The sequence below is a fragment of the Mobula hypostoma genome, chromosome 3, assembly GCF_963921235.1.
Source record: "Mobula hypostoma chromosome 3, sMobHyp1.1, whole genome shotgun sequence".
NCBI classification, from domain to species: domain Eukaryota; kingdom Metazoa; phylum Chordata; class Chondrichthyes; order Myliobatiformes; family Myliobatidae; genus Mobula; species Mobula hypostoma.
The window spans coordinates 70583729-70655817 of NC_086099.1; the positions used below are offsets into that span (position 1 = coordinate 70583729).

The 72089-nt window shown below is 39.9% G+C and overlaps 2 protein-coding genes across 2 annotated transcripts in view; one reads left to right on the top strand and one right to left on the bottom strand.

Moving 5' to 3' along the window:
• Positions 1–19245: 19245 nt before the first annotated feature.
• On the top strand, positions 19246–37723 carry tlr1 (toll-like receptor 1). Its single transcript, XM_063042459.1, has 4 exons — positions 19246–19363; positions 30585–30617; positions 32984–33014; positions 33100–37723. Exons 1-4 carry the CDS (start codon positions 19246–19248, stop codon positions 35426–35428), a joined length of 2511 nt encoding a protein of 836 aa, XP_062898529.1. The 3' UTR covers positions 35429–37723.
• Positions 37724–56826: 19103 nt separating this feature from the next.
• The window catches only part of LOC134344078 (Krueppel-like factor 3), a 142043-nt gene continuing 126780 nt past the window's right edge, over positions 56827–72089 (bottom strand). The window contains exons 6-7 of the mRNA XM_063043299.1: positions 63061–63224; positions 56827–62144 (exon numbers count right to left, since the gene is read on the bottom strand). Of these exons, the coding sequence (XP_062899369.1) occupies positions 61963–62144; positions 63061–63224 (346 nt within the window). The 3' untranslated portion in view covers positions 56827–61962. The remainder of the gene's footprint in view (positions 62145–63060; positions 63225–72089) is intronic.

A 72089-nucleotide genomic window follows, 5' to 3' on the forward strand; every position in this document is an offset into this window, starting at 1 on the left:
TTAAAAAGGGAGATAGAAAATGCATGCATGGGGGACTTCAATATGCAGGTGGATTGGAAAAATCAAGTTGGTGCTAGATTACAGGAGGGGGAGTTCCAAGGTGCCTACGAGATGGCTTTTTAGAGCAGCTGGTGGTTGAGCCCACTTGAGGATCAGCTATTCTGGATTGGGTGTGGTGCAATGAGCCAGAATTGATTAAAGAGCTTAAGGTAAAAGAACCCTTAGGGGAGAGTGATCATAATATGATCAAATTCACACTGAAATTTGAGAAGGAGAAACTAAGGTCCTGTGTACCAGTATTACAGTGGGAAAGGGAATTACAGAGGCATGAGAGAAGAGTTGGCCAGAATTGATTAGAAAAGAACACTGGCAGGGATGACGGCAGGGCAGTAATGGCTAGAATTTATGGAAGCAATTCAGAAGGGACAGGGTATATACATTCCAAAGAGGAAGAAGTATTCTAAAGGAAAGATCACCCAACAGTGGCTAACAAGAGAATTCAAAGCCAACAGAAAAGCCAAGGAGAGTGTATATAATGGAGCAAAAATTAGTGGTCAAATAGAGGATTGAGAAGCTTTTAAAAACCAACAGAAGGCAACTAAAAAGTCATTAAGAAGGGAAACAAATCAAAAACAAGAGAAAATCTGCAGATGCTGGAAATCCAAGCAACACACACAAAATGCTGGAGGAACTCAACAGGCCAGGCAGCACCTATGGAAAAATGTTTAGTTGATATTTTGGACCGACACCCTTCAGCAGGACTGGGGGCAAAAAAGATGAGGAGTGGATTTCAGCGAGTTCCACACCCACCATGATGCTGAGCCTTTCTTCTGCCACTTCTGTCTCTGAGCCTATTTCTTTGGCAAGAACTCTTCACCCCGCACCATAGACCTCTTCTCCCTCTTCAACCTTCCTCCTCTTCCTGGACACCCTGCCCTGGTCTTCTGCCTGCTCTGGACTTTTAATTGCCAACTGCTGACAAGATATCAACCGTCTCGACTTCAACACTCTTCTCTCCAATTCCAACTTTATCCCTGCTGAACACTCTGCTCTCCACTCCCTCTGCACTAATGCTAACCTCACCACCAAACCCGCAGATAAGGGAGATGCTGTCGTAGTCTGGTGGACTTTGCTAAGGCCCAGTGTCAACTCTCAGACACCTCCTTTTACTTACCCTTTGAACAGGATCCCACTAAGGAGCACTAGATTATTGTCTCCCACACCACCACAGACCTTATTAGCTCTGGGGACCTCCCATCCACTGCCACCAACCTCATAGTTCCCACACCCTGCACTTCCCGTTTTTACCTCCTACCCATGATCCACGAACTTGCTTGTCCAGGTAGACCTATTATTTCAGCTTGTTCCTGCCCCACTTTACTCATATCTGCATATCTCAATTCTGTCTTATTCCCCCTAGTTCAGTTCCTTCCTACCTACACCCATGATACTTAACACGCTCTGGATCTTTCCAAGGATTTCAAGTTCCCTGGTCCCCTTCATCTTATTTTCACTATGGATGTCCATTCCCTATACCCCTCCACCCCCCATGAGGAAGGCCTCTAAGCTCTCCATTTCTTCCAGAACACCAGACCCAACCAATTCCCCTCCACTACCACTCTCCTCTGTCTAGTGGAACTTGTCCTCACTCTTAATAATTTCTCCTTTGGCTCCTCCCATTTTCTTCAAACAAACAAAAAGTGTAGCCATGGGCACTTGCATGGGTCCCAGTTATGTAAGCCTTTTTGTCGGCTATGTGGAACAGCCTATGCTCTAAGCCTACACTGGAGTCAGTCCCCCACTTTTCCTCCGCTACATTGATGACTGCATTGGTGCTGCTTCCTGTGCTCATGAGGAGCTCGTCGACTTCGTCACTTAGCTTTAACTTCCACCCTGCCCTCAAATTTACCTGGTCCATTTCCTCCCCTTTCTCGATCTCACTGTCTATATCTCTGGAGATAGCTTATCTACTGATGTCTGTTATAAACACACAGACTCTCACAGCTACCTGGACTATATCTCTTCCAACCCAGTTACTTGTAAAAACGCTATCTCCTTGTCTCAATTCCTACGTTTCGGCCACATCTGTTCTCAAGATGAGGATTTTCTTCCTAGAACAAAGGAGATGTCCTCCTTTTCCAAAGAAAGGGGCTTCCCTTCCTCCACCATCAACGCTGCTCTTAACTGTATCTCTTCCATTTCACGCACATCTGCTCTCACCCCATCCTCCCACCACCTTACCTCTTGTCCTCGCCTACCTCCCCACCAGCCTTTGCGTCCAGCACATAATTCTCTGGAACTTCTGCCATCTCCAACAGGAGCCCACCAACAAGCACATCTTTCCCTCACACCCCCCCCCCAACTACTTTCGGATCCTGCAGGAATCGCTCCTTGTCCATTCGTCCCTCCCCACTGATCTCCCTCCTGGCACTTACCCTTGCAAGCGGAAGAAGTGCTACACCTGACCCTACACCTCCACCCTCACTACCATTCAGGGCCCCAAACAGTCCTTCCAGGTGAGGTGACACTTTACCTGTGAGTCTGTTGGGATCATATTCAGTGTCTGGTGCTCCTGGTGGGTCCTCCTGTATATCGGTGAGACCTGATGTAAATTTAGAAGACTGCTTCGATGAGCACCTATGCTCCATCTGCCAGAAAAAAACAGGATCTCCCAGTGGCTACCTATTTTAGTTCCACTTCCCATTCCCATTCCCATTCTGATACGTCAATCCATGGCCTCCTCTACTGTTGCGATGAGACTACACTCAGGTTGGAGGAACAACACCTTTGTTCTGTCTGGGTAGCCTCCAACCTGATGGCATGAACATTAATTCCTTGAACATCCGGTAATGCTCCACCCCCTCTTCTTCACCATTCCCTATCCCCTTTTCCCTCTCTCACCTTATCTCCTTGTCTCCCTCCGGTGCTCCTCCCCCTTTACTTTCTTCCATGGCCTTCTGTCTGCTTCTATTAGATACCCACTTCTCCAGCCCTGTATCTCTTTCACCAATCGACTTCCCAGCTCTTTATTTCATCCTTTCCCTTCCTGGTTTCACCTATCACCTCGTGTTTCTCTCTACCCACCCTCAGCTTTTAAATCTACCCCTCATCTTTTTTTTCTCCAGTCCTGCCGAAGGGTCACAGCCCGAATCGTCGACTGTAATTTTTTCCATAGATGCTGCCTGGCCTGTTGGGCTCCTCTAGCATTTTGTGGATGTTCCTAAGAAGATAAAGATGAAATACAAAAGTAAGCTAGCCTATAAAATTAAAGAGGATACCAGAAGTTTCTTCAGATACATAAAGTGTAAACGAGAGGCAAGAGTGGATATTGGACCATTGGCAAACAATGGTGGAGAGGTAGTCGTGAGGGACAATGAAATAGCAGACAAACTGAATAAGTATTTTGCATCTGTCTTCACTGTGGAAGACAGTGGCAGTGTGATGGAAGTTCCAGATGTCAGGGGTCATGAAGTGTGTGAAATTACCATTACTAGAGAGAAGGTTCTTGGGAAACTGAAAGGTCTGAAGGTAGATGAATCACCTGGACCAGATGGTGTACACCCCAGAGTCGTGAAAGAGGTGGCTGAAGAGATTGTGGAGGCATTAGTAATAACCTTTCAAGAATCACTAGATTCTGGAATGGTTCCAGCAGACTGGAAAATTGCAAATGTCACTCCACTCTTCAAGAGGGGGAGAGGCAGAAGAAAGGAAACTATAGGCCAGTGGTTGGGAGGATGTTGGGAGCGATTAGGATGAGGTCTCAGTGTACTTGCAGGCACAGGATAAAATAGGCCTTAGGTGGCATAGTTACCTCAAGGGAAAATCTTGCCTGACAAATCTGTTGGAGAAATAACAAGCAGGATACACACAGGAGAATCAGTTGATGTTGTGTACTTGGATTTTCAGAAGACCTTTCACAAGATGCCATACATGAGGCTGCTTAACAAGCTACGAGCCCATGATATTAAAGGAAAGACTCTGGCAAGGAAAAAGCAGTGGCTGATTTGCAGGAGGCAAACAGTGGGAATGAAGGGAACATTTTCTGCCGATGACTAGTGGTGTTCCACAGGCGTCTGTGTTGGAACCGATTCTTTTTACGTTATATGACAATGATTTAGATGATGGAATTGATGGGTTTATTGCAAAGTTTGCAGATGATTTGAAGATAGTTGGGGGGCAGGTAGTTCTGAGGAAGTGGAGAGGCTACAGAAGGACTTAGACAGATTATGAAAATGGGCAAAGGAATGGTAGATGGAACACAGTGTCGGGAAGTGTATGATCATGCACTTTGGTCGAAGAAATGAAAAGGTTGACTATTTTCTAAGTGGAGAGAAAATACAAGAATACTGAGGAGCAAAGGGACTTTGAAGTCCTTGTGTAGGATTCCCTAAAGGGTATTTTGCAGTTTGAGTCTGTGGTGAGGAAGGCAAATGCAATGTTAACATTCATTTCAAGGGGCTAGAGTATAAAAGCGAAGTTATAATGTTGGAACTTTATAAGGCGTGATGAGTCCTCACTTGGGGTATATTGTGAGCAGGTTTGGGTCCCTTATTTTAGAAAGGATGTGCTGAAACTGGAGAGGGTTCAAAGGAGGTTCATATAAATGATTCCAGGATTGAATGGCTTGTCATAAAAAGAGCATTTGATGGCTCTGGGCCTGTACTCACTAGAATTCAGAAGAGTGAGGTGTGACCTCATTGAAGCCTATCAAATGGTGAAAGGCCTTGATAGAGTGGATATGGTAATGATGTTTCTTATGGTGGGAGAGTCTAAGACTAGAGGATACAGTCTCAGAATAGAGGGGCATCCTTTTAGAACAGAGATGAAGAGGAATTTCTTTAGCTAGACTGTGGTGAATTGGTGGAATTCTTTGCCACAGGTAGCTGTGGTGGCCAAGTCTTTATATAGATTTAAGGTAGAGATTGATAGATCCTTGATCGGTCAGGCCATGAAGGGATACGGGGAGAAGGCAGGAGATTGGGGCTGAGAGAAAAAGTGGATTAGCCATGATGAAATTGTGGACTCGATGGGCCGCAATGGCCTAATTTTTCTCCTATATCTTATGGTTTTATGGTCACACTGAGTAACCCCAGCTTCTGAGACTTAAATGAATCCAGTCTAAGAAATCTGATGGATGGGATTTCTTTATAGATATGATATGCCAAATTAGTTATGACTTCAGACTTGTCAGGCATGTAAGTACAACTCTCCTTGCCTATAACGGCACATTTCCCCCTTAACTGCTATGTGAAGATATAACGCCGAATGATTTTGAAGAACCATCTTATGCATGGCAACCAGTTCCGTTGTTATTTTTCCCAAGGCTTCAGCAGTGTCATTACTTACCCTTCCTAAGGTTGCAGCAACATTTTAAATCTCTCTCATACTCCTTGTAACATCATAAAATGGGAATAAAAGTGATGCAAAATGGTCTCCTTCTGAAATGCTTTGTTTACTTTTAGACTCGGGAGGTAAAGGTAAGGTGTGTTTGTGGGTGTGTGCCTTGACAGGGAAATCATACCCTAACTAACAATATCCTAGCCAATTACGTGGAAGAGAGGTGTGGGCTCTATTTCCGCACATAAAGTACGTATTGTACTATGAACTTACACCATTTCTTATTACTTGACAGGAGTTTTGTTCATTATAATATTTTCCGATCATCAATGAACATTCCAGAGTTGTTACTACATTTAGGACAGTGTGAAGTGTAACACGTGGCCAAGTGGTTAAGGCATTGGACTAGCGACCTGAAGGTTGTGAGTTCAAGCCCCAGCTGAGGGAATGTGTTGTGTCCTTGAGCAAGGCACTTAATCACACATTGCTCTGCGACGACACTGGTGCCAAGCTGTATGGGTCCTAATGCCCTTCCCTTGGACAACATTGGTGTCATGGAGAGGGGAGACTTGCAGCATGGGCAACTGCAGGTCTTCCATACAACCTTGCCCAGGCCTGCGCCCTGGAGAGTGAAGACTTTCCAGGCGCAGATCCATGGTCTTGCAAGACTAACGGATGCCTTTAATTTAATTTAAAGCGTAATTGCATGAAATATGCTCTACTGGAATTGTACCTTCTGAACTCAAGCAAAAGGAAGCTTTTATAGAGAACACATGAAAAAATTTAATAGTTTTTTCATAAACATTAGATGTGGTTATATCCCAGGATAAGACATGAATAGTGTCAGATATGATAGTTCCTGAATCACATTGATTATATTTACATACAATAAATAACACAGTTTAGAATAATAGGTGGGGGTATGATCATCATATATTTGTGTTTCTCCTTTCGGAATAATGAACCATAGGCATAATGTCAACTTCGCCATTGTTGAACGGTTTAATAAAGAGGGCGCATGTTTGAAGTGTGCAGTATATGTTGCCATACTCGACAACTTGAGTCATTAACAACATGAACAAATTCATGTGATACTCACAAGTATACATTATGAGTCATCTCAACTGGTACATTATGAGTAGGGAAAATTGGCAAAATATAACAACAACCAATATTAGAATAAATTTCATAATATCCAGTAGTTGTCTACTTCCTTGAAGTCTTCTGGCTGGTTAGTGATTGCTCACTGCAGGCACTGGGTCAAGAGGTTACTAGCACATTAACCACAGCACTTGTTGTCGTCATTGGGTACCACTTTAGCTTACTTACATACTTTTACCTTCTGCTTCCACCACTGAGTCGGTAATTAACAGCACTTGATAAGGACCTTCCCATTGATATCCCAGTGGTTCCATCACCATCTGGAGAATCTGTCATTCATCTTTGGCACTCCAGTGTGTCTTCGGAGAGTATTTGCTGTGACAGATAAGGAAGCAACATAGCTGTAACTACCAGTCTATGACTAATGTCTTATCTCCATACTTCATCACTGTTTGACTTCTGGCCATTCACCATTCAGAACCACTTTTCCTAATCAGAACATTGAGCTTGCATCTCTTGAATACCTTGTATATTCATCTGTAATAGAGTTCAACTTTGATTCCATAATTCCAGTCACAGGTTCACTGTTTTTGATACTACTTTTATTTCTTTTACCCTTCCCGGGCTGCCCTTTTTGCAAATTCATCTGCAAATGAATTTCCATAGCTTTCCATTGTAGCCATTTTGGAGTGGCTTTTGCATTTGAATACAGTAACTTCTGACGGCAGTTATATGACATCCATGAGTTCTTGTGCTAGTTTCCCATTCTTGATTGGTGTTCCTACAGCCATAAGATATCCTCTTTGTCTCCATAATTTTCCAAAATCATGAGCAACTCCAGAAGCATATTGAAAATCAGTGCAGATATTAGCTGATCTTCCTTCTGCCAACTTACAGGCTTCAATCAAAGCTTTTAGTTCTTCCTGTTGCATAGCGGTATCAGGAGCCATGTTTCCCAATGCCAGTGCTTCAGTTCCAGAAATAACCATTCAAACTCCTCTCTCAATTGTTGTGGAGCCATCAGTGTACAGAATCAGATCTTTGGCAGAGTAATAAACAACAGCGTGCTGTAGGTCTCCATGTTTTTGAGTTAAGACTACTATCCTGTGTTTCTCATTAACATACAGGGTAAATGGTTTACCTGTATCAAGTATATGGTTTACTTGATCTTTACTGGAGCAAGCTGTGACACAGCTGTCAGTCTTATTGTTTCATTACAAGGGCTGTGTTGTGTTCTTTGTGTGAGACGTGGGAATTTTGGGAGACCTCCAGCATCCTGGATAACCACATCTGCACCGGGTGCACAAAGCTGCAGCTCTACAGAGAACATATTTAGGAACTGGAGCTGCAGCTCATATGGGAAAATAAGGAGATGATACTGTATATAGGAGCTACAGAGGGGTAGTCAGTTCTAAGTTGCAGGAGGCAAGGAACTGTGTGACTATCAGGAGAGGGAAGGGAAATGGACAGCCAGTACAGAGTACCCTCGTGGCTGTTCTCCTCAATAATATGTATACATTTTTAGGTACTGTTGAGGGGGAATACTTTCCTGGTGGGGGGAGGGGGAGGCACAGTAACCATATCCCTGGCACTGAGTCTGGCGCTGTGGCTCAGAAGGGAAGGGGGAAGAAGAGAACTGAAATGGTGATTGTTAGAGGAGTAGACAGAAGATTCTGTGGATGTGGTAGAGACTCCCGGATGGTATGTTGCCTCCCAGGTGTGAGGGTCAGGGACATTACGGATCAGGTGCATGACATATTTGCACCAATGACATAAGTAGGAAAAGCGAAGAGGTACTGAAAAGAGAATTTAGGGAACTAGGTACAAATCTGAAAAACAGGATTTCCAAGGTAGCAGTCTTTGGATTGCTGCCTGTGCTATGCACCAATGAAGGTAAGAATAGGATGCTGTAGCAGATGAATGTGTGGCTGAGGGACCGTTGCAGGGAGCAGAGGTTCAGATTTCACGATCATTGGCCAGGATGTGGATTACAAATGACATAGAAAAGGGCAATGTTACGATAATCATGGGGATTTCAATATGCAGGGAGATTGAGACTATCACGTTGGTGCTGGATTCCAAGAGAAAGAATTTGTAGACTGCCTATGAGATGGGTTTTTAGAGCAGGTTGTGATTGTGCTCAATAGGGCATCAGCTATTGTGGATTAGATGTTGTGTAATGAAACAAATTTGTTTAGGGAGCTTAAGGTAAAGGAACCCTTAAAATGTAGTGATCATACTAAGTTTAACTGCTGCAAGCAAACCAGCTGAAATGAACGTTGTTGATATTATGAACTAAGTTTAGAAATGAATCCAGAATTGAATCCATTGTTGATTGCAGAAAGCTTTATGTTTCATAAGTGGAATCAAAAGGAAGGACAGTTCATTTCAGTTTATGTGACTGAACTGAAGAAATTGTCCGAGCACAGTGATAGGCTTAATGATGCACTGAAAGACCACTTACTTTGTGGAATCTTCCAAGACAACATTCAAAAATGTCTCCTAACTGAAGCACAACTTACATTTAAAAGAACAGCTTGAACTGCTGTATCAATGAAAACAGCAACCAGAGAAGCAATCGAGTGGCCGCAAGGAATGAGAATGACTGTGAACTAAAATGCAACATCTAAGCAGAAACCCGTCTGGTCGAACAAATTCTGTTACTGCTTTGGCGGGAGCTCACATTAACCAGACCAATGCAAGTTTAAAGGCAAATCTTGCAGAAAATGCATCAAAGTAGGACACATACAAAGAAGATGTTGGGCAGACAAAATAAATGGACTGCACAGAGAAGATAAAAAGTCAAGTTGCAGTTTCATAAAGAGTACTTATTTGCATGCTGTGATGAACAATCTGATAATGATGAGAATGACACAGGACTGAGTAGCCCTATGATTTACAACGTGAAAACTAATAAAAGACAAGCAACATGGCTAGGACCGGAAGTGAATGGCACATTAATTAAAACAAAATTGGACACTGTCACGGCTGTTTCAGCTATTCCACAATATGAGTTTGAACAGCATTTTAATGATGCAGAACGGAAACCTGCAGATATCCAACTAACAACTTATACTGGAGAGAAGATAACGGCTGTGGGAATGACATTGATAACAGTGAAATACAGCAACCAACAAGCAACTTTGAGCTTGTATGTGGTAAAAACAGGAGGGCTAGCATTGTGGGACTGTGATTGGCTGAGACAACTACAATTTGATTGGAGATCTATCCACAATTTGAATACCTCATACCCTGCACAAGAATAAATGGAAAGCAAATTAAGAAAGGTGATGCCATGGCAGTGTTCAAACGCATGAAGGGTAAGCATCCCTGGAAGAGACTTCACAGTGTAGTAGTCCCATCCCAAACAAGAGAAAATCTCCATACGCTGGAAATCCAAGCAACACACACAAAACGCTGGAGGAACTCAGCAGGACAGACAGCATCTATGGAAAAGAGTATTGTTGATATTTCGGGCCAAGAACCTTCATCAGGACAGAAAATAGTGTTAAATGAAAATGCCACACCCAAGTTTTACCAAGCCTGCCTGTTTCCTTATACCATCTGTGATAAAGCTAGAGAGCTAGATTGTATGGAAGCTGAAAGAATTCTTTCTAAGGTTGAGTGGAGCCTATGGGCAATGCCAGTTGTCCCAGTAACCAGAAGGGTTTGTCAGGATCTGTGGTGATTTTAAGGTCACCATCAATCCAGTTCTGATAGTAGATCAATACCCTTTGCCTAGGATAGTGGACCGTGACTGTGTGGGTTTCCTCTGGATGCTTCAGTTTCCTCCCACAGTCCACAGTTGGTAGGTTATTTGGTCATTGTAAATTGTCACGTGATTAGGCTAAGATTAAGTTGGGGGTGTTGCTGGGTGGCATAGCTCGAAGGGCTGGAAGGGCCTATTCTGCGCTGTATCTCAATAAGAACAAAAGAAATAGGAGCAGGAGTAGGCCATCCTACCTGCCGTTTCCCCATGACTCTTAAATACATTTGTAAATAAATATCTTTGCAAACTTCTCTGGAGGAAAACACTGAGCTGAGGGCTACCTACAGATGAAGCGAGAAAAAGCGTCAAAAGTGTTTCTCACTATAAGCACTCACGAAAAACTTTGTCACTTATTTTTGGAGTAGCAATTGCACCTGCACTTTCTGGCGGAAGGCTGTGGACCAGGTGCTGCAAGGCTGCTCGGGTACCCAGTGTTACCTGGTTGACATCAGGTGAGAATGACAAGGAACATCTCCAAAAGAGCACGGTGTGATAAGTGTGAATTCTTTAAAACAAGCATTACTTACTGTGATTGCACCATTGATGCACAAGGATTACACAAATGTGCTGAGAAAATTTGAGGCTAAAGGACGTGTCACAGTTGTGGTCCTTTTTAGGATTTGTCAATTACTATAACAGATTCCACCCCTTGAACTCATTACTGCAGATCGGGAAGAAATGGATATGGACAAAGCAGTATGAGGTGGCTTTCCAAAAGACAGAGGAAATGGTGATGTCAGACACTGTACTTGCACATTATGATCCACATAGTCCAGTGAAGCTTGCCCATGATGTCTTGCCTTATGGTATAGGTGCAGTTATGTCACATGTTATGAGTGATAGAAGTAAATGACCCTAGCATTTGCATCACATTCCCTTACCACTGCAGAGAAAAAGTTACATACAGATTGACAGCGATGCCTCGAGTCTGGTTTGGGATACAAAAGTTTCAACCAATGCTTGTATGGGAGAGCTTACCCTCTTTACTTATCATCAACCAGCGGTGTTCACTTTCAAACTACTGGAGGATGTTCCACTGATTGCAGAAGCATGAATGCAGAGATGGGCTTCAAGCATACAATTAAAAAGATCATATTCAAGAGGACAACTAATCCTGTAAATGCTGATGGATTGTCCCATTTACCCTTGGAGAAGGAAATACTTGAAAAATTTACAAATGAGGACACTCCTTTTGATGTATTCTCCCTAATGCAAATTGAAAGAGCCTCCCTATTCCGGCAGAGATGATCTAAAGGGAAATCAGAAATGGCTCCACACTGTCTCAGGTGTACATGGCAACTCAAAATGGCTGAAATGTGCAGCAGAAATTCCAGTTCCCCCATTTTTACAAGCAGCAGGATGAATTTGCCGTTGATAGGGGTTGCCTTATGTGGGGATTGAAAGTTGTTGGTTGTTGTACCATCCAAGCTGAGAGTTGAAGTGTTGGAGGGGCTACATGCTGGTCATCCAGGCATGGTCAAAATGAAAGCATTGCCTTGAAGCTTTGACTGGTGGCCTGGGATAGATCAGCAGATTGAGCAGCTTGCCATGCACTGTTCAGGATGCCAAACATCCAGAAGATGCCAGAGCAGTGCCTCTCTATCCCTGGGACTGGTGTGCATTGCCCTGGCAGAGGGTTCATGTGGATTTTGTTGGACCACTTATGGGCACAAATTTGTTGGTAATAGTGGATGCAGCTACAAAGTGGCCAGAAGTGTTCCAATAGCCTCCACTACAGCCTCACACACCATTGATGTGTTGAGAAGCCTCTTCTCAATGACTGGTGTTCCAGGAACCTTAGTGACAATGGACCACAGTTTGTTGCAGAACAGTTTCAGTCATTCCTGAAAATAAATATTACAACTGTGCTGTACCACCCAGTCTAAAGAATACACTGTGAGCAAAACACACTACACTGAATCAGAAGCTTGCCAATTTCTTCCTTGCTTATCAGAATGCAGCACACTCCACAACCAATAATTTTCCAGCTATGCTATTTCTCGGTCATCCCTTACACTCAGGTTTGGGTCTCCTCAAACTCAATCTCAGATGGAGTAGGTAGGACAAACAGCTGAGACCAACTGAGGGCTTCTCAAACAAGGAGATTCGATGTTTCACTCCTGGGCAAGCAGTCCTGGTGGGGGATTACAGAGGTGATCAAAAATGGATACCTGGAAAAATTACGGACAGAACTGGACCACTCTCCTACCGAGTGGAGATAGAGTCTGATGTCATCTGGAGATGACACATCAATCATCTGAGGAGAAGAGAGTCAATTGTTGGAGAAGAAAGGTGTCCAGAACTGTCAGAACCACTTCCTGCAGTCCCAGAGTCAACTCCTACAACAATCAGGGTTGTAAAGGGACTTGGGAGTACTAGTGCAGGAATTCTTAAATATTAACTTGCAGTGGCCCTCTTTGTCAGGAAATGTTATCCCACAAGAGTGAAAAATCCTCCACTGCAATTAAATCTTTAGGTAAGAATGGGACTATTTCCAATTTACTATGCAGTAGATGTCTATAGAGTGGTAGTATACTGTGTATAGTATGTAGATATATAAGATGACTAGAAAGCAGTGTGTTGCATATTTGACTCGAGATGCATTCTATATTAAGTTGGAGTTTATAGCTAATCAGGGAGGAGTGTAGTGTATTCAATAATTTAATAACATTTAAGTAATATTGCAATATATTGTTTGATTAAGCATTCTTTGTTTATATAATTAACTATGGGTTATATATAAGAAGAACATGAATAGCATACGTCATTACATCACCACATCATACGTGAATAGGAAAGAAAAACTAAGTAGATAAATATCCCAGCTCCTGTGTTTTTCTTTCGGTTAGTTTCTGGAGTTACAAAATGTAACAGCAACCAATATTTTTACAGCTTTTCTCTTTTTAATGCAGCAGTCCTCAAATCTAATTTCCATGAAGGCAGATCCAGTTTTTCTTCCAGACAAACAGAGGGACAGAGGAAGTTCTTACCCTTTCTGTTGCATGCTAAAAATTCTGCTCTGTCTGCAATTGCTCCAAGTCCTTAACTTCAAAGTCCTGCTGCCTACACCAATTGTTGCTTTCAGGTGCTTTAATACAAGGCTCTTTCAGAAGTCCAGAAAGAAACATAAAACTTGCTGCTTCATGATTGTTTCATTAAGCATTGATGGAACAAACAAAACAGTAAAAGAATAGTGATACAAATCTACTAGTTGAAGAGATAGAGAGAAAAAACTAGGATGGCACTGTCTCGTAGTCAGGTATTTTATACCCTTATAAGGAAAATTCCATACAAATTTGTAGATAAGAGTCAACCATGAGAAAGCCATTATTCAAATAACTCAGTACCAAGAAGCTTTCAGAATCATACCAGAATTATACTACTAGGAGAACGCACTTAACATTATCACCGGGAAGCACACTAGGAAGTTACTCATGTAAGTAATAATATAAAATACAAGCAGAAATGTACTAATTGTTAAACCGCAAAAAATAACAATTAAACAGTATAATCTAAGAATAAGCATTTGGATTCAACAGTGGTATACTGTGTAGGGAAGTAATGGTCATAAACTTTGGCAGAAGGAATAAAGGCATAAACTATTTTCTAAACAGAGAGCAAATTCAGAAATCAGAGTTGTAAAGGGACTTGGAGGTCCTAATGCAGGAATTCTTAAATATTAACTTGCAGGTTGAGTATGTAGTAAGGAAGGTAAATGCAATGTTAACATTCATTTCAAGAGAACTAAAACATAAAAGTAAGGATATAATGCTGAGACTTTATAAGGCATTAGTCAGTCCACATTTAGAATATTGTGAGCAGTTTTAGGCCTCATATCTTAGAAGTATGTGCTGGCATTGCAGTGGATCCAGAGGAAGTGAGTGAAAATAATCCTGGGAATGAAAGTGTTGATGTATGAACAGTGTTGATGACTCTGGGCCTGTACTTTTTGGAGTTTGGAAGAATGATGGGGGTTCTCATTGAAATCTACTGAATGTTGTAAGGACTAGATAAAGTGAAAAGGATATTGCCAATAGTGGGAACATTGTCTAGGACCAGAGGGCACAGTCTCAGAAGTACATTCCTTTAGAACAGAAGTGAGGAGGGATTTCTTTAGCTAGAGGGTAATGAATCTGTAGAATTCATTGTAACACGTGGCCATGGAGGCCACATCATTGGGTATATTTAAAGCGGAGGTTGATAGGTTCTTGATTGGTTGAACATCAAAGAGTACAGGAAGAAGGCAGGAGAATGGGGCCGAGCGGGACAATAAATCAGCCATGGTTGATTGGTGAAGCAGACTCTATGGGCTAAATGGCCTATTTCTGCTCCTATGTTTTGTGATCTTATTTAGAAAGCAAATTTCTGATACTCCACTCCATGTAACTAGACACATTGCTGGCAGCAAAAGAAGAAAGGGGAACTGAATGTAAGGAGGCCAGAAATGGCAGAACACTGCTTCATCGTTATAATAACCCGAAAGTAAGTTATTCAGCCGTTCGGATCCATGCTGGCTCCCAGGAGAACAATGCTTCTTCCTGCTCTCATTATTCCATTGTACCCTCCCCACACTCGCTCATGCCTGTCAATTCTCCTGCAATTTTTGCCCTGAAACTCACAGCTTACAAAGAGACAATCACTGACTGCAAAAGAAAATTAAATAAGCACTTGAATCAAACTTAGGGGACTACATGGATTTTAGAACAGAGGAATTAAACGGATTGGAATGCTCTGCAGAAAATTGTCATGGATGTGGCAGGCCAAATGCCTCCTTGGTACCGCTAGGAATCACTGTGACTTAAAATCACTTCATTCTTTCTGATGGAGGGAGTTGGGGCTTATCTCTGATTTGGATAAATTGATTGACAATTTGCTGGCAGTAATGAAATAGCCGTAAGAAAAACTGGCAGCCCAACAAGCCACCCAATTACACCCATGTGACCTACTAGCTTACTAATTCATATGTCTTTAGAATGTGGGAGGAACTCAGAGCACCCAGAGAAGACTCGTGATCGTGGAAGAATGTGCAAACTTGATAGAGAGAGTGACATAATGGAAGTTGAGTCAGTGGCACTGTAACAGAGTTATGCTGACTGCTAAGCTACCATGCTCCCTTATTTATCACTCCCCAGAAAGGCCTGTACCCTGACACAGCAAATGGTTCAGCTCAGAAAGGACGGAATACTGCACTTACAGAAGTTGCTTCACACTGATGCCAATGTAAAAGTTTTTGCCAACACTTTTATACTTAAAAGCAAGTAAAATAAAAAGGATAAAACTTGAAATGAGACTTTAAGGTTTTCTCTAATAGCTGAGCATCCTCTTAATGCTTCTAACATTGCTTGTACTGAAAAAAAATCCAAGTAAAACTTGTGAAGGGTGGCTTGGACAGATCGGTAAAGAACTTCACTGGGAGTACAGATTAGGAAGAGATGCCATTGTTGGAAACGGACTGGCCACAGTCAGTTGAGGAAAGAGTTGAATCCAGAGAGGGTAGCCCCACTCTACTGCAGCATTAAGAGAGGCAAAAGAAAAGGTTGCTGCAGCTGATTGTACTTGACTCTAGAGGAAAGATGTTTGCAAAAGTGATAGTTGCTTGCAAGAACCGATGGTTTACATGTGATTACTTTGAGAATAGCTGGGTTTGGGTGCTGCTTAGCAGTAGCTTTGAGAGGAAGGAGGCTGTGTCCAAGGAACGAGAACAGTCTTAGAATGTCCACTAGGATGGATCAGGAATGGAAGGTGAAGAGATAGAAATTTAAATAGTATGGGGCAGTGAGAGCAGTAAGTGATTCTGGATGGACAAGATGTTCTCATTAGATGTGTGGAAGGCTGCTGCCTCCGGTACCCTTTCAAGCAGTAAGTTCAAGAGCTCCATTACTCTAGGTGAAAAAATCTTCCTCACCTGCCTTCTAATCCTTTTATCAGTCACATTATATGCCCATTAGGTTATTTCCTTCTCTGCCAAGGGAAGTGTGGCTCTTTTAACTCTCTTAATCATTCCATCCAGGCTTCTTAGAATTTTATACACCTCTGTTGCCAATTGCAGAATATGGTAAAGCGTGTCAGACAATCAATTTGTATAATAACTATACAGGCAACTTCATTGTAACGGCAGAGTTGGGTTCCTAGAAAACTGCCTGTATACTGATCCATAACACAAAACCCTATTTCTAATTGAATCTGATGTAGAAGTGGGGATGCATTCCTATGGAATGTTTTTCTTTTAACAGTAATTATAGTACTACAGCTTCTGGCTTATGGCAGGGGGCCTCTTCAGAGATTACCTTCTCAGTTGCTGAAAACCTCAAGTACAAAACAGCTTGAAAACACGAGTCATTGCAGGTGCTGTAATCTGGAGCAGAATACAAACTGAAGGCTGGAAGATGACAGGTAGCGATAGATAAGGAAAGAGGAAGATGCAAAACGAGGAAATCTGCAGATGCTGGAAATTCAGGCAACACACACAAAATGCTGGTGGAACGCAGCAGGCCAGGCAGCATCTATAGCAGCGGTCCCCAACCACCGGGCTGCGGACCGGTACCGGGCCGCAGAGCATGCGCTACCGGGCCGCGAGGAAGCGATATGATTTGGCGATATGAGTCAGCTGCACCTTTCCTCATTCCCTGTCATGGCCACTGATCAGCCATTACGCATGCGAGGTCATGACCCGCGCGTCATCCGTGTCAGCGCGGGAAGGCGATCAACTGCTTGAACTTGCAAATGACGACGGGCTGAAAGGTATGTTTGACATAACATCTCTGTCAGCATTTTGGATCAAAGTCAAGGCTAAATATCCTGAGATAGCCACGAAAGCACTGAAAACGTTGCTTCCATTTCCAACATTTTTCTGCAATGAATGCAATGAAAGCTAAACTGCGGAATAGACTGGACATCAGGAACCCCCTTCGGGTATTGCTGTCTCCCATTACCCCTTGATAGGACCGTCTTGATGCAGGGAAACAAGCCCAGGGCTCCCACTGATTCAGCGATATTGGTGTGTTGCAATGATTTTATATATTCATACGGGGAAAATATGTGCTGTGTGTTTAATATCCAAACGTTGCTTAAAATGTTATGATGCTATTGACTTACTTATATAACCATATAACAATTACAGCACGGAAACAGGCCATCTCGGCCCTTCTAGTCCGTGCCGAACGCTACTCTCACCTAGTCCCACCGACCTGCACTCAGCCCATAACCCTCCATTCCTTTCCTGTCCATATACCTATCCAATTTTTCTTTAAATAATCATATCGAACCTGCTTCTGCCACTTCTACTGGAAGGTCGTTCAACACTTACTTCAAGCTCCCCTGATAATTGACTTATCATTATATCCGTGCGAGGAAAATATGCGTTCTGTGTTTAAATTCGTTAGATAAACCCTTTTAGAAACAAAATTGAGTGTATTATCCACTTATCACCTATATTCCGGTAGTGATTAACACCCACCCTCATGAACAGAATCGCCAAAAAGGATTTGCTTGGTGGGGGGGGAGGAATAAGCAGGTCACGACGCGCATGCGCATTGGTGCCCGCGCAAGGCTTCATGGTCATTGTAGTCTTTTGGGTAAACAACGTATTTGGCTCTACTCTTGTCCGTTGGCAACCCTACCGTGCTCCCCCCCCCCCACCAGTCGGCCGGTCCGCAAGAATATTGTCAATATTAAACCGGTCCGCAGTGCAAAAAAGGTTGGGGACCCCTGATCTATAGGAAGAGGTACGGTCGACGTTTCGGGCTGAGACCCTTCGTCAGGACTAACTGAAAGAAGAGATAGTAAGAGATTTGAAAGTGGGATGGAGAGGGGGAGATCCGAAATGATAGGAGAAGACAGGAGGGGGAGGGATGGAGCCAAGAGCTTGACAGTTGATTGGCAAAAGAGATACAAGGCTGGAGAAGGGAGAGGATCATGGGATGGGAGGCCCAGGGAGAAAGAAAGGGGAAGGGGAGCCAGAGGAAGATGGAGAGCAGGCAAGGAGTTATAGTGAGAGGGACAGAGGGAGAAAAAAGAGGGAAAGAAAGGGGAAAAATAATAAATAATAAATAAATAAGGGATGAGGTAAGAAGGGGATGAGGGATATTAATGGAATTTAGAGAAGTCAATGTTCACGCCGTCAGGTTGGAGGCTACCCAGACGGAATATAAGCTGTTGTTCCTCCAACCTGAGTGTGGCTTCATCTTGACAGTAGAGGAGGCCGTGGATAGACATATCAGAATGGGAATGGGATGTGGAATTAAAATATGTGGCCACTGGGAGATCCTGCTTTCTCTGGCGGACAGAGCGTAGACGTTCAGCGAAACGGTCTCCCAGTCTGCGTCGGGTCTCACCAATATATAGAAGGCCGCACCGGGAGCACCGGACGCAGTATATCACCCCAGCCGACTCACAGGTGAAGTGTCGCCTCACCTGGAAGGACTGTCCGGGGCCCTGAATGGTGGTGAGGGAGGAAGTGTAAGGGCACGTGTAACACTTGTTCCACTTACAAGGATAAGTGCCAGGAGGGAGATCGGTGGGAAGGGATTGGGGGAACGAATGGACAAGGGAGTCGTGTAGGGAGCGATCCCTGCGGAAAGCAGAAAGAGCGGGGAGGGAAAGATGTGCTTGGTGGTGGGATCTTGTCGGAGGTGGCGGAAGTTACAGAGGATTATATGTTGGACTCGGAGGCTGGTGGGGTGGTAGGTGAGGACAAGGGAAACCTTATCTCTAGTGGGGTGGCGGGAGGATGGGGTGAGAGCAGATGTGCGTAAAATGGGAGAGATGCATTTGAGAGCAGAGTTGATGGTGGAGGAAGGGAAGCCCCTTTCTTTAAAAAAAAGAAGAGGAAGAAAGAACAGATGGAAGTAGGTGGGGTTGGAGGTAGGTGGCAACCTCTTGTGTCTCCACTTATCATCTTCCAGCTTCAGACTGAATGGAGACACATACTTTTAAATGCATTTCAAATATAAGTCAGATAGCTTAATGAGATCAAGAATAACAGTGATTGTTTAGGTTTGAAACCTTCACTTAAAGTTGCTGGTCCTGTTTCCGACATCATGAAGGCAAGTAATATGGATAACTGTTGGAAGAAAAAATCTCCCAGACAGCAAAATGAACTTTTTACACTAAGTAACCTGCCACATTATTTGTGCATGCGTAAAGAAGTGCAAGTTGGTAAAAACAGACAATGTTTGTTGTGTTTTTTTTTTGCTTTTCATGTTTATTTAATTTTTCCTCACATAGATTCCATGAGAGTGAATTTTACTCTGCATATGCAATTTTAGGGTTATGATTTGTGGATTCTATTAGTGTTAGTTCTTGTAACCTAAATGGCTGTAATGAATGTTATCTGTAGTCTTTTATAGTGATTAGTTCAAAGAACTCAAAGATTTATGTCATGTAACTGTAAAGTTTTTCAATTCTTTTAGTTATGTAACTCATTAGTTACTTTCACTACTTCTAAAAGACACACCTTGTAATTAGATATTGCCTCCTCTAGATGGACCTGTTTGACATTAGACTTGTTGACATTGCTTCCTTTGTTACAGCCAATTATTTGGCAAAAAGACAAGTCCTATCTTCCAGGCTTTGCTTAAATCGTTGTAGTCAATATGTGGCTATTTCTCCAGTCCTTATCTCTACGAGTGCATGTTTCTTTAACTCCTTCAAATTCCTAGTGTTGCTGTCCCACAGTTTACTGATCATTGGTGTGAATTTTGTACACCATGGTAGTGTAGCGAATAGCACACTGCTGTTAGAGCACAGTGCTATTGCAGATCATGGCCTTCCACAGTTTGGAGTTCAATTCTGGTGCTGTTCTGTAAGGAGTCTCTGTAACATCCTCCCCATGGAATACATGGGTTTCTCCAGCATCTGGTTTCCTCCCACAGTACAAAGATGTGCCGGCTATGTTAATTGGTCATTGTAAATCGTCCTATGATTAGATTAGGGTTAATCAGGTTTGTCAGGGATTGCTGCAGCAGTGTGCCTCAAAGGACCAATTCTGCGCTGTCTCGCTAAATAAATTAAATTTGACAGAGGCACTACAGGAGGGAAGGTGGAAGTAGCACTGTTGTGGTCATCAATTAATTTTGCATTGCGAGACTGAACTGGATTTCTTTCCTCTTTTTTTTTGCTAATTCTGCTTTCTTTTGGGTGTTACTTTTCTGACACATTTTATTCTGATACTAACTTCTGATCAGAAAGTAGCTTATAAGGCCCTTTTTTAAAAAAGATTTTGCAGCGTGCCTCTTATTTTTATTTAATAAACTACCAAAAATGAAACAAGTGTATTGCAGTAACTGGTTAATCTCATTAGTTTCAGCTCAGAGGTTTCTGAATGTTTTATTATGCAGCACCCAGAGTGCCAGAAACAAGTCATTTCCTGTATAACATACAGGCTTTGCACTGCTTTGGAGATTGGTGTGGAGATTGGTGTGGAGAACTGGTTTGAGCAAACTACTGAGGTAAGAATCCATATCTTCAAAAGAATTTGCAATTTATATTAGTTGGTTCTTCTTAAAGTCATAAAATCAAAAGTAATGTTTAATTAGTTGTAGAGGGAAGTAAGGGTATGGAACAGAAATATATGATTAAAACATCATGAGGTTCAGAATAAAAATATTTTACTCTATGCCAAAAGCTTAGAATTTATCTGCTGTGGATATTTTATACATTCTACTTTCTTTCCATTAACAGATTTGCATTTATCTAATTATGTATAGAGATTTTTATTATCTGCAGATTAACTGCAGACATTCTTAAGAACATTTAAGAGTGTCAACCAAAGGCAGGCTTGTGGGTGATACCCACACCTTGAAAGTGTAAAGGAAAAACAAAATAGATAAAGTGAAAGGACACTTGAACTTTTAGTGTGTAGCTGTTTTTAATATATGACACATTTCAGACATTTCTCCACAAGGGCAAAGGATTCGTGAGAAAAATCTCTCACGCCCCCCCCCACTCTGTTGTGCCCCCCTTGCTCTCCTCCTCTGCTTCTCTCATGAACTTAAAGGATAGATTAGAATAGAATTAGGATATACCTTGTTAGAAACCTCTAGACTTCCACTATGTCTGAACAAAGTCAATCCAGGGAGTGGAAGTGATATAACAAGTAGGAGGGAGGGAAGTTCATGTAGAAAAGGTAAGAGAGAGAAAGACGTTTTCCTCACCAATCCTTTGTCCTTATAGAGAAATGTCTGAAATTTCCTCATATATTAAAAACACACTAAGAATACAGTAGTCCTTTTTCCTCATCTATTTTGCTTTTCTTTTACACTTTCAATGCGTGGGAAGATCATTGATGAAAAGGAACTTCAAAGATTCTCTTACAATATTTGACTGTATTTGTGCTGCTTCCAGCACCCATGTGGAACTCATCAATTTTATCATAAGCCAGAGCCATAGCCATAGAATACTCCAGCACTACAACACAGAAGTTGGCCCTTTGGCCCATCTAGTCTGTGCCGAGCTATTAATCTGCCTAGTCCCATCGACCTGCGCCCTGACCATGCCACTCCCACCTATGGACAACATCTTATGCAACTTCGACATTACATCCCAACTCCTGTACTCAGTACTTAGATTTAAGAAGGCCAGTACGCCAAAAACTTTCTTTACAACTCAGTGATGACACTTCCATGGAATTATGAATCTGTATTCCCAGATCCCTCTGTTCTACCACACTCTTCAGTGCCCTGCCACATACCATGTAAGTCCTATCCTGGTTAGTGGTCGCAAAGAGCAATACCTCACACCTTTCAGCATTAATTTCCATCTGCCATTTTTCCACCCACTTTTCCAGCCAGCCCAGATCCCGCTGCAAGCTTTGATGTTTCCTTGCTGCCCACTACACCCCCAATTTTGGTGTCATCTACAAATTTGCTGATCTAGCTTACCATATTGTCATCCAGCTCATTTATATAGTTGACAAATGACAATGGACCCAGCAGGCATCTCTGTAGTACACCACTAGTCATAGGCCTCCAGTCTAAAGGGATGTCCTTCTTTTCTGAGGATGTACCCTCTGGTCATAGACTCCCCTGCTATTGGAAACGTCCTTTCCATGTCCACTCTATCTAGGCCTTTCAATATTTGGAAGGTTTCAAAGATAGCCAACAAACACTGCACATATATTAACTTTTTTCTTCCTGGGGTCATTTGTGTAAATCTCTTCTGGTCTATCTCCAATGACAGCACATCCTTTCTTAGATATGGGGCCCAAAACTGCTTACAGTATTCCAAATGTGGCCTGATCAATGCCTTATAAAGCTTCAGAATTCCCTCCTTGCTTTTGTGTCCTAATCCTCTCAAAATAATGCTAATCTTGCATTTGCCTTCCTATTCCTGAATCATCTTTGACACTAACTTTCACCCTACTGTCAGGTTTACATGACATGGACCATTTCTGATACTTTCCCTTTTCTATATGTCTCTGACCCTGTGTCAGGAGAAAAACCGTCCACTAACATTTATTGTAGATTGACTATTTCCACACATGCCTGGTCTACACTTTTCCCACACAGTTTCTTGTAAGGATGTAATTCTTTTCACCCAGTTTCTCCTTCTTTGCCCTATCTGCTCCCAAGAGGAGTCTTTCCATTCCAGCAGTGTTCTCAGAATATGAGGTGTTGTTTCTTTAGTTTGTGTGGGGCCTTACCCCGGGCAGTGGAGAAGACCATGGTTGGACAGGTCATTGTGGGAATGGGAAGGAGAATTGAAATGGCATGCAACTTGGAGCCCTGAGATGGACATTGCAGATATTTCTCAATATGTTCTCCTTTTCAGGAAGTGTGGCTTTCATTCTACTATTATGGAGGAAGCCCGCTCTTGCATCTCTGTTTCTTGGGCTTCTGCTTTCCTTGCGCCTCCCTCCATGCATCATCCTTCAACATTGCTGCCAGATGCAATCAGATGCCACCATCTCTCTCCTGCACCACTCAGTCTTCTGCAGGGATCACTCCCTCTGTGACTTTCTGATCGATTTATTCCCTTCCCACTCCGTCACTTTCCTCTGCAACTGCATGGGGTGCAATACTTGTTCTTACACCTTTTCACTCATCACCTAAACGGCCCATCCAGCTGAGGCAAAGATTCATGTGCACTGCTTTGCCCTCACCTACTACATTTGGTGATCCCAGTGTGGTCTCTTCTGCATCAGTGAGACTAAGAAACAGTTTGGACGACCATTTTGCTGAGCGTCTATGCTCTGTTTGCATTGACCATCTTGCACTCCCAGTTGCATGCCATTTCAATTCCCCTTCCAATTTCCACAGTGACATGTTCATCCTCGGCCTTCTCTGTTGCCAGGGTGAGGCCTGTGGTAAACTAAATGAAGAGCACCTCACTTCATATACCTCCCTCCGGCATATTTTCCTCCTACACACCCACATACCTTCTGATCATCCTCCATTTCCATTTCTGTCCCTTCTTCATTCCTTCTCTCTCCTATATGATAGTTTCCCTTTCATTTCCCGCCCCCTCCTCCAATTTCCAGATGCCTCTCCTTTAACGGTTCCCATTATCTCCTTCTTTACTTATCAGATTACAGTGCTTGTCGTCTTTGTGTTCCCGATAATCTTCCTTCACCATTCCATTGGCTCAAAATTGGAACATCTGGACAATGAAGATGCATACATCAGGATGCTTTTCATTGACTACAGCTCAGCATTCAATACTATCATCCCCTCAAAACTAACCAATAAGCTTCAATACCTTGGCTTCAATAACTCCTTGTGCAACTGCATCCTTGATTTCCTCACTTGTAGACTTCAATCAGTTCTGGATTGGCAAAAACATCTCCACACTCTCCATCTGTGCTTAGCCCTGCTCTAATCTCTTTTTCTTTCTGTAACCCTCTCACCAGGCTCGTATGCAAACTTGGCTCGATAGCTAACTCGGCTAACAGTAACGTGACTTAGTGGTGAGAAGGCCACCTTTCAAAAACAATATACATCTAGGGTTGATATGTCTTGGGTTTCAACCAAACAGGAACATCATGATGTTCCAATTACAGAAACCTCGTTTTGAGTGAATGCTGTGTAAATACTGCCCATACACAATTATAGGTCGGCAAGAAATAACAGATCGTACAGTGCATAAGATTACATAGAAAGTATATTTACCAATTTCAGTTTTATCAAACGGTGAATAGGAAAAAGGAGAGAATAGAAAATATTCTCATTGGACTGGTTCAACGGGCCCATTACCGTTGAACCAGTCCAATGCGCACATAAAGGTGGAGCTTGTACTAGAGTACTCGGGGGGTGTATCGCTAACTCAGCACTGGACCCATGGTCTGCTGAAAACACCCACCACATTTTTAAGCTCTCCTCAAAGACCTTCTTAAGCAAACTGGTTCTCTCTCTCAGGAGTATTGGCCCCTTCTCCTTGGAGCCATTCATCTGCACAAAACACTTCTTGAAATGGTGACTCCTTCCAACAGCACTCTGCAGCATCTTCCCTTCTGTCCCATTTTGCAACACCTGCCAAAAGACCCCAAACGAGACTACTGTCCTTTAGGAAACTCTTCCCCACAACTCTCTAGAACCTTCTCTCACATCCCACAATCCTGATTGGCTGACTCTCATTCCTAAGCTGGACAACATGGGTCCTTAAACACAAAATAATCTGCAGATGCTGGGGTCAAAGCAACACTCACAACATGCTGGAGGAACTCAGCAGGTCGGGCAGCATCCGTGGAAAAGATCAGTCGATGTTTCGGGCCGGAACCAGATGCTGCCCAACCTGCTGAGTTCCTCCAGCGTGTTGTGAGTGCAACATGGGTCCTTATCTCAGCCAAAGCCAAAACACACTTACTCGCACGTCACACTGCTTTTACAGAAAACTGCTAATGTAAACTACCTCACATCATAACAGTGGATATCTTAAGCGTGGCGTTGCACTTATAACTGTGAGGCTAAGCACAGCTCCAATGCCATATTTACGTTTGCTGATAACGCCCTTGACATTGGCCAAATTAAAGCTGGTGATGAACCATTATACAGGAGAGAGATTGAAAATCTGGCTGAATGGTGCCGTAATAACAATCTCTCACTCAGTGTCAGTAAGACCAAGGAGTTGATTATTGACTTCAGGAGGAGGAAACTAGAGGTCCAAGAGCCAGTCCTCATCAGCGGCTCAGAGGTGGGGAAGGTCAGCATCTTTAAATTCCTCAGTGTTATCATTTCAGAGGGTCTCTCCTGAGTCTAGCACATAAGTGCCATTATGAAGAACACATGGTGGTGCCTCTACTTTCTTAGAAGTTTGCGGGGATTTGGCATGTTATCTAAAACTTTGGCAATCCTGTATAGATGTGTGGTGGGGAGTATATTGACTGTGTGCATCATGGCCTGGTATGGATACACCAATGCCCTTGAACAAAAAAGCCTGCAAAAAGTCAAGGATATGGCCCTGCCTATCATGGGTAAAGCTCTCCCCACCATTGAGCTTACCTACACAGACCGTTGTTGCAGGAAAACAGCATCCATCATCAGGGACCCCCATAATCCAGGCATGCTCCCTTCTCCCTGCTGCCATCACAAAAAAGGTATAGGACCCCCAGTCCTCACACCATCAGGTTCAGGAAAAATTATTGCCATTCAGTTATCAAGCTCTTCAATCAGAGGGGATAACTTCACTAAACTTCACTTGCTACATCACTGAAATGTTCTCACAACCTATGGGCTGGCTTTCAAGGAATCTTCGTCTCATGTTCTTGATATTTATTGCTTATTATTTATTATTATTATTGTTATTTTAATATTTTCTTCAGCTCAGGCTGGTATAACCTGAGGTACAGGCATAGCCAAGCACACTCATTCTCAATAGTTAGGAACTTTTGGACTAATCTTGTAGTTAGTATTGTGGCTTTCAGGAGATTCACATAAATATTGCTGTGCAGGCCTAATTGTTTAATGCTATTGTGTAGTGACTTTGGAATGATACCAGTTGTAGATACTATTATCAGGACTATGTATACCCTGTTCATGTTCCATAGTCTATCAATGCCCACTTTTAACCTAGCATATTTCTGGTGTTTTTCACTTATTGATTTCTGTATGTTATGTGTGTTTGGAATGGATATATCTATTAAGTAAACTGTTCTTGCTTGTTTATCCTGCATTATTATATCTGGATGGTTATTATGGATTGTCCTATCTGTAATAACTGATTGGTCATAATATAACTAATGGACTCTGACTATAAAACTGGATCAGGCTTGTATTTATAGTAAGGTATGGTTTATTTCATGAGTTTGCATTTTAAAGCAAGATTTTGGTGAATGATGTTTTCCACTTGATTGTGCCTGTGGAAGTAATCAGATTGAGTTAAACTGTTGCAGGATCCTGTAATATGTTTGATTGTTTTTGGTTTCTCTAGGAATTTTCTGTATTTATTATCTTGAATTTGTTAGTCTTTTATTATGTACTTTTGATTTTTTTTTGTGTTAACCACCTGGTCCTGTATTGCCACAAGGAAGCCTTCTGTTTCTAGGAAGAAATCTCCAATTCTGAGCCAGGCATTTGAAACTACCTTGTCAACATCTAGTCTGCTCAGATCATGGGGATGTCTTCCATGGAGGGTAATGCTCTTCTATTGGTTAATGCTTTCTTCTATAGTGATAATTTCTTCATTTTTCTGGATTGTTCTTTTAATTTAAGTCGTTGGTACTTCACAGATGGAGTTCTGAACCCTGTTTTCATTGATGAAAGTATCTCCTTAGAAGTTTTATCTGACTGTTGTGTAAATTTTTAATGATTGTTATTCCTCTTCCTCCTTCTGTCCTAGGTAGTGTTAATCTAAGGGTGTTTACATAATGTTATCTGAAATTTGTCATTTCTGCTCTTATTTTTCTTAGGAAATTTTCCAGATCAGTTTTGGACCAAGGTATTATGCCAAAAAAATATGTTAATGCAGAGTGAAAGTGTTTATTGCCTTTGTTATATTTTTACTACTGAACTCTGTTTGGCAGATTTTTTAAGCCTTGAAGTAAATCCTGTTGAAAGCTTTCCCTTTATCACACGGTGATCTGTTTTCTTTGCATGTCGATATCCCAGATACTTACATGTTTCATTCTCATCCATCTGTTGTGTTGTATCCTGCTGCTTTGTTTTAGATTCTATTAGCTCTACTGCACCTTTCTTTATGTTTAATGTTCTGCATTTATCCAGTCCAAAGTTCACGTTTATATCTTTTGAAAATAGTTCTACTATTTGAATTAATAAGTTTAGCTTTTACTGATGAAGGAGTGTATCATTTCAAATTGTCCACGTATGGAAAGTGTGTCAAGTTATAATTTGTTTCGTTGTTTCTGATTTGATTCCCAATTTTTCTCTCATTCAGTAAATTAGAGAGCGTGATTAAAGCTAGACAAAACCATAGTGGGCTTAGAGAGTCGCTCTTGAAAATGCCTTGGTTTATTTTGATAATGATGGTTGTTCTCTTTTGGTTGTTAATAGATAGGGTGATTATAGTACACCAATGATTCATCAGATGTTGAAGGAATTTCACAAGTATTGGGTGTAGTTTATATGTTACCATAACTTCTACTAACCGTGACTGTGGGACAGAATCAAATGTATTTTGGTAGTCAATATAACACCATGAAGGACTTCTGCTTTTCTGCTAGCCTGCTTAGAGTTACAGAATCTATAATCAATTGACCTTTACATGCTTTCATATCTTTCCTGCTCTTCTATAAGTGGTTATCTAAAGTGAGTGGTGATTAGTAGCGAGATGTATGGTGTTACAATTTTATATATACGCAATATTTTGACGTATCATTTGTGATTTCTCCATTAGGTAAGAGATATATAATCACCTTCTGCAAAAAATTCAGGCACTTATTCAGGATTTTTAAGAAAATTGTTGATATGTATTAATATGGATAAAGGCAGGTACGTTTTTATACCAATAATTATGAATATTATCACTGCCAGTACTTTTCTATTTGTGGGTATTTTTTATAACTATTTTTAGCATATCCATTGTAACTTCAGGTATCTGCATTTCTTAAATTGTTTGAGCGCATTCATTTTCCTCCCTAATCCATCTTGCTTCTTAATTGTGCGTAATCCTGTATGACCAAAGATTCATTATCTCTGTGTTTGTTGGTAATTCTGTACTAGGGTTATTATTAGTAGTAGTATTTATGTATTTGCACAAATGCTTTGTTGTCCTTTGCACGTTGGTTGTTTGTTTGTCCTGTTGGGTGCAGTCTTTCATTGATTCTATTGTGTTTCTTGTCGGTACTGTGAATGCCTGCAAGAAATGAATTTCACGGTTGTATGTGGTGACATATATGTACTTTGATAATAAATTTACTTTAAACTTTGAACCAACTTTCTCCAATTTCACTCTAACTTCAGCATGCCTTTACGGATCATTTCTAATATTTTTTCATTGACTAACTTCTGCTGTTTCATGTCTGTAGGTCAGTCTTAATTTTGTGTCCTTGAGTCAGATTTCCAGCATTTGAAAACTTAAATACAATTACTGTGTAAAGTTAGTTTAATGGGAAAGAGGAAGTGATTTATATTTTTTGCAGATTTTTGCCATTTATTTTTAGTTCTTCCCCTTTTGAACATCTGCAGTGTGGTTGTAGAAATAAAAATGTTTCTAATTTTCAAATAAAAATAATCCTTTTGAAAAGTAGTTTTTTTTCTAAATTGTTTAATTGTTATAGATATCAAAGAAAAATCCTTTATAAAAAGATTTTTCTACATTTAGGGTCTCATGTAATTGTGTGGTTTATAGCAGCAAGATGCATACAATGTTTAGGCATGGACCCGTGCAATGACAGTGTTCAACAAATGGGAGTCTGACTGCTGAATCATGACAGGGGCCGGATGAAGTTGCCAGCCAGCTGTGGAAAGATCAGCAATCCTAAACTCCAGGGCCGCATTTTACATGGCATTGCATGTTATCCCTGTGACTATATGGGTTTTAGGTTCTTTGAATACAGTGATTTTGTTCCTATGCAGTTCACCCTTAGATTGCATCTAGGTTGTGTTATATCGTGGTCACTACCTTCCTCAAGGATTTTTACCCACAAGATATATCCTATTAATAAGACCATTGGAGCAGAATTAGGCTATTCAGCTTAATTAGACCATGAATTTGCTCCATTATTTCATCATGGCAGATTTATTATCCCTCTCAACCCCATTCTCCTGTCTTCTCCCCGTAACCTTTGACACCCTTACTAATCAAGAACCAGTCAACTTCCACTTTCAATATACCCAATGACTTGGCCTCCACAGCCATTTATGGCCACATATTTACCATCCACTGGCTAAAGAAATTCCTCATTTCGGTTCTAAAGGGAAATCTTTGTATTTTGAGGTTGCGTCCTCTGATCCTAGAATCCCCCACTATAGGAAACATCCTCTCTACGATCACTCTATCTAGGCCTTTCAGTATTTGATAGGTTTCAATGAGACACCCCTCTCCCCAATTCTTCTGAACTCCAGGATGTACAGGCCATCAAATGGTCCTCATACGTTAACCCTTTCATTCCTGAGATCATTTTCATGAAGATTCTCTGCACTCTCTCCAATGCCAGCACATCCTTTATTAGATAAGGGGCCCAAAATTGCTAACAATACTCCAAGTTTGTTTTCCTTCCTTTTCTTTTCCTTTCACATCCCAAAGACATGCAGGTGTAGATTAATTGGCTACTGCAAACTGCTCTTGGTGTGCAGGTAAGTGGTAGAATCTGGGGTAAATTGATGGAAATGTAGAGTGAATAGATTGAAGAAAAATCAGTGGGAATGGAATTGCTCTGTGATCTGGCATGGACTTGATGGGCCAGATGGCTTTATTTATCATAAGGAAATATGGAAATCAATTGTCTTTTCATGACACAGTAGTAGTTCATTCCTGGCATACCTCCTTTGTTCCCTTTCCAAGCCCTTGATATTCTTCTTAATGTTTAGTTTACTGGCATTCGACATTACTCCAAATAACATCCATCCATTAATTTTGTAAAAGTTTTGCATTACAGCCTGTTTTTTATGGTTAATTCATTGATATTCAAAGATAAACATTCTGCATCCTTCCTCGTCTACCTGAATAACCTGCTCTTCCCTTTTCAGCATTCTGAAAATGTGGATCCTTTTCCCTCGCCTTTCACAACACACACAGAATGCTGGAGGAACAGGTACAGCTCTACTCGCTTCACACATACGACTGTTTGGCTAAGCACAGCTCCAATGCCATACTCATGTTTGCTGATGACACCACGGTCGTTGGCTGAATCAAAGGCGGTGACAAATCAGCATATAGGAAGGAGATTGAAAATCTGATTGAGTGGTGCCACAATAACAACCTCTCACTTAACATCAGCAGGATCAGGAAGCTGATTATTGAGTTCAAGAGGAGGAAACCTGTTGAGCCAGTCTTCATCTGGGGATCGGAAATGGAGAAAGTAAGTAGCTTTAAATTCTTTGGTGTTATCATCTCAGAGGTTCTGCCCTGGGTCCAGCACATCAGTGCCACTACAATTATTTTGTACCATTATAAATAAAGCATGGCAGTGCCTCTACTTTTTTAGAATTTTGTGAAAATTTGACATGCTATCTAAAACTTTCATAAACTTCTATTGATATGCGGTGGAGAGTATTTTGACTGGTTGAATCACGGCCTGGTATGGATACATCGTCCTTGAACAGAAAAGCCTACAAAAGGTAGTGGATACAGCTCAGTACGTCATGGGTAAAGCCATCCCCACCATTGAGCACATCTATTTGGAGCACTGTTGCAGGACAGCAGCATCCATCATCAGAGATGCCCACCATACAGACCATGCTGTCTTCTCGCTGCTGGCATCAGGAGCGGGGAAAGGAGCCTTAGAACCCACACCTCTAGGTTCAGGAACAGATATTACCCTTTAACCATCAGGCTCTTGAACTAGAGGGGATAACTTCACTCAGCTTCAGTACCCCAACACTGAACTGTTCCCACAACCTATGCACTCACTTCTAAGGACTCTTCATCTCACATTCTTAATTAATTACTTTGCTTGTTTTTTTGTTTTTTCTTTGTATTTAACGTGAATGCTTGCAATAAAAAGAAACTCATGGTTGTATTTGATGACACACTGTATATGTACTTTGATAATAAATTACTTTGAAATTTGAACTTTTGAGATGGCCAGTGACTGGAGCTTGCACGGTATGAAGGTTACTTTGCACTTAACATTGAACTTTCAAGTTTGAACATTGCCTTCAGGAACTGCATCTTTAGAAACTCCACACTTATTTGCAAATTCTGAAAAATGGCAGACCTGAAGCAAATTCATGAAATGAAATAAGCTCCCTGCAAAGGCAGAATGTAGGAAACTGCAAATGTTGGAATTCAGAGCAGCATGCAGAATGCTGGAGCTTCCCAGTCTATCAGGCGGCCTCTATGAAGGGAAATGCACATGGTCTAGATGAAGGATCTTGACCCAAATCATTGACTCCTTTTCCATCCTTAGATGTTGCCTAACCCATTGAGTTCTGCTGGCAACAGGAATTCTGCAGATGCTGGAAATTCAAGCAACACACATAAAAGTTGCTGGTGAACGCAGCAGGCCAAGCAGCATCTCTAGGAAGAGGTGCAGTCGACGTTTCAGGCCGAGACCCTTCGTCAGGACTAACAGTTCTGCTGGCATTTTGTTTGTTGCTCTCTATAACTGCTGTTTCATTCTAAACTGTTTTTTTCCTTTAAAGGTAATCAGGAAACAAAAATGTAGTAGAACTTTGATAATCTGCTGTCTGACTATCCAGAAATCATAATGGTTTAGCATTTAGCTCATTGGGTGCTAGATTCTGCAATGTATTTCACATAAAATGGTTCAGGTTCTTGGGCACCCTTACAAACACTAGATCCAAGATTTCCTGCTCTACTTCACAAACCAGAGCTCTAGTTCCCTTACTCCCTTTATCTCACATGGTCTTGGTTTCCAGGCTCCCTTTAAACTCACTGGGACCTTGGTTTCTGTATTCCCTTGAACTCACTTGGTTCGGTTTACTGTGCTCCTGAGAAACTTAACGGAGCCCTGCATCCTGTGTTCTATTTAAACTTACAGGAGTCACTGGAGAATTTATTATTCAATTGTGTGACATCTAAAAAAGAAGTGAATTAAAAAATTGCATTTAAGTATAAAAAGAAATAACACTGAGAAGTTTTGAAAATCTACTCCACCAAAGTACAAAGTTTGCAAGATTAATGGACTTTTTCTGTTAGGGTAGTTAATCCTGGGAATGCTTAATATGTTAGTTACTACCCAAGAAATAAAAGATTCAAGCAACACACACAAAAACTGCTGGTGATCGCAGCAGGCCAGGCAGCATCTATAGGAAGAGAAATAAAAGATTCAATTTTTTTTTAAATTGAACTGTCCTGCTGAAGGGTTTTGGCCGGCATCATCGACTATACTCTTTTCCATAGATGCTGCCTGGCCTGCTAAGTTCCTCCAGCATTTTGTGTGCGTTGCTTGTAAACATGCTCATATGTTCTTTCGAAATTTTCTCAATGAGACCAAATGTTGCACTATTATATTTGCCATCACAAATTTTCACCGCTTTTTCCACAACAAAATTCTCTCATCTTTTTGAAATGTGTTGGTGGTTAGTTCAAAAGTGCATTATTGATGTGTTTTGTTTGGCTACTGTATAACCATTGTGGATTGCATGTTTCAATTAACATGTAAGTGTCACTTTGAATGTGGCACTTAATGCATCTTCTGTTTTCAGTTCAGCTTTCTCAATATATACCATTAATATTACTCATATTTTGCTTTTCTTTCAGATGTTCTAAGTGGATTTCACTTAAGAGATTTGTAAGTGTTTCATTGTGGGAAAATCACACATTATGGCCAACTCTTCCTTCCTTAGCTGGATTTTTATCTTTAAAACTGTCTGTAGTTTGTGTTTTCCTGCAGAGAATGGCAAAGTCACAGACATTTCGTCCTCTGCACTGACAACTGTCCCAAGCAACTTACTAAACCAGACAGAAGTATTGGATTTATCACAAAACAACATCACTGAAATTTATATCCAGGACTTTGCTTCTCTTCGCTGGTTGAGAAATCTGAACTTGTCCAGCAATAGAATCAACAATGTAGCAAGTGCTTCCTTCAGGTCTAATCAAAATCTAGAATGTTTAGACCTTTCCAAGAATGAACTTTCAAGTATTGAATGTCAATTTTTATATAATGTTATATCTCTCAAATACTTGGATATTTCTTATAATCGTTTTCATCAGCTGACCCTTGGGAAAGCATTTAGGTTGTTGAAAAATCTGGAATATTTAGGACTAGGCAGTAGGGAAACAATAAACTTACAGAAAAATGATCTGAAAGAAATATCAGGAAAACAGTTTCAAGAAGTTTCAATCGGATTAAAATATTTGTCTGAATATGATCCAGGTACTTTAACGGTTTTGAGAACTACTAAACTCCGCATTACTTTGCCATCTGCTGGCACAGAAGATTTACTTAAAAAGGTCTTGCGTGATGCCTTCATCTCTTCTGATACTTTGAAATTATCAAACATTGATTGCTCTCAAGTATGTATCAATTATATTGGTGGCTTTCAAACAGTAGGAAAATTGTCAAGGGTTAGTAGTTTGTCGTTAGAAGATTTAACAATCTCTTGGCAAGATTTAATGAGCATAGCAGAGCCTATTTGGGAGACACATATTAAACGTATAAGTATTTTGAATGTAACATTAAATGCCGTTAAAGATAGTGCATTTCAGTATTCAGGCAAAGAATTGGAAACATTAATTTTAAGAAGATTAAGAGTCACTGTATTCTACTTCAATCAACCAATCATTTATAATTTCTTTGCTAAAATAAAAGTTAAAAATCTAATTATTTCTAATTCAGATTTGATCTTCCTGACCTGTCCAGAGCAAGGAAACCATTATAAGTTCATGGACTTTACAGATAATTCAATTACCAGTGATTTTTTCTTCCAAGAGTGTGATACCCTAATTCTTTTGGAAACCCTTATCTTACAGCAGAACAAATTATTTCATTTTTACAAATTGAGTACAATGACCCAAGGTATGAAATCCCTTAAATATATGGATGTGAGTCAAAATCAACTTACTCTTAATGAGAAAGGAAAATGTCTTTGGACCAACAGTTTAAAGAAACTGAACCTGTCATCAAACAGTCTGACAGATTTGGTTTTTACGTGTTTACCCAGTAACCTGGAAGTCCTCGACATGGAGAAAAATGATATTTATATTGTGCCCAAAGAAATAAATAATCTGGAGATGTTGATGGAATTATACCTTGGCTTTAATAAGTTGGTTAGACTGCCTGAATGTGGCAACTTTAGAAATCTTGAGATTTTGTATGTTCAGGAAAACTTATATCAGGAACCTTCTACCAATTTCCTTCAAACTTGTCAAAGGCTGACCAGACTGAATGCTGCCTCTAATCCATATGCATGCACCTGTCATCTGAGAGACTTCATCAGGATGAAGAAAAATACCCAAATAGAACTGGTGGGATGGCCGGAGTCATATCAGTGTACTTATCCATTGAATCTTAGAGGAACTCTGCTGAGGGATTTCCAAATATCAGAAATGATGTGCAACACAGCTCTTTTATTGGTGATTATACTGGGCAGTATGATTGTTTTAGCAGTTGTAATGACACTGACATGTCATTTTTTGGACTTGCCTTGGTATTTGAGAATGATTTGTCAATGGACCCAGGTGAAGCGCAGAACGATGAAGACAGACAGCCGCCAATTAAGTGAACATTTGATCTATCATGCTTTTGTGTCTTATAGCCATAATGATTCTGGGTGGGTGAAGGAACAGTTGTTGCCAAACTTGGAAGAACGAGAAAACCCATTCAGGATATGTCTTCATGAAAGACATTTTATTCCTGGCAAAGGAATTATTGAAAATATAATCAATTGTATAGAGAAGAGTTACAAATCAATATTTGTGTTGTCACCCAATTTTGTTCAGAGTGAGTGGTGTCATTATGAACTTTATTTTGCGCAGCACCAGGTATTAAGTGAACAGTCTGATAATTTGATACTGATTGTTTTGGAGCCAATTCCTCAATACATGATCCCATCCAAATATTATAAACTAAAATCACTTATGGCAAAGAAGACTTACTTAGAATGGCCTATAGACAAAAGCAAACAGAGACTATTCTGGGCCAATTTGCAAGCAGCAATAGGAATAAAACTAGCTGTTTCAACAGAGGAGACATTGCTGTAAATCGTGATCTATTGAATTCTGAGCTGTGTCTTATTAACTTTCATTGTACTCTATTTTTAATTCTCTTCATTCAATAATAATGTTTTGTAGAATTATATTGATAGAAGATAATCCAGAGATTACTGATGCAATTACCCAAGAAAATCTCTTTTGGTGGGGTTTTGGCTGCAATCATATGTTGTCTTCAGCCTGAAAGATCAAATTGAAGGAAAATAGTAACATGCAAATCAAGCAAGGAAAGCAGGAACATTGGATAAAAGTTGGAATGGTGGGAGGGGAAAAGTGGGACGGGGTGGACAGACGGGTAGGTGATGAAGAGAGAGATAGCCAGTAGGCACATTGAGGTTCTAAAATGATAGTTGGAAATGGACATCACAGACTCCATACAGCAAAATACAGCTAGTAAGGGACTTGGTGCATGAGGTACTACAGGCTCTATATAGCAAAGCAAGAGCTTGAAATAGACATAGTGCATTCGGCACTACAGGCTCCATACACCAAAACAAAGGAGTTAGAAATGCCTTTTAAGAAAAAAAAGACATGAAATATGCTGGCTAAGCCATGTACAATCATCCATGAGATATCAAAAGATGTTAGTCTTCAAGGCAGGAGGTAAGCTCCAGAAAACTTGTAGAGGTTATTAACTTATATTGACATGACTGAGGCTAGAAGTGAGAGAACCTGTATCCAGAACCAGGACGTCCTGACATACATCAACCTTCTAGAAGTGGCAAGATGCTTAAGAATAATTACAGCAAAATAATAGATAAACATTTTCTATGCGTACAGGTGTGAATGTCGTTTGATTGTCTCAAAATTCTTCCATAGCTACAACTGATTTTACCTTTGATTTCTCTCTTTTTTTTTTGTTTTGGGACTACTGTGACCATTGTCCCTTTTATAAGGGGTGCTCTTTTATTTTTGCTAGTTGTTTTCCCATCTATGATCATACAAGTATTATTTATGAGATACTTTGATTTCAGTATTAGATTCATTTAAATTATTCAAATATTTCTTTGCTGATGATCCTAGAGTATCATTTGAAATTTGATAATGTGAGTTCATAATCTATTACAATCCATGATACTGTGATCGAATGTCTTTCTTTCCCATCCTAACAAGGGCCTCAACCAAAAATGTTGACTATCAGTTTCCCTCCATAAATGCTAGCTGACCTGCTGAGTTCCTCCAGCATTTTATGTGTGACTGTAATTCATAGAGCTATTGAGCAATGCAGCATTAATACAGGTTCTTCAGCCCAATTAATCCATGCTGACCATGGTGCCCACCCAGCTGGTCCCAATTTTCTGCATTTGGCCCATATCCATTAAAGCTCACTCGTCTATGTACCTGTTCAAGTGCTTTTTAAATGGTACTATTGTAAACGCCTTAACGAGTTCTTTGGCAGCTGGTTGTGTATATGCACCACCCTCTGCATGGAAACAGTTGCCCCTTATGTCCTTTTAAATCTTTCCCCTCTCTCCCTAAACCTATGCCCTCTAGTTATTGACTCCACCACCCTGGGGAAAAGTGTGATACCATCCACCTTATCTAAACACCTCATAATTTAAAACTTTTCTGTACAAGTTGCTCCTCATTCTTCGACATTCCAAAGAATAAAAACCTTACCTGACTACCTCTCCCTATATCTCAGGCCCTCAAGTCCAGACACACCTTTGTAAATCCTTCCTGTAATCTTTTCAGTATAATCACATCTTTCCTATAACACTGTCATCAAAACTGTACACAGGACACCAAGTACAGGCTGACCAACGATCATAGCTGACTCAAAGCTCTGGGCCTGAAGATATTCACTTAAATTTATGATTGTGTACAAAACTTTCCAGAAAAGAACTTCATGATATGTATTTTAAATTGGTGCTTTTTTTGTGGATTTATTTCAAATAAAGTTTACTGAAGCAACAGTGAAAAGAAAGAGTGCTTAATCAAAAATTTTTTAAAAAAGCTCCTTCATTCTTGAAGAACTACAAGTTACAGTTTGTGGTGGGAAATGAACTAAAACATCTCGTTTTATGCATTTACAACCTAAGTGTAATTTAACCATTTAAAAAAAAGGCACGCATGCTTCCTTTAAATCAATTTAGTCCATATATGTGTCTCCACTTACTAAACCATTTTGGTGTTCATGTTCTAGATGGTAAGCATAGATATGATGAACTGAACATGCCTGTCTTTGTATTACATGATTCTACAGCTTTATGACAGTTCTTTTAATTTGATGATTGAGACATGCTACTGAATGTTTTTAAACTACCAGCTCAAACTATGTTCAGATTAAATGTGATTGAGTTATGACTGGCACCTCTCAAAAATGTTACATGCTTTAAAAACCAATTGAACTTTTATATAGAGAAGAGATGTTCTCTCTCATTAGGACTGTTAAGGGTTCATATTACAGTTTACTAATGGCAGAATTGCGCTCGATTCTTGCATCCTGACCATGCTGTCCCACTCCTTACCCATCTACATTTGTCACTGTGCCCCATTTCTCTGCCATACCTGCAGACTTCCTGCAACTCTGTGGACCCAGATGTCTTGGAAGTCAGGCTATGATGTCAAGGTGAAGCAGACCACAAGTAACTACTAGACCTGAGGAAGCTGTTTGATCCTATCTCACAATCCCAGGTATGGTGGGCCTTTGTGCTGCTTGTGGTATGGGGGCCTGTCAGGTCAGGTCATCATGTCCAGACCTACTGCAGAGACATCAATTAACTCTGGAAACTTATTAAATGCGTCTGATGATCAGAAAAATTGAAATTTGTTTCAACATATTTAGATAACCAAATAAAAAGTGTTAAGGTATACTTAAAAGCACTTTCAGTGATTCAAGTGATTTAGAAATTGAAGTGTAAATAAAATCAAGAAGAAAAAATCTTTTAAATTGAAGCTGGCTTCCTTGTTACATGAGACTTTGTTACATTTGGCAGATACCACAGGCATAAAGTCACTTGCTCAGGATATGTGTGCTACTTCCATGGATTCAATACAGAATCCATCAGTGGCATAGGAGGTCACATTCACTGACATCTAACCTCTAGCTTACATCTGACATCGGAGTTGCAATGCCCCATCGTGGAAGTCCGAAACAAACTAACTTCTGGTGGTCAGCTGGCCATTTATTACAGAACCACTCACTGGCTGAAGATTTGTACCTGCTGGCCTAACATTTGTGCTGTTTTAATGGATTTCAATTCCTGAAGATAAAATAAAGGGTTGGAAGGATTTCCAAGTTTTAATGATATAAAACTTTAGGAAAAAAGTGGAAGGATGTTTTTTCTTGCTCACAGCAGAAGTATTATTTAAAGTTTAAATGTAGTGACAGAACTAGTTCTGGTGATAATTTAACAGAGTTATCAGCTCTTTTCACTGAAGTCCTTTTTAGTTCATCAGGCAAAAACTTTAGTTCTGATGAATGTGAAAGTGTTCAGATTTACACATATACAAAATAAGGCACTATTACACATTGAAATTATTAAAATGAGAGGATATGTTCCCAATTAAAAGAATGAAATGAAAATTTGACCCATTAGGCTGTCAAGACAACTTGCAAAGTCTATTAACTATTCATAATCTCTGTTAATGACTTAAATGAAGTCACTGTGTGTATCAGGGCCGAACTTCGACCAGATGACATAGGAGCAGAATCAGGCCATTCAGCCAACCAAGTCTGCTCCACCATTTCATCATGGCTGATCCCAGATCCCATTCATCACCATACACCTGCCCTCTCAGCATATCCCTGACCAATCAGGAATCTATCAGCTTCCATTTTAAGTATACCTACCAACTTGGCCTCCACTGCAGTCTGTGGCAGAGCATTCATCAAATTCACAAAGAAAAGTTGCACAGTTTCTACCCTCATTTTTCACCAGTTTGTAATAGATGTAAATCTGTGAACAGTAACTTGTCACATTCATTCTGGTCATGTTGTAAGCTTTATGCATACTGGAAAAGTATTTTTCACTGTTTCTCAGAGGCTTTTGGGAAGCGGTGGGAACCGGACCCGCTCATAGCCATCCTTGAAGCAACAAGCTCCCTATCTTCAGCCAATATGTATGAAAAAATGGCTATATTGATTGCTAAGAAGTTAATCCTGCAAGTGTGGAAAATGGACTCCGCGCTTATGTACGATCTGTGGCTGAGAGAACTGGCAAATACTTTACATTTGGAGAGACTGAGACTGTCTCTGAGGACAGAGGGGACATCTTTGAAAGGATATGGGGCCCTGTACTGGACTTGCTTACGGGGTGAGGACCGAGGTGTTTTGGTGCAGTGCACCTTTGCTGTGTATGTTTACTTTTGCCTTTATATTTTTCTCCCTTTTGCTGCTCAATATTTAATTTGATTTTGTTATGGTTGTGGTTTTTGTGAATGTGCTGTATTTTTTGTTTTTTGTTTGTAATAAATTTAAAAAAATACAAAACATTCACAACTCTTTGGCTAAAAAATTCCTCCTTACCTCTGTTCTAAAAGGTCGCTCCTCAATTTTGAGACTGTGCTCTCTAGTTCTGGATACACCCACCAGAGGAAACATCCTCTCTACATCCACCTTATCTAATCCTTTCAACATTTAGTAGGTTTCAATGAGATCCCCACACATTCTTGTAAATTCTAGTGAGTAAAGGCCCAAAGCTGCCTGATGCTCCTCATATGTCAACACCTTCATTCCTATTTGCATTTACCTTCTTTACCACAGACTCAACCTGTGAATTAACCTTCTGGGAGTCTTGCATGAGGTTCCTAAGTCCCTTTGCCCCTCTGAAGTTTGAACTTTCTCCACATTTAGATAATAGTCTGTACTATTGTTCCTTTTACCAAAATGCATTATCATACATTTCCCAACACTGTATTCCATCTGCTACTTTTTTGCCCATTCTTCCAATTTGTCTAAGTCCTACTACAATCACATTGCTTCCTCAGCACTACCTACCCCTACATCTATCTTTGCATCATCCGCAAACTTTGCCACAAAGCCATCAATTCCACTATCTGAATCATTGACAAGCAATGTGAAAAGTAATGGTTCCCAATACTGACCCCTGAGGAACACCGCTAGTCATGGGCAGCTAACCAGAAAAGACTGCTTTATTCCCACTCGCTGCCTCCTGCCTGTCAGCTATTCCTCTATCCATGCCAGTATCTTTCCTGTAACACCATCGGATTTTATCTTGCTAAGCAGCCTCATGTGAGGCACCTTATCAAATGTCTTCTGAAAATCTAAGTAACTAACATCCGCTACCTCTCCTTTGTCCACCTTGCTTGTTACGTCCTCGAAGAGTTCTAACAGATTTGTCAGGCAAGATTTCTCTTTGCAGAATCCATGCTGACTTTGATTTATTCTATCATTAGTCTCCAAGTATCCCGAAACCTCATCCTTAATAATAGACTCCAATGCTTTCCCAAACACTGAGGTTAGGCTAACTGGACTATAATTTTTTCTCTTTTGTCTTCCTTCCTTCTTAAAGAGTGGAGTGACATTTGCAATTTTCCAGTCCTCTGGACCATGCCAGAATCAAGTGTTTCTTGAAAGATCATGACCAATGCATCTGTTCTCTCTTCAGCAACCTCTCTGAGGACTCTGGGACATAGTCTATCTGGTCCAGGTGATTTATACACCTTAAAACCTTTCAGTTTGTCTAGCACTTCTTCCTTTGTAATAGTAATGACACTCACGGACCTGTGGCATACAGCTAGTATCTTCCACAGTAAAGACGGAAGCAAAGTACTTATTAAGTTCATCTGCCATTTCTTTGTCCCCATTACTACTTCACCAGCATCATTTTCAAGTGTCCAATATTAACTCCCACCTCCCTTTTATTTCTTATATAATTGATAAAGCTTTTAATTTCCTGCTTTATATTATTGGCCAGTTTGCCCTCATGTTTCATCTTTTCCCTTCTTATAGCTTTTTATAGCTGGCTTCCTTGTTCAGATGGATGAAATTTTGTTACATTTGGCAGATATCACAGGCATGAAGTCATTTTCTTAGGATATTTGTGCTACTTCCATGGATTCAATACGGAATCCATCAGTGGCATAGGAGGTCACATTCACTGACATCTAACCTTTAGCTTACATCTGACATCGGAGTTGCAATTCCCCGTCGTGGAAGTCCGAAACAAACTAACCTCTGGTGGTCAGCTGGCCAATTATTACAGAACCACTCACTGGCTGAAGATTTGTACCTACTGGCTTAATATTTCAGCTGCTTTAATGAATTTCAATTCCTGAAATAAAATAAAGGATTGGAAGGATTTTCTACAAGTTTTAATGATATAAAACTTCAGGAAAAAGTAAAAGGACAATTTTTCTTGTCCACAACAGAAGTATTATTTAAAGTTTAAGTGTAGTGCCAAAACTGCTCTGGTGACAATTTAACAGAGTTATCAACTCTTTTCACTGAAGTCCTTTTCAATTCATCAAGCAAAAACTTTAGTACTGCTGAATGTGAAAGTGTTCAGATTTACACATATACGAAATAAGGCACTATTACACGTTGAAATTCTTAAAATGAGTGGATATGTTCCCAATTGAGAGAATGAAATGAAAATTTGACAAATTGGGCTGTCAAGACAAATTGCAAAATCTATAAACTATTCATACTCTCCGTTAATGACTTAGATGAAGTCACTGTGTGTATCAGGGCCGAACTTAGACCATAAGACATAGGAGCAGAATGAGGGTGTTCAGCCAATCAAGTCTGCTCTGCCACTTCATCATGGCTGATCCCAAATCCCATTCAGGCCCATACACCTGCCCTCTCACCATACCCCTTGATACCTCAACCAATAAGGTATCTATTAACTTCAGCTTTAAGTTTACCTACGGATTTGGCCTCCACTGCAGTCTGTGGCAGAGTATTTGACAGATTCACCACGCTTTATCTAAAAAATTCCTCCTTTCTTCTGCTCTAAAAGGTCGCCCCTCAATATTGAGGCTGTGCTCTCTAGTTCTGGATACCCCCACCAGAGGAATCATCCTCTGCACATCCACCTTATTTAGACCTTTCAATGTTCAGTAGGTTTCAATGAGATCCCAATGCATTTTTCTAAATTCCAGTGAGTACAGGCCCAAAGCTGCCTGATGCTGCCCTTCATATGTTAACCCCTTCATTCCTGGAATCATCCTTGTGAACCTCCTTTGGACTCTCTTCAATGACAAGACATCCTTTCTGAGATAAGGGGCCCAAAACGTTCGGCCTGACTCTTCAGCATTATCTCCTTGCTGTTATATTTCATTCCCCTTGAAATAAATGCCAACATTGCATTTGCCTTCTTTACCATAGACTCAACCTGTGAATTAACCTTCTGGGAGTCTTGCATGAGGACTCCTAAGTCCCTTTGCACCTTTGAAGTTTGAATTTTCGCCTCATTTAGATCATAGTCTGCACTCTTGTTCCTTTTAACAAAGTGTATTATCATACCTTTCTCAACATTGTATTCCATCTACCACTTTTTAGGCTATTCCAATTTATCGTAAGTCCTACTACAATCACGTTTCTTCCTCAGCACTACCTACCCCTACACCTATTTTTGCATCATCTGCAAACTTTGCTACAAAGCCATCAATTCCACTATCTAAATCGTTGACAAACAATGAGAAAAGTAGTGGTTCCCAATACTGACCCCTGAGGAACACCACTAGTCACTGGCAGCCAACCAGAAAAGGCCCCCTTTATTCCCACTCATAGCCTCCTGCATGTCAGCCGTTCCTCTATCCATGCCAGTATCTTTCCTGCAACACCATAGGATTTTATCTTGTTAAGCAGCCTCATGTGAGGCACCTTATCAAATGCCTTCTGAAAATCTAAGTGTAACATGCTGTAAGGTTTCACTGAAAATGTAATGGTTTCTCTGTAGCAGCAATGTATGGGTTATGACTAGAGATGACGGGGTTTGGATTAGGAATAAGAATGGGCCCTTTTCTTTTTTCTCGTCATCGTCTTTACTAACCATATAGTCAAAGTAAGAAGTATAAAGTTTAATCATTTAATCACATATTGTGTACTGTTTGTTATTTCGGGGTACTGATTTATAACAAGGGACACATCGCGCAGCATCCACCCAGACAAAATTTTTTAAGTTTGACCGGGCCGGGGTCTATCACCCCCTATATTAAGCCGCTAGCTGAAGCGAGATTTACATAAGTAAATAACATCCACTGCCTCTCCTTTGTCCATCCTGCTTGTTCCATACTCAAAAGAAGAGTTCTAACAGATTTGTCAGGCAAGATTTCCCTTCACAGAAACCATGCTGATTTACTCCTGTATAAATCCTGTTTGTGACAGATGTCACTCTGAGGTAGCTTCTTTGACTCATATGTTCTGGTCTTGCCCTCTTTTGGAAAAATTTTGGAAAGATATTTTTGATACTATTTCAACAGTTTTGTGCATTGATTTACAACCTCACCCTATTACGGCAATTTTTGGTTTACCAGTGATGGAACATAGCCCTTTATCCACTTCAGCTCGTCGGATGATTGCATTTGTTACTTTAATGTCTAGAAGATCCATTTTATTGAATTGGAAAGAGACCAATCCCCCTACTACATTTCAATGGTTTTCCCAAACTATATCATGTTTAAATTTAGAAAAAATTAGAAGTGTCATTTTTGATCCTTCGGTTAAATTTGAAGAGACTTGGAAACCATTTATTCACCACTTTCATATGATGTAGCTTGACCTTTTCCAAATCCTTTTTATTAACCTAGAATATATGGATAGAGGAGCGGAGTTGACGACATTAATGACTGTATTCAATGTAATATATTAGCCCAGCCTTGTTTTTTGTTTAGATCACTTTTTGGTTTAGTTTAGTTTAGATTTTTTCCCTTTTTTTTGTTACTTTGGGGTTTTTTTTCTTGTGTTTTTTTTTTCATTTTTCCTGTTATCATGATTAACTATATTGAGAGTTTGGGAGGTCTATTATATTTGTATTATCTGTAGTTTTACTTGCATATGTCTATTACCAATGATGTAATTCCAATCTCTTTGTATTACTACTGTTACTATGTTTATGAACCTGAAAATTAATAAAAAGATTAAAAAAGAAAGAAACCATGCTGATTGTAATTTATTTTATCATTAGTTTCCAAGACCCCGAAACCTCGTCCTTAATAATAGACTCCAATACTTTCCCAGACACTGAGGTTAGGCTAACTGGCCTATAATTTCCTCTCTTTTGTCTTCCTCCCTTCATAAAGAGTGGAGTGACATTTGTATTTTTCCAGTTCTCCGGGACCGTGGCAGAATCAAGTGATTCTTGAAAGATCATGACCAATGCATCCATTATCTCTTCAGTAACCTCTCTCAGGACTCTGGGATGTAGTCCATCAGGCCCAGGTGACTTATCCACCTTAAAACCTTTCAGCTTGCCTAGCACTTTTTCCTTTCTAATAGCAATGGCACTCACTCCTGCTTCTTGACACTCACGGACCTCTGGCATACAGCTAGTGTCTTGCACAGCAAAGGCTGAAGCAAAGTACTTATTAATTTCATCCACCATTTCTTTGTCCCACCCATTACTACCTCACCAGCATCGTTTTCCAGTGTCCAATATTAACTCTCACCTCCCTTTTATTCTTAAACAACAGGAATTCTGCAGATGCTGGAAATTCAAGCAACATACATCAAAGTTGCTGGTGAACGCAGCAGGCCAAGCAGCATCTGTAGGAAGAGGTGCAGTCGACGTTTCAGGCCGAGCCCCTTCGTCAGGACTAACTTCTGCCTTCAGTTAGTCCTGACGAAGGGTCTCGGCCTGAAACGTCGACTGCACCTCTTCCTACAGATGCTGCTTGGCCTGCTGCGTTCACCAGCAACTTTGATGTATGTCCCTTTTATTCTTTGTTGTTCTTCTTCTTCATCATGTGCCTTGCACATTACATGCTTGGGCGATCATGGCTCTCCATATCGAACGATCCCATGCAGTGTCAATGATACCTTGCACACTTAGATCTGTTAGTTCTTTCACAGTATCCATATATTTTCTTCTTTGCCTTCCTCTTCGGCGTTTCCCAGGCATACGGCCTTGTAATGTAAGGCATTCTATTTCTCCCTTTCTGGTGACATGGCCCAGGAATTTAAATTTCCTCTCATTTAATGTTCTCATTAAAGATCTTTTTGTATGGGCACGTTGGAGTACTGTCTCATTAGTTACCCTGTTTCTAAATGATATTTTCAGCGTTCTTCTAAGAAACCACATTTCTGTTGCTTCTAAGTTTCTTTGGCGTTCTGGTGTTATAGTCCATGTTTCAGAAGCATACAGCAAGATTGACCAAATGTAACATTTTAGTAGCTTAAGTCTTGTTGTCATAGAAATGTGTCTGTTGGTAAAAATGGGTTTCATTTTTTGGAAGTTGGTTTTGGCAATGGCAATTCTTCTTTTTATTTCTACTTTACTTCTAGCATCTTGTGATATAAAGCTACCAAGGTAATTAAAGCTGGTCTTTTGTTCTTTATGTAATTGAAAAAACTTTTAGATTTCTGCTTTATATTATTGGCTAGTTTGCTCTCATATTTCATCTTTTCCCTTCTTATAGCTTTTTTAGTTGCCTTTTGCTGGATTTTAAAAGTTTCCCAATTATCTAACCTCCCACTCGCATTTGCTACTTTATATGCCCTTTCCTTGGCTTTTATGCAGTCCTTAACTTTCTTTGTCAGCCACGGTCACCTAACCCTGCCATTTGAGAACTTCCTTCGAAGGGACAGATCTATCTTGCACCTTGTGAACTATTCACAGAAACTTCAGCCACTTCTGTTCTGCCATCATCCCCACCAGAATCCCCCTCCAGTCCACCTGGGCAAGCTCCTCTCAGTCCTCTGTAATTCCCTTTAATCCATTGTGATAGTGATACATGTGACCTATGCTTCTCCCTCTCAAATTGCTCATATGAGAACTTGCTGATGATACATATATAGTTGACAAAGGACATTATGAGGAGGGCATAGCTAGAGATTAGAGTCAATATTTAAAATCTATTAATCACACATAAAATATTTTAGCATTTGTGCCCCTTTCTGGTTGAAGTCCTGCCATTCGGGAAACTAGAAGCAACACATACAAAGTGCTGGAGGAACTCAGCAGGCCAGACAGCATCTATATAAAAGAGTAAACATTTGAAGGGTCTCAGCCCAAAATGTTGATTGTTTACCCTTATCCCATTTACTCTCATCAACCACATCCATAAATGTACAGAAAAATATGCACAGGCAAAGATATGTCTGAAAATTATCCCATCCTGGTGATGTTCGTATCTGCAAAAAATCACACGACCAACACCAACAAATGTCCAACGTGCAAAAGAGGCCAAATCGTGCAAATAGTAGAAAAATGTAAACAAATAATAGATGGAACTCTAGAGAGTCGAGTTCACTGAGTCCTTCAGGAGATTGTAAAATCCTAGTTCACTTAGATGGTTCAAAAGTACATTTCTTAAGGGGAAGTTGCAGGTTGCAGATTGCAGTGATCATAGTTCAGAAGAAGTATATCAAGTAGAGTATCTAGGAGTTTAGTGCCCGCAAAACACCACTGTATATTGCCAGTACCATGTACATACAATATGCATGTATGTGTATGTGTGCATGCATGTTTGCAGTATGTGTTTGTGCACACATCTACATGAGTGTTTGTATATGTGTGTACACCGGTGAGTGTGTGTGTGTGTGTTTTTGTGTGTATGGCTGATGAGAATAGATTTTAGTTGTGATTTTCCCTACATCTGAATAACTAACTAAGGATGACATGAGAAGTGTCACATGGAACAGCTTCAGGAAGACCACCAGTGACCTGAAGGCATAATCCAGCACTTTCTAAGGAACGGCAGGGATTCAGATATTTAACTGAGTCCAGTATTGCACATTTCCATCCCACAAAGTAAGTCACCAACTGTTGCCATAAAGCCCACTGGCCTTTCAAGTTTTATCTTGTTCTTAATCAGTCCCTTGAAATTGAGGATGACTTGCTTCCAAAGCAGGCAAGTGCATTGTTCATGAGAAGCTTCTTTCCATCTCCCGCATTCAGGACTTCTATGTGTCCCCAATTTAAAAAAATTAAATGTATAGATGATTCAAAACCCATTAAAACAATTGAAATAATTATAAACATCAAAATATTTTTTAAAAGGCTTGCCTTACCCTCTGTACCTTGTGAGTCCATCTGTTTTTAGTAAGTCTCATAGGTTTATCAGGCCTAGAGTTCATTTTTGGAACTAGTGAGGACAAGAATAGGGAGGGGTTTGGCCCGAAATGTCGACTGTACTCTTTTGCATAGATGCTGCCTGGTTTGTTGAGTTCCTCCAGCATTTTGTGTGTGTTGCTCAGATTGCCAGCATCTGCAGATTTTTTCTTGTTCCCAATGTATGGATTTTGACTTTGACATCCTGAATGCTTACTCTTTTATACTTTGAATAGTCATAAATCAGAGAATCAAGGGTCATGATCTACTTCTTCAAGGGAACTCTGAGCACATCACTAAATTTTGTAGGGCTTTTGGCAAGGTCTGATACAGAAAACTGGTGGCTTGGTAACAGGAAGCAGAACATAATGGTGAGGGGTTGTTTATATGCCTGGAAAAATGTGGTGTACCTGACTTCTCATTGTATACTTTAATGCCAGATGGAATGTATGACGTAAGATTAATAGGAATGAGATGACATGAAAATTGGTAGGATTATTTACAGTGAAGAGGATTGTAAGGCTTCATGACAATATCGATCAGCAGATAGCAGATGAAACTTAATCCTGCTTGGTGTGACATGATGCACTTTTGGTGGACTAATGGGGTAGGATACACATAGTAACTGGAATTTTGAGGAAAAGAACAATCTTGTTTTAAATGTCCACGATTCCCTGAAGTTTGCAGTACAGGTAGTTAGGACTGTGAAGAAGGCAAGCAGAATATTTGCCTTCATTAGCCAAACCATAAGAACAGGGAGGTTATGGGGCAACTGTCCAAAATATTGATTGGTCCACAGCTGGAGTGCTGAGTACAGCTCTAATTACCACATTATTAGGATGAACGTAATTATACTTAATTGAACGGAATTGGTGAGGGTGCTGAGGAGATTCATTAGGATGTTGCCCAGGACGGAGTCTTTAAGTTACAAAGAGAGGCTGGATTTGTTTTCCCCTGAATGGAGGACGCTGAGGGTACACATGATTTTAAGGGGCAGAGATAGGATATATAACAGAAAACCTTTCCCCATAACTAACATATGTAGAACTTGAAGGCATAAGTTTAGTGTAGGGGGTAGCAGGTTCAGAAAGAAAGTGACAAGATTTTTCTTTCACCCATAGAGTGTTTGGAATCTAGAATGCACTGCCTGAGTGAGTATTGGAGGCAAGCACACTTTCAACATCTAGGCACGTAGACGAGTGCTTGAACTAGGTGCTGGTAAGTAAGATTGGTATAGACGGGTCCTTGATGGTTGGCATAGACATGATGGGCCAAAGAGCCTGTTTCTGTGCTGTATGTCTCTGTAATTCTCTGACTCGACTTTTCTCTGCACCCTAACAATATCTTGCTATGACAGAGCTTGGAAATAGAATGCTTTGTTGAAATCTGGTGATGGGCATGTGAGTAATGTGGCCTGTTCAATGTAACTGACTAGGGCCTCAAAATTGGGAAGATACTGACATGAGGTTCACTCATCCTTACAGGAATTTGGAGGATTTTACAGAAACAGTGCTGTTGGTGGTACTTTTCCAGCTCCTTGTGGCACCTACTGAATGTGATCCAGTTTGGAGAAGCATAGATGTAGAACAGCAAGATCACTGATGCTTGACATCAGGACCTACCTCAGATGACCAAAGCTTGTGCTAGTGGAGTGAAGGCTGAAGTAAATTTCATCATCATTGAGATGGGGTTGAGGGCTTAACGTATAGCAAGCAGTTCACGTTTTCCACGTTCTTGCTGTGAGCTTTTATGTTGTTGTGTTATGGAGGCCAATGAGAGGGGCAGTGGGGTTATGTTGGCATTCTGAGCATCAGGAACCACTAGGGGGCAATCCAACTGCATCAGAGCAAAGTGGAATTCTTCCCTCTTTAAAATTTTGGTTGCATTTTCATTTTGCTATAATGAAACACTGTGTAAGTAATAGGTGATCAGTATCAATAGGGAAACAATAAAGCAGGAAAGAGCATTCAGGTGAGCAACTGCTGTTATTGATGTCATCAGACAAAAACCATACCTGTTTACTGGCATTGTTTTATCAAAGGTATTGAGAGACATGGAACAACTGGTAAAATTGATACAGATAATTAAAAAAAATAAATGTATAGACAATTCAAAACTCATTAAAACAATTGAAATAAATATAAACATCAAAATATTTTTAAAAATGCTTACCTTACCCTTTGAACTTCGTGGGTCCATCTGTTATTCAGTAAGTCTCATGGGTATATCAGGCCTTTGTTAGCCTGGGGTTCAGTTTTGGAACTAGTGAGGGCAAGAATAGGATTACTTGGCAGATGAATGCGTGGCAGGAGAACTGATACAGGGGCAGGGTTTCAGATTTATGGATAATTGGGCTCTTTTTTGGGGAAGGTATGACCTGTACAAAAGGGACGGGCTACACCTGAACCCAAGGGGAACCAATATCCTTGTGGGCAGGTTTGCTAGAGCTGTTGGGAAGGATTTAACCTAATTCGTCAGGGGGATGGAAACCGGAGTGATTGGGCTGAGGATAGGGATGTTGGTTTACAAGCTGAAGTAGTGTATATTGAAACTGTCAGGAAGGACAAGCAGATGATAGGGCAAAATTGCAGTCAGTGGGATGGCTTGCAATGTAAAAGGAGGAATACTGAAAAGGATGACAAATACAGGACTAAAGGTGTTATATTTGAATGCAAGCAGTATGTGGTGGTAAATCTGCGGAATTCATTGCCACAGATAGTTGTGGAGGCATATTTAAGGCAGAGGTTGATGGGTAATTGTGAAAGGTTAGTGGGAGAAGGGGTTAAAAGGGCAGACTCAAAGGGCTGAAAGGCCTAATTCTGTTCCTATGTCTTATGGAACCATTAGCCACAGCCAAGGGGATTTGGTCCATTAACTTAGCTACAGAGAGTGATAGGCCCTCCAGCCCAATGAGCTGTGCCGCCCACCAACCCACCTGTTTAACCCTCGCAGGACAATTTACAAAGATCAATTAACTTCCTAACCGGTACATCTTTGGACTGTGGGAGGGAACTGGAGCACCCAGAGGAAACCCATGCATCCAAAGGGAGAACGTACAAACTCTTTACAGATGGTACCGGAATTGAACTCTGAGCCCTAATGTCCTGAGTTGTAACAGCATCACAGAAACCGCTCTGTTACTATGGCGCTCATGTTGGGTGTATTTGGGCATGTCATAACTTTTATTTACGTCTGGACTTCAGACTATTAAAATGTGGTTAATGAAAGTGAAGTAAGCTTAAGCTAGTTAATACATTTTCTTTTACTGTTTCATTTTCTATATATTAGGAAGAGTTGTCTTTAATTCAAGTAAATCCTTGGATTGATTGTAACTTGCTTTTACTGGGCAGATACAGTGTGTTTAAAATACACACTGTTTATGTTGGTCTTGATATTTCCAAATGTATCCTGTGTTGCTAATTCATGTTCAAAATAATCCTGGAGGTTTGGTCTCACAACCTCCTTCCTGCGGCCCCACCCGATTGACTAAACTACTTCCCATCTATAATGCAGCTGAGAGAAAACACAGCATTAAAGAAGTCCCACCCTTCCCTATTCATTCATACCATTGAATTAACACCAACTCACAGCGCAATCCCATTTCCACTCATTTCCCTTCTTAGTTTCTCCCTACATTCCTATCACGGACACTCCCCTGCCCCAACCCCCCCCCCACCATTTTCTACATTGAGGGACAAGTTACCGTGCCTAATTATCTTATCAGTCCAGGTGTCCTCAGGAAACCAGTGTGCCCAGAGGAAATGCATGCAGTCACATCGAGAACATGTAAATCCTGCCTCCCCCGGACCACTCCGGAGATCAGGATTGAACATGATTCACAGGGGCTACGAGGCTGCAGCTGCACTAGCTCCACCACTGTGCCACCCAGAAATTTCTCACATGCCTTGGTGGGATTTGAACTCAAGTTTTTAGTCATTCCTTGAACCTCTAGTCCAGCAACTTACACGATCATGATAATAGCTCAGGCTGCCATTTAAGGTCAGTTCCAGCCTCCTGTCATACTTGCTCATCTAATTCCATCTGTGCATCCTTCTCCCTCAGAAGTTTATCCAACTTTCAGACATCTACATTGTTTTCCTCAGCCACTGAGTTTGTGAGTTTCGCATTCTCACAGGTTCTCGGTAAAGACTTGCCACCTGCATTCCTTTTTAAATTTAGAGATACAGCAAGGTAACAGGCTTCCCGGCTAACGAGCCCACTCTTTTCAATTCCATGCACATGCCAATTGGCCTACTAACCCGAATGTCTTCGGAATGTGGGAGGAAACTGGAGCACCTGGAGGAAACCCTTGTGCTCCTATGAAGACATAAAAGCTCCCTACAGACAACAGTGGAATTGAACCTGGGATGCTAGCATTGTATTAGTGTTACACTATCTGTTATACTACTTTGATTTCTTGCTGATGTTCTCTAGCTCTATAATTGGAAGCAAACATTCATAGGGAAAAAAAACATGCACACCAAGGATTTTTACCGCATCCAAAAAAGCTAAGTGTATTGCAGCAGCAGAGCACTTCAGATGCCACTGATGTCGGAATTCAGGGGGTCTGTAGCTACACAATCTTGCGTGGCAAGAGGAAGAGGGCATCGCATGCTGTCTTTATAGTAGAAAGGGAGAAGGACTGAAACGTGTTTGTGATACTGGGAGATGGAGTTACTGGGTAGGCTGGGAATCAGGAATGGTAGAATTAGATTGATGAGTCAGAGGAACGGGACTCAAGTTTTAGGGAAAGGGGATGAATTAGAGGTGAAAGTGGGAATCGTGAGCTTGAGTGAGGCCTGAGGATGGAAGTAGGTAATCGCTACCTGAACTGTTTTTCTATTTGCATAGTGAAGAGAGACTGTGTTTTTCATTGCTTTTCTGTTTTGTTTGTTATGCCACTGCATAGGAAGTGGGTAATGGTGGCAAAGGCTTATTTATTGACCGGTTCTAGTCGTTCATGAAAAGATGGCAATAGATTGTCTTCAGTGCAGACTCCATGGTAAACAGTCCTCCCATATTATGGTTAAGGAGCAAATTCCAAAGTTTTGACTCAGAGATGATGAAGGCCTAACAATATATTTACAAATCAGAATATGGTATGAACAGGATAAGAAGAGATGTGATTGTGCTGGAGAGGATACCAAAGAAATTTTGCTTAAACTGTAGGATTTCAGTTATAAGGAATAACTGGATAGGCTATATTCGTTTTCCCTGGAGCAGATGAGACTAAGGGATAATCAGACAGAGGGAAATAGATAATATATTCCACTATTTCTCTTTTTCTGATGGCGGAGGAGCCAAGGATAGAAGGTATTGGTTTAAGGTGAGAGATGAGAGGTTGACATTTTTTTTCTCACAGACGGTATCTGAAGTCTGGAACTCTCTGAAGAGGTGATGGTGCCAGATACTTCCATGACATTAAAGAAGCAGCTAGACAGGTACTTGAATTGCCAAGGCATAGAAGACAATGGACTGGGTACCAACAGCTAGCATGGACATAGTGGGCCGAAGGTCTTTGTTTTGTGCTGTAGGATCCTATGGTTCTCTGTGGAGGTGATGGTGTTTCCAGCCAACTGCTGCCCTTCTCCTAGGAGTCTGGAAATTTATTACTTGAGTCATTAATCATATGTAAAATATTTATACTGTTTGCATTACGTTTGCTCAGTATTCTTTCTAGAAAAATATCACAGTTATATATCTTCCATTCCTTACAGCCCGAGCACAAGGTCTTCTCCAGTAAAAAGACAGGGAGGTGACTTGGAATACTTTATACCTACAAATTGCACAATATGAGCAATTTACCTACTGATCCTCTGCTCTGTTGAAAGACTTGACTGAGGTCACAACGTTAGAACAACATTACAACACTACTGTCAAAATGTGGGTTTCAGTGTAGCAGGAAGTAGCTCTGTTTTTGTTTGTCCTTCTTCCATACAAGGCATGAATCGCAATGTAATTAATAACGTGACCGATCTCTTATGGTATTACTCATGGCATCTTGGAAGAGAGGACATTCTGTTATAGTTAGTTTTATTGAATAGTGCTTCAGATAAAATCAGTCTTTCGTCAATGTTCATGCAATTCTCTATCTCTTATTGAATGGTTGAGAAGGTTCAAAAGATATGTTTCTATTTCTTATCTTCAAAATATTAAGTCAATTTTGGCACCTTGTAGAATAATCAGTTCAATTTCATTCCCTTACTCAATTCCTCTGGCCTTTGAATTAATATCCCTTAAATACCTATCCAATTTACTTTTGAAAGCAATGATTGACCCTCTTATCCTCTCCTTGCAGGTGGTATGTACCAGACCCAAATAATAACTGATCTCTGCATTAAAAGTGTTTTATTTCATTATATCCTTTACCCATCAGCTTTAATACGTCCTCCAGTCCTGAAACCATCTGGTAATGGAAACCAACAAGTATTTTTCTCACATGTGTTTTTCCCCTTGTGGTGTGTCTGACAATTTTTTATCTTGCTGAACGATTAATTTGGAGCAGTTTCAAAGACAATGCTTTGCCAGGAGCTCACATGTGTATTTTAACCGTTAAGAGAATTTCTTCACAGGATCTGTGCCAGAGATCCAAATTACAGAGCTCATCCACCCACATTGGATGTTGTCATGTGCAGTTCATTTCATTACAGAACGAGTGAGATGCGAGACACAAATGACAAATTTGGAACATTTTCCTCACATTTATTTGTCAGTAATCAGTTCCTTGTTCCCTACCAAGGATTGATGGTTATTTGTATTTTTTAAGATTTTATGAGGAAACTTCCTTTGCGAATCTCTAATTATTCTAATACTTCAATTTCTAATATGTAATTTTACACTCAATTCAAGGTGACGTCAGCTGCCTCTGCACGTCAGATTCTGCGTAATTTTTTTCTGTTGTGTGGCAGCAAATGTACAAATTCATGAAAGTGAATCACAATGTGCCTGGCTCAATAAAAAGCCATGTCTGGATGTGGCCTAAACACAGAATTAGAACAATTATGGTTAGCTTTGCTCAGACTCTTAATGGCAAGAAATGGCTTATGTTCCCTTAGTCACAATTTCACGGGACATTCTATCTCAGTGCACACATAGATTTTCTGATGGCATTCTGAATGAACTTCTTCACAGATACGCCCATAATGGAGCACTTTCAGACCAGACACAGTAGGGTAACAGAGCTCCAGCATGTCATCTAAAACTTTGACGAACTTCTATAGATGTGCAGTGGAGAGCCTGTTAAATAGTTGTATCATGACTTGATATGGAAATACTAATGCTCCTGAATGGAAGAGCCTACAAAAGTAGTGGATACAACCCAGGGTGCAGGAGTGTCAGGACCCATACTACCAGGTACAGGAGTAGTTATTATTTCTCATCAATCAGTCTCCTGAACCAGAGGGGATAACTTCACCCCTGCCCCCCCCCACCATCACAGAATTGTTTCCATAACCTAACGAGTCACTCTTAAAGTCTCTTCATCTCATTTATTGTTTATTTATTTATCTTTTTTTTTTGTATTTGTTCAGTTTATTGTCTCTTGCGCATTGGTTGTTTGTCTGTCCTCATCGGTTCTATTGTGTTTCTTGTATTTACTGTGAATGACTGTAAGAAAATGAATCTCAGGGTGGTATATGGTGACATGTATGTGCTTTGACAATAAATTTACTTAGAACTTTGAGGTGTCTGGTTGGATTCCAGGAGGGCAGCATGATCTTTCGTACACTTCCCAGCTGGCAGACTTGGAAATCTGCCCACTGAATGTGAGCCAGATTGATTTGGGACAAGTACGGGCGTTGATTGTTTGGGATACAAGCATTTTACTTTAAAAGTAAGGTTGGTGTTGGAGAGTTGGAGGCCAGAGTTTTGGGCAGATGTCATTCTTGTCTCTCCAGCTGGTGGTGTCAGAAAGGGCACTTCCCACCAGTGGAAGGCTGCACCCTAATCTATGCTGGGTGCAAGTGTTGACTAGGATACAGACTGGTAAACTTCCAGTGCCAATAAATCTACCCCCATACCTCAGCAAGTGTATTCTGGAGTGGCTGACAGTGGAGTCAGCTCACAGTGGTGCTGTGAGTATTTATTGATGTGGAACATTTATTTCCTCTTTGCACAGAAATTGATTATTTTGTATAACTCCAATGATTTAGACCATAAGACCAATAGACATTGGAGCAGAATTAGGCCATTCAGCCCATTGAGTTTTCTCTGCCATTCCATCATGGCTTTTCCCAGATCCCACTCAACTCCATACACCTGCCATATCCTTTGATGCCCTGACCGATCAGGAAACTATCAACTTCCACCTTAAATATACTCACGGACTTGGCCACCACCAGTCTGTGGCAGAGCATTCCACAAATTCACTACTCTCTGGCTAAAAAAGATTCCTCCTTACCTCCATTCTAAAAGGTCACCCCTCAATTCTGAGGCCGTGCCCTCTGGGTCTGGATACACCCACCACAGGAAACATCCTCTTCACATCCACCCTGTCTAGTCCTTTCAACATTCGGTAGGTTTCAATGAGATCCTCCCACATTCTTCCAAATTCCAGTGAGTACAGGCCTAAAGCTGTGAAATGCCCCTGGTATGTTAACCCCTTCATTCCCAGAATCATTTTCTTGAATCTCCTCTGGACTCTCTCCAATGACAATACATCCTTTCTGAGATATGGGGCCCAAAACTGTTGACAATACTCCAAGTGCAGCCTGACTGGCATCTTATAAAGGCTCAGCATTATCTCCTTGCGTTTATCTTCTGTTCCCCTTGAAAGAAATGCCAACATTGCATTTGCCTTCTTTACCACAGACTCAACCTGTAAATTAACCTTCCGGGAGTCTTGCATGAGGACTCTCAGGGTCCCTCTGCACCTCTGATGTTTGAACCTTCTCCCCATTTAGATAATAGTCTGCACTATTGTTCCTTTTACCAAAATACATTAATCTTCCCCAACACTGTATTCCACCTGCTACTTTTTGCCCATCCTTCCAATTTGTCTAAGCCCTGCTGCAATTGCATTGCTTCCTCAGCACTACCTACCCCTGCACCTCTCTTCATATCATCCGCAAACTTTGCCACAAAGCCATCAATTCCATTTATGCTTAACATAGACTCATGTGATAAGACTTACAAGATTCTCTAACTGATTAGGCATAACATTACAAAACATGTACATAGTATTGAAGAGAAGTATAGGTTTTTTGTGTATATAGAGTTTTATTGACAGATGTATGATACATACACACACATATATATGTATGTATATATTGAATACAGAATAAGAAGACTGTACAGTACAAATTTGTGTTCACAGTTTGATATGACAAAATGTCATTACTAAACTCCCATGGGACAATCAGAAATGTTGAAGAAATAGTAAAAATATCTTAAAAATTTCACATCTTTAATTATACTGACTGCATACACTATTAAATGATTTAAATAAAGTTAACAAGACTTAATATAAACCCAGAATTACTCATTTAGTCTTAACTCTTGAAATATAATCCTATGTTGTTCTATATTTTCCAGCACAATTTACTGCTTAAGCTATTAGCAATAATCTGCTGGAGTATTCAAAAGCAGGCTTGCAGAGACGCTGACCAGATGAAATAATCTTAGCCATGTAACAGTGGAACGCTTAAATCTAAAGTGAAAGTACATAATGGTGAAAAGGGAGAATTATTTTTACAAATATGAGTAATAACATAATGATTTGCAGTGAAATTTCTCTGTTCCCTACAAGGATTTGAATTTTTTAAAAAAACTACAGATCCTAAAAATCTGATATAAAAGCAGAAAATACAAGAAACATTCAGTAGGTCAGGTGGCATCCGTGGAAAGAGAAACAAGAGTTAATATTTCCAGTTGAAATCCCTTTACTGGATGCTATTTGGCCTAATGAGTGTTTAGCATTTTCAGTAAGAATTTATAATATTCTTTTGAAAATTAGAAGTCTTTTTCTAACAGAGTTAGCTTTTTCCCTCACCAACTTTACCTACTGTTGCAGTCATCTGCACCAGTTGGAAATCTGGAGCAGGTGGAGAAATTTGTGCACCTGTGGGGAAGAGGGCAGTATGAACAGGGTTCTATCACGGCTGCAATGATGTTGAAGCGTTTTCCCCACCATTAATGTTGATAAAATCCATCCAATTTGATTGGTAGGGAGGGACATAATTTAGTTAATTCTGTTTAATTCTGTTTTGAATTCTTCACCCATGAATTATTTTGCTAATTATTAATTTTTTCTTGAATTCCTTTGAAACAAAAGCAGCAACTATTTTTTTTTTAAATCAATGTTTTCACGCCGAAATGAATTAATTTTCAGCATTTCCTGCATCCAGAAAAATAATGTTAAATTCATGGATCAGTGGAAATATTATTGAAAAATTAATTTGATTTCTAGTTAACCAAATACTGCTGTACAACAGAAATAGTGTCTGAGTGCCACTATTAAAAGCTTTACATATTAAAATTAAACTTCTAAGGAATATTTTTCTGAAAAATGTAGAATTGATAGCTACATACACTGCTTAATATCATCGCTGTACACAGTAGGAACATGATTAACTGTTCACCTTACTCATGCTTAGATTGGTTCAACCTCTTTTTATAATTGCCCCTCTATATGATTATGAAAATAAAAAGAAAACAATATTTGTTACCACCTTGACTTTTTATTTCATCTGTTCAGGATCACTTTTATACCGTCACAATAAGCTTCTCTAACTATTATCCCAAAACCAAATTCTAAACCAAAATGTATGTTCCCCTCAAAAAATTATAAAAATTCACATTTTAGATGTCTAAGATGAGAAGAATAGATTCAAACTGTGTATGCATCTAAATCCTCCTTCCCATCTCAGTATATGACACAGCACATAATGTGTGCTTTGTTGTCTTTTAAAACTCTTTCTGCTTTATTACTTATTTTTTTAATTTTAAAGCAGAGAGGTGATTTATTTTCACATCTCTTCTCCAAAAAATACTCCCAGATTATTATTCATGTTGTGAACATTACCTGATTACACCCATTTTCAAGTGCATTTTATTTTAAATTCTTCAACATATCACCCACACGGCTTCCTTACAGGAAATAAGTCACTCTTTAATATGAAACATAGAATATGTATGACTACTGTCCATAAGGCAGGCCAGCTGCCACAAGGTGTTGTGTTCACATATTTCAATTTTTAGCAATATTTTACCACGTTGTATGTGAACTACTGGTTTCTACTATTCTTGTCCTATTGCACAGAATGTAACATCTTGTGCCCCCGAAGCAGAGCATTACCTGTAATTCTATTCCAGACAGACATTCCTATCAGCAATGACCTACTCTCAATCTACTGCTTTGATGCAGATCATCTAAACGTTTACTTCTTCTCCACATTCACATGTTGGTTGAAATTATAAACACAAGAGAGGGTAAAAATTCACCTCTGGTCACGTGCACTAACACAGACTTTAATCCAAAGGCACTATTATATTAGTGAAAACAACTAAAGATGAATATTGATCCCCTTGGATCTAATTTGCTATGTGGTGAAATTCTGATCTTCCATGTAGAAAGCTTAACCTTACCAAGATTAATTAAAAACCCAATTTTCAACCAAAATGAAGTGAGAAAAAAAAACTAATCTAGCTCCAGTTCTGTCCCTGAACTGATTGGTTTGCTGTTGGGTTGCAGTCCACGGATCTAGATACCTCTATACTCTCCCTGAGTTATTTACTGATCAGTTAATTTTCACCTGCGACCATAGGATAGTGCAGGTCCACTTAATCATTGACAACTTCACAGCCATGTCCTTCCCTGAGAGCCACATGTACATCTGCTTTATTGCAACAAGTTATTGCTTTTGATTGCCAAAAGAAAGTCCTGCAACTTTTAATTTTTTTTCCAGAGACAGATTGTAGAATCTCCAGTGTTATCAGGAGCGTCTGGGTTGGGATTAACTAACTGTACAAATTCGAGACTGACTTATTTACCTTCTTTTCTGGATTCAGTCTCAAACTGGTCAGTGCTTTAAACAACATTGAAGGCCTGTAAAAATAAATGCATTTCAAATTGCAAGAATATAATCTATGGAATATGGTAGATTGAACTGCATTAAATTGATTTATATACATATCCCAATCTGCTGCAGGAGTCACAATACACATCTTACAGGAAATGATTTCTCAAATCATGAAGGTAAACTGAAAACTGGCATGCTGATGATTACTTATTTTCAGTCTCTAAGTAGAGGGAAATAATTCAAGATGTGTATTTTAAAAGCTGTGATTTATGGCTGAGGATGTTAGCAATCTGTGGCTTACAAACATATTTTCACAGGTAATTGAAACTTATCTTAATATAAGTTATAATGGTTTATCACTGTGTGTCCTGCTCATTTAAAAGTTTAAATGAAAAATATTACAGTCAATGTATTGGAAATGTTAGTAGTGATTAATTTTGATAAGCCATTCCAATTCAGCTAAAATTCTCTTCTCAAAATATGGAAGTAACAAGAAAAAATTGGATTTCAATACACTCCATTTTGAAATGTTTTAGTGACTGTAACAGTAATGTTACGCAGACCTGTCCTAGCGGTATGTAGAAAAATTAGTTTTGCCACTTATATACTCAAAGTATTCAATTTGTTGACTGGCTACAATGAGAGCTTATAAAACTTCAATAACTGCAAGCAATGGTCCAATAATAAGGATACTTAACAAAGAGTTAACTAATTGATGTTGTTTGAGAAGCTTAATATTATTGCCCCAATACCTTAAAATAATTAAGCAAGATATTACACATGTTGCAGTAAATGCCTTATTGGCAGATTGTATTTTCTTGTACTGATTTTCACAATTTTTCTTTTCAACAAATATACCTAATTTTTTCAGGGTGTTCTGGGTTAAGGTTGACTAGGACAGACCAAATGCTGCATTTGGTTATTGCATTCTATTCTACTAACTATAGGAGTATGTTAGGAATAGCTGCACAATTACAAATGTGTTATGCTGCTAGAATAACTAATGATGAGAACTGAAATCTTTGAGACATATATTGAAACAACCTCCTTTCTCACTCAGATGACTAAATAAGAGTCATGCTTGCTGATGTAAATTGATGTTTTGCCATTGTTCACAATTAGGTCAATATTGTTAAATTCAGAATGTGATTGCAAGACTTTTTTGAACTATCTGGATTATAAGGAAGAAAATTTTGGCAAAACAGTGTATAATTTACTGAAAATTTTACAAGTGACTGGTAAAAATTGAAGGTTTAGAGTTTTTTTGTTAATTTTAGACAATTTGTTCTGTGAACTTTTTTTTTTCCATTTGTGTTTACCCACTTATTTAAGTCAGTGAAAAAAAAATCTGAAAAGTAAAAATATTTGATCCAATCAACAATGAAAAGGTAGACTATATAGAGAAGCATAACTATGTTCCTGAATCACTTGCTTATAACCTCAGGTGCAAAAGATTGTCTTTTCTTCTTCTTCTTCCTTTATTAAATTTCAGAATCATTGTTGAAAGTCTTGAGAAAATGGTAATTGTGCCTTCTAATGGGTGAAATTTCTGGTAGCTTCACATGTGGAACAATATGAAGAGAAGTCATTGTTGATGTATCTTTGGTGCTTAACTTCATGAACTGGCTTGAGTTGATATTGAGATACAAATTTAACCACTGAAGGGAGTTCACCTTCAATAAATATACTGAAGAAATGTCACTGGATATTTGGCTACATGGCAATAAAGTTCCTAGGGAGCAGGTTTCCTCCAACGGAGACAGAAAAGATTTCTGCAGATGCTGGAAATTTTGAGCAACACACATAAAATACTGGAGGAACTCCAATTGTATCTTGAGGTCTTTTCTTCTTTCACAGTTGCTAGAGCTTGAATTTCATGAAGTCCTCCACCCTCACAGTAAAAATATTATAATTCAAAGCACAAACCAATCTCTGCACAATAAAGAGATAGCACTGTTTTTGACAAAAATAATCCATTTTAGATAGGACGTAGTTTTGGTGAAGGATATAGCAAAAAGCAGCATTCTATGGTGATGAAGGAATCTCTCTGGCAAGAACATTAAGGCCTATTAATCAGAAGAAATTCTGACAATTTCAATGAACCAATGAGACGATAAAGTGGGGAATGTTACGGACTAATATAAAGTCATCCTTATTGTTAACCATGACTCCTGCACATAGCAAAATGAGCTTTGTTTGTGTTTCAGGTGCTGAGAACATGGAAGTGTTCATCTGTTGAAGGATTCAGCCCAGCTGAATCTTGGTTAAGAAAACCTATGTGAATAGTTTGCATCTGATCTGGATTACATTGTGAACAGCGAGAAACTCAGACCAGCATGTGACGCTTTCTGTGCAGGGCAAGGTGGTCTGAACGAGAGAAGCTGCGGTCACAGTCAGGGCACTGGAAAGGTTTGATGCCAGTGTGCTTCCGGTAATGCCTGGTCAACTCATCCGAGCGGGCAAACTTCCACGTGCATCCTTCCCAAGTACACTTGTAGGGTTTCTCACCTTCAGGAACAAGGAAAAATGTCAGTTCAGTCATAACACAGAATCTGAAGTCTAATTAAACTGTGGACATAATGGAAGTAATGCCAGATCTACAGAACAAAGTAAATTTGAATTACAATAGTCTTTGACCCTGCATTAATTTTGTTTAAGGATTATTAACTATTTCAACTGCTGATTCATTAAAGCCCTGCAAACTCAGTAATACTTTAAACCATTGAAAGTATTTCTTGAAACCTGATACATTTGCAAAACAATGAATTGGACCCACTTATAGCTGAGTGAATTAACTGGTGTTACCATCAATCTGTTAGAATATATCCTTTCACTTGGATCTATGAATGTAGAGTTTGACTTTAAAGTTCATTAAAATTAATTTGTTCTCCACTGGTGTTAGTATGTTCCAGGCAAACCAAGAAACCTTTCTAATAAATAATAAAATGGCATGCTATTAGACAATGGTGATGGATACAGAATAAACATTGTAATAAATTCAAAGAATGTTGGGCCTGCTGGTGGCGCAATGACATCAGCGCCGGACTCCGGAACGAAGGTTCCTGGGTTCGAATCCAGTCGGGGCCGCTCCTGAGTACGCTTTCCATCCGTGCCGGGTTGAGTATTGAGATCGCAGCTCGACCTCGTTAAGATAAAGGGAAAAATACTGCGAAATGTCTGTGTGAGGAGTTGTGGGCCATACAGCCTCTCTCTCGTTCTGCGCCTTGTAAAGGCATGAAAAAGACATCATCCCGCCAACATCGCACACACACGCAGACGCACACACCAAAAAAAGTAAAGATAAATAAATTCAAAGAATGCAGGAAGTGGAAAAAAATAGAAAGCTCAATTTAATTCTCTTTTAAAATATCCTGATATAATGCATACTAAAGTCTTATCATAAGATAGCCCTTCTTATTATTACCTGTGTGTGTCCGCCTATGTGCCTTGAGGTGTGAACTCTTTGTATACACTTTATTACATCCCTCAAAGTCACATCTGTGTATACGACGCTTCCTTTGAGTATCTGGTGACTCAATAGGATGTGGTCTTCCAGCAGTATGTACGATAACTGAAGGAGTATGACTCCTGAAAAGAGAGAGAAATTTTGTATCACTTTTCAACTAATCACCTAACAGTAGATTATACACACAATGACAATACTAATCATTTATTTTCCCCTGCATCTTTTAGAAGTTCATAACATGAAAACTCTAGAATGAACACTGATTTACACTTTTCTCATTACACATCATGGATAGGTATGCCTTCTGTGAAAGTTCTTTTCTTTGTACTTCACCTTAAGTTTATATTTATGGTCAGCTTCAAATTTGCATAGTTGTTGCCAATCATGTTTTTTTTAAGCATATTTTTAGTCAATTTATCTTGCACAATACAAGGCACATTTCTCTCTTGTTATAGCTCAGCATTTAGTTGATATTTGCAGAAGATTTATTGGTGAGGTATGATGAATAATGAAGATGCTTTTGATAACAAAATACATAAAAGTAATAATTCTTGCAAAGCACAGTAATTCTGAAAAGCTTGAAGAACTATAATATTATGATTACTCTTTTATGAGATCTCCTGAGACCAAAGACTTCTGGTTAATCATTTCCCAGCAAGAATATGAGCAAAATCATGTCCATTTAGAGCAGTATGCACCTATAAAAAGCAACATTGGTTGGAATGAGCTGACCATTCCTGATTAGTTAGGAGCATCTGGATTGGCATCATTCTTCTAGCAAAATGTACAGGAAGCCCTGAGAAATACGTTTCCCCATAGGAGCTTCTGAAGAAAACTGACACTACTGTTAAGAAGTGGGAGGTGGTCATATGCCTGATTTTGTGCGTTCCCTACAGAGCAATCCATCAGTCCCCTCAATCCCATTTCCCTTAATCTACTCCTGTCAACCCCTCCCTCCCTCCCCCCTCCACTAGAACACTACCTTCATCTTCCCTGCGGCCCTATAACAGTGTATGGGGAATGCTATCACTTTTTAAAGGACTTCTTGCGATGTCAAAACATAACATAAGAAATAGGAGCAGGAGTAGGCCATCTGGCCCGTCGAGCCTGCTCCACTATTCAATAAGATCATGGCTGATCTGGCCACTGACTCATCTCCACCTACCTTCATATAACCCTTAATTCCCCTACTATGCAAAAATCTATCCAACCTTGTCTTAAATATGTTTACTGAGGTAGCCTCCACTGCTTCATTGGGCAAAGAACTCCACAGATTCACCACACTCTGGGAAAAGCAGTTCCTGCTCATCTCCATCCTAAATTTACTTCCCCTAGTTCTGGTCTCACCTACCAGTGGAAATGACTTTCCTGTCTCTATCTTATCTATCTCTTTCATAATTTTATATGTTTCTATAAGACCGCCTCTCATTCTTCTACAGCCACAGAGTTGAGGGAAAGCATGGGGTAGGGAAGAAAAAGTAATCCATTCTACCGGATGTGTAAACACATCCATCAAGCAATCCACTGCTCAGACAGTGTACTGAGCCAGGAGAGGCACTATGTCAATGCAAAAATAAGGGATGATCAGTATGGCAGGCCAGGCAACATTAGGTTTGAAGGCAAGCAAATTTAAACAAGTTGGGGTATTTTGAATGTTGCTTTGAAGAAGAAAACTATTGGCATCATTTATTTATTCCCTTCAAGATCATAAGGGTTCCTGACAGGATAATTATGAAGAATGTTTCATCTTGTGGGAGAAATTCAGAAATAAGGGTCATGGTTTAAAATAAAAGGTTGGGTATATAAGACAGTGGTGAGTTGGATTTTTTTTTCCGCAATGGGCATGCATCTTTGGAACTCCGTTCCTCAAAGGACAGTGAAAGCAGATTCGTAAGATAGAAGTGAATGAATTCTTTATAATCAAGAAGGAGAAATATTATTGTGGGAAGACAAGAATGTGTTTGCATTTAGATCAACCACATCCTTATTGAAGTGCAGAACAGGCTTGAAGGGCTGTGTGGTTTGCTTCTGCTCCTAATGCTCATGTTTGTGTTTTGGTTTGAATGTAAATCCAGGTGAGGCAGATACAAGGAGTTTGTTGTTGATTCCCTTTACTCATTCAGCAGAGTGGGCTTGGTACCAGGAAGCTGCAGATGTCTTTCCTCTGCATGCCAAGACAGTGACAAGAGAAGCAGAGGAAAAATGTAAGCTGTAGGTTTGGGTCACAGATCAAAGAGCAAGGTTCTTGTTTGGGACAAGGGAGCTCAGTGTGAAGAGCAGGGTTGGGGCATCAGTAATTAGTGGAGGTGAAAAGCTAAATACTGAGAATCACTACAAAGCATCAGAAGGGATAGGTGCTACTGGGGCCTTCGGACGTGACGTGCTCAATTTCATGAAGGGATGATGGGTGTTGTTTCATTATTGTCACGAATACCAAGATAGAGTGAAAACACTTCTGTTTTCAGTGCCATCCTGGTGGATCATGCGTAAGTACTGAGAGTTAGTAAAAAGAAAATAACAAACAAGAGTGTAGGAACTATAGAGAAAGTGCAATACAGGTAAACAAATAAAGTGCAAGTCGGATTGATGTGATAGATATTCACTGTTTGTGGACATTGATATTTGCCAAGCTCAGCTTTCTATACATAGCAGATGTGAGCTTCAGAAGATCAAAGCGTTGTTTTTAAGTAAGTTGAACCTCCATCCAAATTTAATTGTTTAGCTTCTGATCATAAGCAGGAGCCAGTCTTCAGTTCTTGATGTAAATGGCAAGCAGTAATCAGTTTGAAGCTGAAAACACAGCTTAGCAAACAAACACACTGTCTACAGAGCAGATGCTGGTTCACAGCACCTGCTCTACTGCTGAAGAGGTACAGTATAAAACTAGCTTATTTAATTTGGCATTTTCAAAACAGACAATGCTGGGTAAGTTATTTAGTTCAAGGAAGCTTGCAGACCAAATGGATAATATCACCTAATATATCAATAGCTGACCTATTAATAAGTTAGAAAGTTCATAGAGCCAGCTTCACAGCAGTGATTTTGGGAACCTGGGAACTCTATCTCCAGAAGCTTTTAAATCACTTGTGGTAAAGGATTTCTGAAAGGAATATTACATGTATGAAGCCACTCAAGTGGCAAAGAAATAGTATAAATCAAGATAGCATTTCAGGCTTAATAGGAATAATTAAGAAACTTTAAGAAGCATAACAGAAACATGGGGTGAACAAGAATCCATTCCCCGGCCTTCGATTTCTGCACTGGATGACTGGTTTGTCCGTGACTCTTTGGTATGTATTTTTAGCTTATAGGAATTATAACTGTGATTTGGAAATTCCCTGTATTTTAGAAATGGTTTGTGATTTGGAATCCTTTTACAAGATAGAAATCCTCTGTGGGTTTTAAATGTGTTTTAAGAATGTTGTTTGGATTTGAATGTGTCTCGCTGAAAAAAATGAACTGTATTTAAACTACTTTTGTTAGCTGGAAGCATATCCTCCTTGGCAGTGAGGGGGGACCCATGACTCAAAGAATGGGTATCAGCAGCTAAACTCACTGTGGAAGGTAAACAGGAAAGTGAACTAGTTACAGAAAAGGTAGTTACCATATAACCTCCCTTTAGTGAGAGTACGTGTGGCTATTTATATCCAATAGCGGTTAAGTCTTTGCTTGAGTTTAGAACTACACGGTCAGCAACCTATTACCAATATATGGGGAGATCAATAATTCATCTTTAGGATATCAGAGGTCTGTTCAAGAGTCTGATAACAGTGGGACAGAAGGTATCCTTGAGTCTGATGGTATGTGGTTTTAAATTTTTGTATTTTCTGCCCCAGGAGAAGGGAATGGCTACATGTGATAAATTTTCAATTTAAAGAGCACTGGACATCACAGGCTGTTCAGGAACTCCACACCTGTTTGGGAACCACTCCCTTACATTCCCTAAAGCAGGCCTTCACACTCTGCAAAGAGTGGTCTGTGAGTGCTGATGCCGTACTGAATTTCACACCTGTGAAGTCCTGATTCAAGTTGTACACTGTTGATCATCCTGCAAGTGAAACATCAAATTTTGCAATGAACCCAATCTATCCTAGAACACAGATTTTTACTGAAGAGTTTTCTAATTAATTCACATTATGTGGCATAATGAGATAGAATTTGCAGTAATTGTTACTGACAGAAGAATATACAGCTACAATGTTTTATGGGAAAAGCTTAAGCACTGGAAATATGATTTGGAATTAATAGATCAGAGATCTTCTAATCCAGTGGTCTTAAACTGAGAAAATCTCACATATCTCCATTCACTTCGTTCTAGTTCTAAACATTTTTCCCACTCATCTGCCAATATCTAATGGTGTAGAAGTACATTCAAGTAAATTGACTTTAATGTCATTCTAACAGAGAAACGTGCATCTGTTCTGACGAAGGGTCTCGGCCTGAAATGTCGACTGTACCTCTTCCTAGAGATGCTGCCTGGCCTGCTGCGCTCACCAGCAACTTTGATGTGTGTTGCTTGCATGTGTTCATTGGACAGGTTCTAGGTGGCTTAAGGTTGTCCAATCATCATAAATAATGGGGGGGAGGGTAGGACACATATTTTCTAAAGTATTAACAGCACACAAAGAATCTTGTTAATACTGAAATACAAGAAAATACTGCATCAAATGGCTCACAGATGTATTCCACAAACTGCAATGAGAAAAATGAACACAGACTTTGTTTTCTAGATGACAGCAATAACACAACGAGCTACCTCAATATTCACTCTCTGAAGAACGGGATTGAACCAGTTAGACAAGCCACAATATGGCATTGAAAAATAATATCATACAAATCATAAAATTTACCAGCAAATGTTGTTTGCTTGAATTTTCTGATTGTATTTCTAAACATTCTGAGTGACATATTTCCAGCAGACTTGCTCTTCAGCAATGTCCTCTATGTCCCAAGAGACAAGGACCCATCCTGGTGAAAATACTTTCATCTTTGTTTATGTACAAGTGTGTCAAGAATGTAATGAATTTGATATTATCCTACAGTATCACAACACTACAAATTCTGTACTTCAAATACTAGAAGTGTAATTGTAGAACCATTGAAAAAATGTAGTTTCTCAGCAACAGTAACACTTTTTCTGCCTTCTGTTGTTGTTTTCCCTTGTACTACCTTAATGCAGTGTTGTGGTAAAATGATCTGTATGGATGGCACACCAAACAAAGCTTTTCACTTTACTTCAGTACTTGTGACAATAAGAAGCCAATTTACCAATTTAATCAGTCCCATTTAAATGGGAAAGAACTGTTCTTGCCACATCACAATGAACAGTTTATTTCCAAAGAATAATAAGCCACTGAGAAACTGTTTAATGCACAGATGCAGAGTTCTGAGTTAGAATTTGTGAATGTTGAATATTTCTGAGATGAAAGACAAAATGCAGAACGTACTCAGCGGACCAGGAAACGTTTATGGCGATAATAATAAAACTGCAGACATGATTGGTCAGAAATAAAACCCAAAAATGCAGGAAGTGCTCAACACCCAAGACACCTTCTGTGGGAAAGCAGAGTTAACTAACCTTCTACTTCATCTGACCCTTCATCAGAACAGTCATCAAAATGTTAATTCAGTTTTCTCTTTCAACAGAAGCTGTCTTGTGTGTTGAGCACTTACTCTATTTTTGTTTTATTTCAGACTTATCGCATCGGCAGTTTTGCATTTAGTTTTGAGTTGACTTTTTCCCCCCAGAAACTTTCAGCAAAGGTACTTTATAGTTACTACTAGGAATATACTTTCACCCTGTTAACTGTACAGAGAAGTGAAAAGTTCATACCCATGGCGGCAGAAGAACCTTATCACTAAAACCTATTTTTTATAACTCTTGATAAATGAGTGGATGCTATTGCCTTTCCAGATTAGAGTATCACCATGACTTCAAAGAGATTTTTATTGTTCTATTATCATTGTCATCATCAAGTGCCATGTTGTATGACACGGGTGATTGTGGTCTGGACCACGATTGTTCTTGGCAAACTTTTTCTATTGAAGTGGTTTGCCATTGCCTTTTTATGGCCAGTGTCTTTACAAGACGGGTACCCCAGCCATTACCCATTCTCTGAGATTGTTTACCTGGCGTCAGTGGTCACAGAAGCAGGACTTGTGATATGCGGGTGGAGCTAAGCTTACACTGCACCTTGCCCAGTGGTGACCTGCAGGCTAATGACTTACACTTCCTTTGGTAGAGACATTTCTCCACTCCGCCACCCAAATTGTTCCCAAACCACTGTTATAAACACCAAAATAAGCCTTTCTGAAGTATTGTTCTTTCTAAATGAATAAATATAACAGTTCTATATTACATTTATTTTCAGCATTATTTTGCACAAAAAAAACTTCCAGACATTTATTGTCATATTGTGTGACAATATTTGAGGCACATTCCCCTTTCGAGCATTCCACACTGTAGGACTGACCACACTGAGTAAAAAAATTTGTCCATTATGTTTCGATATTGGCAGGGCAATGTATTTTTTCCCCATAAAATCTATAAAATCTTCCTCCATGTCCTTAACTGTCTTTAAAAGTTCAGAACTCTGGATTTTTACTGCAGGAGCCCCTCCTCCGATCTGCTATTAAACATTTCCTGTTGTTTTGATACAGCCTGAAGGGTGTGGCTTCTCTCAAACATTGATGTCAACACCTAAAAGTAGTTTCAACTGTGGGCCCCACCCACAGGATGTCTGCTGCAGAGTCACCACTTCATAAGCAGATTTCCAAAGGCCTCGTTTGTTTATCCAGTCTAAAGAAAATAGGTGTTTAAATAGATGACCTGAAATTCATTTATCTGCTGAAAAGCTGCTGTGAGATTTTATGAGTGTCATCTTCTTTTAATAATGACCATATTGCTAAAATTAGCGTGGAAAGGAACTACAAATTTTTAAGTATGACCAATCACAAAGCTAATTAACAGCACTTTACCATCAATTAACATATAAAGTTGCGGATTTATTCCGTCCTTTATTTAGAGTAGGCAATACACATGGAATGCTGTAGAACAGATTTGGTAAATGCATTTAACTGTCATGTGATGGAAAAGTATAGTGATTATACTCACATTTATACGGATGGTGCGAAGGAACCTGAAACAGGAGTGACAGGGTTTGGGGTGGTAATACCAGCAAAAGAAATTGGAATCAGCAGAAGAACATCTAATAAGTTAGGGGTGTTTACAGTGGGGATGCTGGCAGTGTTGGTTGCGTTGCAATGGGTGCAGAAAGCCAGACAAGCCAAAGCATTGAGATGTTCAGATTCATCCTCAGTTCTAGCAAGTTTAAGGTCTTTTCACACATGGAATGCTGGAGGAACTGAGCAGGCCAGGTAGCATCTATGGAAAAAGAGTAAACAGTTGATGTTTGGGGTCAAGAGTCCTGAATGAGAGGTCTTAGCCTGAAGCATCAACTGTTTCCTCTTTTCCATAGATGCTGCCTGGCTTGCTGAGTTCCTCCAGCATTTTGTGTGTGCTGCCTGGATTTCCAGCATCTGCAGAATTTCTCTTTATTTAGACAATTCTTTACAAAATATTGATGCTGAAAGAAGATTATTATGCATGTGTAACTGCTGAGGGTGGGTATGTATTTTAGACTGCATGGTAACTCTTAAAAATAGCTGAGATAGTGCTGAGCCACATGCCTATTCTGCACAATATAAATGCTTCTTTTAGAACAGAAACAAGTCACCATTAAAAAAAATTAATGTGTCAGGCATAGATCTAATGGTGACTATAGTATCACAGATACAATACTTTCTTACTCTACAAGTAGACCCGAAGAGAGTTGGTGTTCACATTTCAGTTTGAAATTCCTTTATTCTGGGAAGGGTTTTTGATCAGAACTTTGTTCCTCTTTCTACAGATGCTGCCTGATAAATGATTTTATTTCAGATAGCCAGCATCTGCAGTTTTTAAAATTTTAATTCATAGGATGTCAGTGTATAATCTTCTCTACTCCTGTTTTAAACAATGAACGTACCAAAAACTCTATCCCAGCCCGTGTTCTGTACTCATTGACCCAACTTGTCTCCCAATCTACCAGCACTTCAGTTCTTCAATACTTATTCTTGTTTACAAATCCCTCTCTTTCACTCAAATAACTCTTTGTGATCTCTGCCTTCCCTTGAGTCAGCAGCTTTGCCTCTGTTTGAGACCCTTCCTCTGGACTAAAAACCAGTATAAAAAGGGAAGAGAAACAGGGTGGAGCAAGAGCTGGCAGGTGATGGGCCTTTTTAATTGTTTTTAACTGACAGCACAATAGTGAGGGACTAGGCCTAAATGTGTAACAGACAGGAAGAGGGAGGATTTCACTTCTGTTAAAGACTTTGCGGAATTATTGGGCTTTGAGCAAAGAGTGGCCTGCTGGAGGAGTGCAGCAGGTCAGACAGCTGGACGGAAATGAGCAGATAGTGCTTTGCGCCCAGAATCTTTATTGGGACTGAAAGAGTAGAGGGGGAGATCGCTAGTTAAAAAGCGGAACCATGGAGCGGGAGTTGGCAAGTGATGGTTTAATCCAGGTGAGGAAAGGTTAATTGGCAAATGGGGTCAGGTGGGGGAGGAAGGACAGAGATAGCAAAAGAGTTTGGGAGACAACAGTTGGCTGCAGGTTATGGAATCTGGTAAAGGAAGATAAGAATTTTGAGAATTTTGCATTTTGAGAATCGCTTATCAGATTTTATCCAAGCAGTCTTATTTATCTCGAAATTAATAACTTGCAGGTTTCACACCAAGGATTTTGGCTTGCAAGTCCAGTATCAACACCAGGTTTCTGTAACAATATTAATCACTTTGGGGAAAATTGTGGGGGTGGAGAGAGTTAAATAAAACTGACTAGCACTAAAAGGTATTTAATTACTAAGCAAAATATAAAAATGTGTCAATATTAGCAGAGGTAATCATGTTTTAAATCCCAAAACAGCTGATATTAAACTGTAACAAT

Coding starts and splice junctions, on each gene's coding strand:
- tlr1 (XM_063042459.1), top strand. CDS start 19,246: ATGAAGGCAAGTAATATGGATAACTGTTGGAAGAAAAAATCTCCCAGA. Junction 19,364..30,584: donor GCGTAAAGAAGTGCAAGTTG/GTAAAAACAGAC, acceptor AAACCTGTTGAG/CCAGTCTTCATCTGGGGATC. Junction 30,618..32,983: donor GGGGATCGGAAATGGAGAAA/GTAAGTAGCTTT, acceptor CTTTTCTTTCAG/ATGTTCTAAGTGGATTTCAC.